Source organism: Mytilus edulis, chromosome 3 (assembly GCF_963676685.1).
Source record: "Mytilus edulis chromosome 3, xbMytEdul2.2, whole genome shotgun sequence".
Taxonomy (NCBI): domain Eukaryota; kingdom Metazoa; phylum Mollusca; class Bivalvia; order Mytilida; family Mytilidae; genus Mytilus; species Mytilus edulis.
In genome coordinates this window covers 54036846-54108934 of record NC_092346.1, presented here as the reverse complement: position 1 = coordinate 54108934, position 72089 = coordinate 54036846, and the positions used below count along the sequence as shown (strand labels likewise).

Below are 72089 nucleotides of genomic sequence, written 5' to 3'. Positions count from 1 at the left end.
ATTATGATTACATCATACATATATTTGTGTTTGAATACAGATTTTTAAATTCCACGTGTGGGCTATTCAAACGAATGTATGTAAGTGTTATCGGGTGTTTCTAAAAACAGGTCGAATGAGTCAACGTGACAAAACAAATCAATAACTAAAAAAATACTTCACAAAGTATATCCCTTTTATTTGTCAATTATCACATTTCCCTACCAAAAAACTTATTTGTATGTGAAAAGAAAACTCCCCCGAAGTATTAAAAAAAAAATGTAAGAGCACACATATTTCTGGCAAAGAATAAAAAAAAATATTATATATGAGGTGTGAGTTATTCTCATTGTTGAAGGCAATACTGTTGCCTATTATTGCTAACATCTACTCAATTTGAACTTTGTTGGATAATTGTCTCATTGGCATTTATACCACAGCTCCTTATTGTTATATAGCTAAGGCTTCTAAAATAGATTGACTTGTGTTACATATATTAAAAGAACCTGTAGGATCGTAAACTAAAACAAGAATTCTGTGAAAATGTTAATCTGGACAAAAATCCTTTAATTTAGAGAAATAAATCCAGTCTCTTTTACACATATTTGTCATGCATTACACTAATATCATTAAATACATTTAATACAGGAAATAACCCGAGTTATCATTCCCATAACGGTTTTTAAGTAAGCGGACTAACCTTAATGTCAGCCATTAATCATGGATTTTGCCAAACTCAGTAGTTTTACTAAAATTTATGGTAATAGAACCTTTTAAAAACCCATTCCTTTATTTGGTCATCAGTAGCTAAGTGTGATGGAATTTTTAATCTTTGTGTTACAATGTGACCACTCTGCATTAAAACTTTAGACCCACGGGTTATGTTTTTAAGTTGGATCTTTTCTTGTGTTTTTTTTTTAATTAACAAATTGTTTTTTTCCAAATGAAAAGCAAGGGCATTCGCATAAAAGTATAAATAATTGAACACCTGTTTACAAAATAGTGTCAGGCGCGTAGCTGCCTTTACGCAAAAAATCATTTGCTTGCACATGTTTTTCACAAAAAAAAATCAAAAAAAAAAATCCTGAAATTGAATTTCGGATAGTCTTTAGTCTTTCCGGATTATCGTGTCTGACGGTGTCTGTACTTGCAACTACAATCACGACACAAAGTTTAACCCCGGTAGAAATAAAAATAAAAATGAAGAAGCTAGATTTTTATTTTAGCAAGAAGGCAGCGGATAACGAATGCCAAAACGTTTTATCTAATTCGCCCAGCAAAGATGTAAATGAGCCATGTACATCGTTTTCACAAGACGTTACTGCAAAGAAAATAACATTGTTTGACCCCCCTTATCCTGATATGTCTAGCCTAACAAATGATGAGTCGCAATTTTCGCAATCCTAGTTACAATGCCAGTAACTACGTCAACTACCGAACGGTCATTTAGTTCATTACGCCGACAGTTTCAAGTTGATTGGACTTCAACTTCATCAAAAACTACCTTGACCAAAAACTTTAACCTGAAACTCGCACTTTCATTTTCTATGTTCAGTGGACCGTGAAATAGGGGTCAAAAGTTTAATTTGTCTTTAAAATTAGGAAGATCATATCATATGGAACATATGTACTAAGTTTCAAGTTGATTGGACTTCAGCTTCATCAAAAACTACCTTGACCAAAAACTGTAACCTGAAGCGGGACAGACGGACGAACGAACGGACGGACGAACGAACGGACGGACGAACAGACCAGAAAACATAATGCCCCTCTACTATCGTAGGTGAGACATAAAAACACGCTAGACTAACAAAGGTCAGAGGCTATTTGTTAACAACTGCCATATTCCCTGATTTGGTAAAAAGTAAAATCACAAAAATACTGAACTCCGAGGAAAATTCAAAACGTAAGGTCCTTTATCAAATGGCAAAATCTAATGATAAAACAAATCAAACGACATTTTCGAATGTAGAAAATAGTGGATAGAACCTGGTTTTATAGCGCCAAAAGAATAAGTGGGTTGAACAGCATGTACAAAGTCAGGAATATGGCAGTTGTTATCAAATAGCCTCTGAAAAAAGTCTGATTCAGACAAAACATTCTCTGAAACAGACATTATCAAGATGCATGTTTTCTTGTTTGACAACATATTTACTATCTTTAGAGGACGTGTTTTTTTTTCTACAAACAATCGGCGTCCCATTGGAAACCAACTGTACCCCTCTAACCGACAATTACTTTTGATTCGTATGAGGCTGACTTCATACAAAAACTTTTTAGTAGAATTAAAAGAAGTTATCAATATCCTTTACGATTAATTTCCGCTATATAGATGATGTTCTCTCACTAAATAATTCAAAGTTTGATGACTTTGTTGATTCTTCTATACCATCGAACTAGAAATAGATACAGTTAAGTCTGCATCATATCTTGACTTGCATGTAGAAATTGACAATGAGGGTCGGTTGAAAACAAAACTTCACGACAAAAGCTTTCCAAATATTGACTTTCCATATCTATGTAGCAACATTCCAGCAGCACCTGCATACGGGATGTATATCTTCCAATTGATACAATATTCCCGAGCTTGTAATTCCTATCATTCTTTCCTTGGTATAGGATTGCTGCTCACAAGGAAGCTTTTTAACCAAGAGTTTCAAATGGTGCAGTTGAAATCATTCTTTCGTAAATTTTACGGACGTCATCACGAGTTGATTGACTGTTATGGAATATCCGCTTCACAGACGATACCGGATATGTTCCTAATGTCATAAATACAATTCCGTTCCTTTTCCATGAATGTGACCTACCGAATTAAGACTATTTACCGTATTTCAAAAAAAAATGAGTAACACGATGGGTACTTCATGTGGGGCAGGACCTGTTTACTCTTCGTGAGCACATGAGATCACCACATGTTTTTGGTGGAGTTCGTGTTACTTAGTCTCTATTTTTCTATGTTATGGCTTGTGTACTATTGTTTTTCTATTTGTCTTTTTCTTTTTAGCCATGGCGTTGTCATTTTATTTTTGATCTATATCTTTCGCCTCTTTTTTATAGTTAACCTAATTGCAAAGAATGTTTACAGTTTGTTTTATGTTATGCTGTTACACAATTCGCCAAGCTAAAGGAAGGATTTAGCTCTATGAAAAATGTTTAACCGCGCCACATTCTTTATTATCCTGTACCAAGGTTGGAGCCGGCTTTCATTGGTGGTCGTTGGTTCATATGTCATATTTTTATCGTAAATTGCTTTGTTATATATTGCCTTTTGTTTTTTAGTTTTGATAAAAAAAAAATTATCAGGCCCATAATTGGGTATATCAAATAATTTGAACAGGTACCATGAATATAATTTAATACGCCAGACGTGCGTTTCGTCTAAATAAGGCTCATCAGTGACGCTCAAATCAAAATATTTATAAAGCTAAACAAGTACAAAGTTGAAGAGTTGACCACTGTTACCTCGTTGGCAATGATACCACATATCCTTATTTAAATATTATATAAATGAATCCAAAACAGCAACCGTAATGTACTAATTCAACTATACTTTCAAAATGTAATGAATTAGAATTATATATGTTCGGTTTTAACAAACATGTCGTATAAAGTCGATAAACAAGATTAAAATCATTTAAAACGGGTTTAAATTTAAAGACAATTTATTTAAGAAGTATTACACTTCTACATAATGGTATTTGATATTAAATATCAATGGAATCATAATTTTTCTAATAGCAGTTATGGGATCTTTTCTGTGCAAGCTACCGGTTGCAGAACCATCTATATCTTTTGACCTTTTCAAAATAATTTCTATTTTATTTGGCAGTAGATCATTTCAAAAAATCTGATAAAGTGTCTTTTTCGAATTTTCAAATGTTTTCTTGGTATGTTCGTATACCTTTGTTTATGAACTAAGTCTTCTCTGATTCCTTTCTTTACATAACATATCGATGTTTACAACTTGCAATTACACTAGCTGGGGTATAGAATTAAAGTCAACAAGGCCAATCATTCTGAAGTAAAAGTCATGCTAAAGATGGGGTCCGTTGTGATGTGCTAGATGTACAAATACGCAGTCATGTCCGACCAGAACGGAGAAGTTCAATAATGAAAAATACAACCCTATCTACAATTTACCAAACTAATAAAGCTTTTAAAGGGGTAAATATGTAAGGAAAGTCAAGCTTTCAACTCTATCCAACATACTCTGTTTTTCGAGTGGCAGTCCAATCTACTCATTTTGCAGATAAAATAAACACTTAATAAATTTTGTGCGTTCGAAGCGATCAGGAACACTCAAACCTGAACTTTAGGTGTTTAATTTTACTTTCATATATATTGACGATGTCTAGATTGTATGGAGTGCTTGCATCTCATATATCCCAATGAACTTCAATTCACCAATTATATCAAAACAAAACAAAAACGTCTCCTTCATATCGTAATCGTTTTTCGCGATACCGATACAGATGGCCGACATCTAACTAGAATCTTTGACAAATGATATGATTTCAACTTTCCAATTGTCATTTTTCGATTATCAGCATTAATATACCGTTTTGTCTCATCTCATAACGTGCACATATGTAGATGGATTTCAATTAATTCGTTACGCTCGTGTATTTACACACTTTATAAATGTGGCACACACACAGTGACGATGATTCGCGTTTGAGATCAGACTGCGCTAAAAATAAAATGGAAAGAGAATATGTCGGATTACTGCCTTCAATGATTTGGAATGTCTACCAATTGCTGAACGCAGTCGTATACGTTCGAAAAAGATTCATTTGGATCGGGAATGGTCCGGATAGGTGCGTCCCGTAACATTCGGGGAAAATCGGCTGATTTTGTCTAGTCGGATAACAATCCAAATTTTGTCGTGACAGATGCTGATATATCGGATCAAAATCGCAGCAATGTATTTTGTTTTTATGACGTTGTCCTGTAGAACGGGCAGAATCTGGAGAAATCTGTTTTTTTGTTGTTATTAAGTTTAGATTGCATCCAGATCTTGCCGAATGCGAATAGTTTATTGTTGATACCGTCTCGGAACAGTTACTTATTCTAATTTGGTAATAATCCCTCCGTTCAGACAACGCCGTTTGTAATGCCGAACAGGGATAGGACAGTACCTGATCATCCCGAATATTTGGCAACAGTGATAGGATTTCAAATTCGTGGATTGCAAGACTCGGCTTAGCTGGAGTATCACGCGGGTTTGTGAATGTTCTCATTTTCAGTATTTTGACCGGTCCACCGTGAATGGTATCTTTAGGCTGAGATTCCAAGTGCAGGTTGATTTCATAGAAATGGAAGATGAAGACCATCTTTTTTCCAATTATTTGAACAGAATTGAACTACTACCAGGTAGAAAATGAAGATACTGATAGGGAGAAGCTACGCCAGTATGACAAATTGATTAGAAAACTGAGAAGCTTTCATCAACTACATAAGGCTGCCCATAGTACTTTACGATGAACACCGCATCATCAAACAAGATACAAGGTGGAGACCAACCCTTGATCCGGGACTGAAACTTCTTTGACCATGACACATCTGGTATACGGTGACAGATACGGCAGCATAATATGGTACTTGTAGGTTTCCAGTAACACCATGTCAAATTTTGTCCCTGAAGTTTGCAAAGCCATCATCGATGAGTACGCTACAAGGTAACACCATGTCAAATTGTGTCCCTGGAGTTTGCAAAGCCATCTTTGATGAGTACGCTACAGAGGTAATACCAATGGATTTCTCTGCAGATGGAACTCCCAATTGCGTTCTGTCATTGCACAAAAAGCTCGTTGCGTGCAAGTGCTCACCAAATACCGGATCTACCTATCATAACTACGAGAGCTAGTTCTCCAAAGTTTTGATGGCCTTAGTAGATGTGGACTATTATCTGACTTCGCTAGATGTTGGGCCAGATGCAACAGCTTCAGACACACAACGAGTGTGAGCTGATGAAAAAGTACTACTGAACAAGCACATTGGGTCACTTGATCCTGAACCACTTCCTGGAGATAACAGAAATATGCAATACTTGTGTTGTTGCTGACAATGCCTTTCAACTCAGAACTGACATGATGAAGCCTTTTCCTTTCCGTAATATGACAGTTTGCCACTGAATCTGTACATGATCAACCCATACCGTAAATAAAGTCCATATAATAATATGAATGAAAATATGATATCTTGCTTCACATCTAGTTTATATCATTAGCCTTTTAAATTAATAGAAAAAATTAAAATAACAAAAATACTAAACGGGAAGTCCCTAGGCCTAGCAAATGGCAAAATTGAAAGCTCAAACACACCAAACGAATGGATAACAACTGTCATATTTCCGACTTGGTACCTTCATTTTCTTATGTTGAAAATGGTGGATTAACATGGATTTATCGCTACATTAACCTCTCACATGTATGACAGTCGCATTAGATTGGTTAATTATATGCTTTTACAAATTGTAATAAAAGATTGAATTTTCAGCCACGATTCACAGAATCTTCATCAAACATGAGACAAATTTTAATCGAGAATGGTCCTTAAAAGGAACAGGAATTGCATTCGTAATTGCATCTTACATAAACTCGAACCAACTTGTTTTAACGCTATACTCAAACATGAACGGTGTTAGTCGAGAAGCAGCTTAATGCATGCAATGCAGGAGACTTCAAAACCCTGTCGAGACACCAGGTCTCGCAACTTTTGGAGTAAATGCGACTCCCAGTTTTATTGGTTCTTCGTGGATTTATGGGAGTTGAACATCTGTAAACTACTTTTGCCTCGTATTATGCATACCCTTTCTATATGGATATATTGTTAACTCTGAATATGCATGACATATTTGTCACTGGACGCTAGGCAAAGTCATCTTCACTTTTCAAACAAATTATCACCTGACAATAATGTGCGGAGTTATGACTTCACATCTGGTTGGAACGGAAGAATCGTCGAGACACTTGCCTTGTGTTTTAGATCAAGATTTATTCATGTTTTGAAATCTTGTAGAAATTCTTAGTTGGTACGTAGGTAGATATACCCAATACAAGGCTCAATGTTAACTCCTGTCCAATATATGTTTCTCGTTTCTCGTTTTGTTTATATAGATTAGACCGTTGGTTTTCCCGTTTGAATGGTTTTACACTAGTAATTTTGGGGCCCTTTATAGCTTGTTGTTCTGTATGAGCTAAGGCTCCGTGTTGAAGGCCGTACTTTAACCTATAATGGTTTACTTTTTAAATTGTTATTTGTATGGAGAGTTGTCTCATTGGCACTCACACCACATCTTCCTATATCTATATATTAACTGTACAAAAATATCAATAAGACAAAAAGGAAAGTACTCAACTTAAGTTGTAGAAATTTGTTGTAGACAATATTCAAATAATTAGGGTATTGATCTATTCAATTTTAGTTTTGTCACTTAAAAATAACAACATTCTATGTACATTTGAAATAACCCGTCAGATTATTTTTTTTCAACCGCAATTCGCAAAACCAATACTTTTAAAAAGAAGCTGGATATAAAATGTCATATTGTGAATCATCACTTAAATAGTTATAAATAATAAATTTTGAAGGAATTTATGAAATAAACCCCTTGATAATAATATGGTGCTTATGGTCCCACATCTATAAATTGGTTATTCCAATTCTGATTTACTTCAAGTCCTTTCACAGTCATTGTTGAAGATAAATTCATTTAATATCTCAAGCTACTTCATGCTATACGTTGGTTAATTTTCTTTTTTTTTCTATTTTTTTTTTTTACAAGAATTATCCATGAACTTGGTAAAGTTGTTCTTTCTTTAGAAATAAGAAATTGAATTATTTAACCAACGCCATTTGAAATGATACTATTAAACCCAAAGGACTATACTCATCAACTAGGCAGGTTTACAAGCAAACACATGTAATACGGTACTAAAAACTGAAAACTGAGACTAACACTTGGAACACTAAAAATTCAAACAACTAAAAACTGCAATACATTTAAGTAGCCCTGAAAGAAAATGATATCATTGTCCTTTGTATTAGACACCTGTCGTGTTAACTTAGTCATATGAAATAGTATGAAATTCAAAACAGTGTGGCTGTGGCCATTGATTGACACATTAAAATCATTCATTGACTGGGACAATTTAGGTGCACGTTTGTATGTAACGACCAATGCTCACTATGTACTTTTTAAAGACACTTAAACTATGGGGTCACCAAAGGTTCTCAACACCTAAATAAAGTAATTCGAAAAATTAATCAGAAATAACACGATATTTTGATTTATATCAATTATATAAATCAAAACACAAAGGTTATTCCTGATTAATTTTTCGAATTATTTTATAATTAAAGGCGTTAAGAAACCTTTGTTGACCCCACAGTTTAAATGTCTATCGTAGGTACGTCATGAACAGTGGTTGTTACAGACAAACGTTCACGTAAATTGTCCCAGTCAATGGATGATTTTGATGGGTCAATCAATGGCCACAGCTACACTGTTTTGAATTTCATACTATTAAGTTAAATAATGACATTCAAACAGATTCTGTTGACAACCTTATGTAAATTGAATTACCTCCCTTACGGTATATACTTCTGTATGAAACATTTAAAAATACCTGCTTTCTTAATGAAATAAGGTTCTTTTTTCTTTCAATATTCCATATAGATAACCGCAGTGACATTTAGACGGTGTTTATTGTTTCAAAAACATACATTTATAATACAAGATATATGGCGGTCATGACTACAGATAGATGTCATCTTAAGGATATACTGGGGTATCGCCCAGCAGGACAATCAATGACAAAGAGAAGAGCTACATGTAGTTTGACTGCGATGGATGTCTATACACGTACCCACGTCAGGTCTGAAGTTCTGAACAGGGCCGTTTAATCAAATGCCTTGGGTGGAAAGGTATAACATATATTTCAGGGGTCATAGGTCGCCAGTTATAATGCAAAATGCTGTCATTTTCCTACAAATGATCTTTTTCCTGTCGAAACCCGTGTCTGAATGACATGTACAATAGAGAAAAAAAACAGACGTTAAGGGTTCGTATATCTGAAATGTTTAAAATAAATAACAATCAGGTTGTTCTGTAAAATTGTTTTGGACATCATACAAGTGAGAAAAGAAGGGGAAATGCATATGCAGTAGAATTAACATAACACTGGTGTGGCTTGGACCACAAGAGACGGAAGTGATTTAATCTCATCTATTGGCGTATGAACAAAAGAACAAGTTGGTATAATAAAGTTTAGTTTGATTACTCGTTATATAAGATGATGGAACATGAAATTGACATTAAAACGAAACCTTGAAACATATAGCAAAAAATGACTGATGAAACATGGGCGTGTGGATGTCTTATCAAATGACCGAGTATATATGAATATAGACCGGTGTCTTTATAAAATGGCAAGCTCTAATTCGCTCCGAGTCTAGACGAATATAGTATATTAATCAAACAGACTATTTCAGAGACATGCCATCATTATCAAATCCTCTATTATATGTTTCCAGAAATGTATTAGGTTTGTTGTGTTTTAATTTGTTTATATGACAATACAGATTAATATTATTAATATTTTTTTCGTCGGTGATCTATTTCAAATTAATTTATCTCATATTTGTATACCTTTTTAATAACAGTAAAACAAAAATCATGTTCGATACACGCAGGCAAACGGTCAAATCGGTTTTCATTTTTAAATTTACTTTCAAATTAGGTAATTGATAAGTGAGAAAAAATAATCAAAGACATTATGTATATTTCATACATTAATAAACATTGTGTCGTCTGTCTTTAGAATGGTTTTCACTTATTTATCAAACGTCCATTTGCTTTCTCTGATATTTCCTCATACCTGCATGTACTCAAACCAAGAAAAGGTTAACTAATTGTCAATACTAATAGTTTGTGTGACTAATTTCGTATTAATTGTTTCCCTTTATTTAACTTAGTTGCACATTTTGTTAACTACATTATTAAACTTATTGCGTAAGCTTTGACCGAATCACCCAAAGGCCTATGTTTTTAAGCTGTTCTATGATATATATAATTTAGTACATTGACGCATGAACTTATAAATATAAGAGTATATATAATTTTCAATATTACTAGTAAAATGTTTTTATTTAAGATATGAACGATTTTATCAGGTAACAAGCTTTACAGTAATATTTATGAATTGTGCTTTCCTTGTTTAACATGGATGCATAGTAGGTTGTGTCCCTAGTGGATTTTGTTTGAAAGAACTAATTATTTACTCTGAGGCGAATTTTGCTGTTGAGTTCATATCGCATTATTATATGTTACGGTTGGAACATTATCCAGCATCAATTTATAAGAAATGGTTCTATATAGTTAAATCTGATTCATATGTTAACTTAAATGTAGTCGGGAATATAGAACTAGTTTTTCACATGGTCCATTGATTGATAGCGTTTGACTTTGACCGTTTATATGGACTTCCACTTTAAGAATTTGCCTTTGAGATCGGTATTTATATTTTACTATTTTACATCTAATACTTGATAATGAGTGGCTGTGGATAATTAAACATTACGACAAAAGAGATAAATTCCTCCGCCTCATTTTTAGACATATCCTCCGAATTTTATATAATCTGTCGTCTCAGTACCCGTATCTATGACACCTGCATATAGAATATACATTTCCCCAATTTGCAGTTGCTACCTTAGACTTTGTGAAAGAGGACAGGAAGATACCAGAGGGACAGTCAAACTCACAAGTGTCTGAGCAGAAGTTGATAAACCAGGGTAAAGTCACAGAGCGTCTCGTCCTTTTTCTAAAAAAAAATCATTGATAGATACCAAGATGGTCTTAAAGTATAGATCATGTGTACTGACGTTGTTTATCATCTTAATTACGTGTTACTGTGTTATTTTGTTATTTTTTGTTAATATCCATTTGACGTGGCTCGGTACTTATGCATCCAGTTATTGCAGTATGGTAAATATATGTATTCTTGTCTTTCGTTTATGCGTATGTGCTTTGTCGATATGACTATTTGTTTGTCTTTTTACCAATTTGTTTGTTATATAGTGATTAAGATCATAACACAATGGTGACTGCTGTACCCCTATTTTTACTACCTTTTAAGTCTGTTTGTTTTGTTCGCACACAATTGTCAATATGATGGATTTTTTTGCGGCTGTCAAACAAATCAGAATTTTGGCAGGATGTAAAAAAAAATTCAATCAACCATTTTCTAGTAAGAAAATACCTTAACCAAGTCATAAATATGACAGTTGTTCATTCGTTCAATGCGCTTGAGCTTGTACCATTTGATTAGAGACTTTCCGTTTTTATTTATCCTTGGAGGTCGGTATTTGGGTTTTTTTTGTGTTAGAACAGCAGAATCTGCTTACACCTCCGTTTTTTTCCCTCGTTTTTATAGCTGTAAACACTCTAGCGTGAAGAGTAGTCCCACATCATCAATTCGACCTGACATGGCTGTGTATTTATACACCACGCACAACTAAACGGATACCCCGTTATGCATGAGCATTACTGCTGGTTGTAAGAAGTCAAGGAATTCCCATGTAGCGATCCATCTCTCTAACATCATTTGTGATAGACTCGTCGTTTGGTTGTACTTTATTTATTGTCAGTTGACGCTTAGTGGCCAGCTTGAACCATATCAGTACTTTTGAACTTTTAAAAGGTCAGTTTGAAGGACTTTTTATCTTCAAATAATCCTTTGTAGGTTACTATATTTTCGAATATAGATTTTTATCATATGACGACTGATTAACAGCTCTTTTTTCTATTGATATAAAACCAGTTTTCTTCTTTTAAATATTTCATTGCTTTAAATTAACTGATTATGTGTAGTGTTTGACATTCAACGGATGACAACATGAAATGAATAGATTCTTTAAAGGATTGAGTTGGTTTTTTTTTTAATTTATATTGATTTTGTAACGGATACAGCCACTTTTCTAGACTTGTTTTGATGGTCTTACAGTATTTGTTCATATTTTAATCTTTTGTACTTAGACCTTGAACAGGGTCAATTAGTGTAATGTCGTATTATAGAACGTCTATAGTGACATTTAGAATTAACACCAATATTGAGTTTCAATTCGAAAAATATTGATTCATTTCATCAACATTTTGTAGTTTTGGTCATCACACTTAAAAACATGTAATGGTAAATTCTTGAGATTCTGCAACATATTAGTTCCTCAAATAAACATATATATTATACTCAATTTTCTGATTTTAAAGTTTTACTACGACAAACCTTCATTTGCGCGGGTTCATCTAACGACGTTTACAAAACAGACTCGTTTTGTCTTAGATTTTAAATGTTTTGAAATAGTTCATTTTTAATTCTGCAACATCGTTTAATAATCAAAAACCCGAAAATCATGTTCTGTGTTTTATCGTTATTTTACGAAATTTTATTTTGCATCAGAGTCGAGTGTTATGAAAATTATCGCTAGAAAATAAGGGAGCACGTGGCGTTGCTAATGAAATTGACAACGTCGTCATAGGTAAAATAGCGATAAACAGATTATCATTGATTATCTCAACTTGATTGCTTTTCTCACTATCGCCGTCCCTGGCTCATGCAAGAAAATCAATCTCGCTGAGATGATCAACGATAATCTATAAGTATTCTTATTATCACAATGGTTTTTTTCTCGACATATTGTGTAATTGCATTTTTTTTTCTCTCAATAAATCAGTGGCAGTAGCGTATCAGTACATACACTTGAAATTCCTGAACAAATTTCGACCCACTTGAACCTAATGATTGTTAGTTTATTTCCGATGATAAATATATAGATATTCAGAACAGACATTTAAAAGTATGTCAAGTGTAAATGTCAAAGAATTTGCGCTACGAATCAATAAATCCCACATTTTACAAAGATATCCTTGGGAATTCATGGGCCGTATAAATGCGACGGGACAATTTTTAAGGCTGTTTTAATTAACCAACAAATTTGTAAAATTCAGTTGAAAGGTACTGAATGTAGGTCATTTCTGAACTACCCTGTATGTGTATTAACCAGAAGTTTGATGTCCTTGTGAGGTAACGAAATTCACTTCAATACATGTAGATGTTTGTACTATCAAGTTTTAACCATTTACTTAATAATATATAAGACTATTAATTAACTCTGTAAAAATATATTCTACAGATTCGATGGTAAAATTCATTTTAACGAATAATACAATTCATGAGAAAGATTTGAATCCGTGATCACGAGTTTTTATTTTCGGGATCTATTCCTATTCCTATTTTTAATATAGGGGATCCAAATGGGCTTCAGTAGTAGTCTGCTTATCTGAACAATGTTTTTTGACGATGTTTTGTATTTCTAGAGTAAACATGAACAGTTAATTCAGATTAAAAAAATCTAGTCGATCACCAACTCAAGTATATTAGGAGTGATTTACAATATCTAACCTTTTATTAAGAAAGGTTGCCTTAAAATCTCTGCTTTTTTGTAAGACTTTTACCAAGAGTTGTTCTAAAAGAGTCATATTTAAAAACTTCTTGAAAAAAATATTTTTAAGAACTCGACACTCACTCTAGTATGCATCTATCCATTAATACGAATTACAATCAGAGTTGTGATTTTCACTTTTGTTGTCCCAGAGTTGTGAGAATTTCATTTTCAAAGTCGATCCTCGTGTTTGACAGTTGTTTTAACGTTTAATTTTGTTATGTCATTAATAATTAGTTATGTATTTCTCTGTGCTGGGTGTTCTTTATTAAAATTGAGAATGGAAGTGGGGAGTGTGTCAAAGAGACAACAACCCGACCATAGAGCAGACAACAGCCGAAGGCCATTAATGAGTCTTCAATGCAGCGAGAATCTCCCGCATCCGGAGGAGTCCTTCAGCTGGCCTCTAAACAAATATGTATACCAGTTCAGTGATAATGGACGTCATATTAAACTCCGAATTATACACAAGAAACCAAAATTAAAAAGCATACAAGACTAACAAAGGCCAGGGGCTCCTGACTTGGGACAGCGGCAGGGGTAGACAAAACATGTATTTTGATATCTCAACCCGTCTCCTATAACTCTAGCCAATGTAGAAAAAAACAAACGCACAACAATACGCAATTTATTTTGTTTGTACTTTATTCCTGTGAGTGTTGTCGTTTTAACGGTATGTTTAACATTGTCATATAATCGGAAGGTCTGGCTAGACATAAAACTAATTTCAACCCACTAAAAATGTCCTGCACCAATTCAGGGATATGGCAGTTATTATTTACAGTCCGTTTCGTTGTATGCTGGCATTTGTTATTGTTATAGTTCAGTGTTTCTGTTGTTCCGTTGTTTTCCTATTATTATAGTAGTTGATGAGTTTCCCTCGGTTTTAGTTTGTTACCTTAATTTTTTTGTTGCTCAATTGTTCTATGACTATCAAACAGCGGTATACTACTAATGCCTTTACTAGTCGACTCTCTCCTATCTCTTGGAGTATTTTTGTTAATACTTTTTACCTTGAGCGATAAACTTCAAACCACCATATTATTAGCTTAGGAATGGTTATTTTCATGTCCGATCTTTCCGTCTTTTTCGTTCCAGATACATTGTACTTCAAGAACTCTTTGGAATTAAGATCTGCATCCTTAATTAATCAAATTAAGCACGAATCTTATAACTAGTCTACAATCGCCTCATTTTAATTATAATCTTGGTACCTTTGATAACTATTAAACAAAGATCTAACTCTGGATTGATCATCTCATCATCCTGTTCCAAAGTGATTAAACTCTTTGGAATCTGTATAACTTACCGTGTCGTATGTTCAATATTTACTCAATCAGTGAACTAATTCCGTAGAAGGCGACTAGATAAGGGCAAGTTTGTATAAACATTTAATGTCAAAAACCTCTATTATTGCAGAGAAAACTTTAAACTTGTGTTTACGGAAACCTACGTTTTTATATTGGGTTGATAATAAAAGTCACATTTTGTGCATCCCAGAAGAATAATTTTGTTTCTGAAAAAGAGAGACACATTGAATACCAGTGTGTAAGTTTAAAAAATATCAATGGTATACACATTATTACAAAACTTTTTCAATTTGGGGAAACAACTAGTTATTTCAACCTAACACTAATTTAGATAATTTTCCATTAATATTTCTGTTTTATCACTTAAAGTAGAAAATTTAGCAACTGTTTCAATTTCCCATTGCTATATATCGATTTTGTTTTATCTTATATAGATGATTCGTGATTTTATATAATTCTTCCTGGGAATACGAAGGATGCATCCACTTACTGTTTAGTCTATTTTTGGTAATAATCATTAGGAGCGGCTAGGAAATTATACATCCCGTCATTGTTTTATTGTGCTTTGTTGAAATTTTGTATTCTTATATTTCGTTTATGCAATATTTATATATAATTATGTGGTTTATCTATATGCCTATTTGTTTTCTTCGTTTCCATTTTTGTGTGTTTTATAGTGATTAAGATTATAACTCAATACTGACTGATGTACCTCTTTTTTACATTTTTACCTATTAGTATAATGTGTTTCTTTTGTTCACACAATGGAATTTTACATGTGCGAGGTTTAGATAGCTATAAAACCAGTTTCAATCGACCATTTTGTACAAACGAAATGCCTTCACCAAGTCGGGAAATGATAATTGTTATCCATTCGTTTAATGTGTTGGAGCTTTTGGTTTTGTCATTTGCTAGGGGTAAAATGGGTTGGTTTTTTTTCTCTTTTTTTTAATATTAAATTGTAGTTAAGGGGAATTAAATTCTCATATTTGATTAATAACATACTATAAAGTATATCCAAAGTATACTATTGAAAGAAAAAGTATGACATAAACAATTTGCGATGCATGGACTAGAGAGTATGTATCTTCATTTCGTGTGTATTTTAGTTAAGACGCCACCTAATTAACCATTTAACTGACCTCTGAACCCGATATTCAAATATGAGTTTTTGTGGATCGAATAATTTAAAAGGTTTGTTTTGTTTCTGCTGTAAGAAAGCAAACAAGTATTATATCAATACTTATTTAAAGAAGATCTTTGCAAATTAACAAAGTAAACATAAGCTCTGTAGAGGACTTGTTACCGTAGTTCGTATGAGTTGTACTACAATCAATTAATTTGAAAACAATACATTTAAGAGAGAAAACTCGGGGCGCATATGTTGTGCAAAGTTTTTCGACTGAGTGTCAAGTTGCGTCTGCATAAGTGTCTTATGTATCAAATACATTTGTAGCATCCCGTAATGGCAACGTTAAATTGTATACTCCATGTTGAGAGAATGATTCGCTCTTTGCACTCGGAGAGTCATTGTGAGGAATTTAGTATGTTCGTAAATTGCATGTTGCATGTCTAAATGTCTGCGCATTTTTAACGTTCCCTCTTATTCCGTAGTCAATCTTATTTTCACGACCTCTACAAGTGCGATCCACTTATTTGTTTTATTACATAATTTGTTCTCGTCTTGAAAATATATAAAAAGATATGTCACTTTGCGTTAAGCAAACAACAGGCAATCGTTTAATTACACACATAATATGTCATTTAAATCATGCAATTACTGAAGCACTGTCTATTGATAGGGTGGTTTCATACGGACTGGTAGTGAAACTGCACAGATACCGAACTAATAGTAGTAACAAAATGTAAGATTCCGATGTCATGCACACAGAAGTGTTTCTCTTAATCTGTTTCATGAAGTACGCTGGTGACTAAATTCTTGAAAGCCAAAAATAGAAAATGAACGCAAGACTATAAAACAAAAACGGTGCTAACACAACAGCCAAAAACATTAAGACACAATTTGCATCAAAGAGTTAGTTTATGATTTTGATTCGCAAACTTTTTCTTGAATCAAATATAAGCGCGTCTTACTTTATTGGATGAAGAAACCCACCAATAAATGTTTGTTTTTCACGTTTCCATAAAATAGACAAAAGATATCAAAGGGATATTCAAAGATTGCCAATGAGACAACCGCAAGAGACCTAAATGACACAGAAATTAACAACTATAGGTCACCGTACGGCCTTCATCATTGAGCAAAACCTGCCGCATAGTCAGCTATAAAAGGCTCCGAAATGACTCAAACGAGAAAACTAACGGCCTCATTTATTTTAAAAAAATGAACGATAAAACAATTATGTAACACATAAACAAACGCAACCACTGAATGACAGGCTTGTTTTGAAGCTATAATGCTGTCAATCTTTAACTAATTATCTGCCATGGAACCTCTGTAAAGGTGTAAAGGTTGGGTTTTTAAATGAAAACATAGCTTCATAAATTGCATGCGTACGAAACGCTTCTCTGGATAACCTTCTGCCGGAACGCTGAAAATCGAAAATTTTAGAGCCAGGAATGTATAAGAACCGAAACAGTTGAAGAGCTATACAACCAAAAAGAACCTAAAAATACTAGTAAAATTATCTAATGTCAATTTTACCTGAGATGCTGAGGAAAATTGAAAGCTCAGTTTATAAAAAAAAATCTAAATTCGTCAACGGACAATTTAGGGAAGGTTTATTATATCATGTCAGTACCGACATACTAACTTGAGCTGGTGATACTCTCGGGGCCTGATAGCCCACCATCAGCGGTTTTAACCAGGTGCTGCGAAAAACTTAATAAATTTCATGGCTTATTGAATATGCGAGTTGTGATGATTATACTGATGCAGGGTGGAACCGGAATAGAAATAGTGACGTCATAAGTATGCGATCTATGCAAGCTGTCTCGTTGGCGAGGGAACGATTTATTTAAGTGTACAAATTAATAGATATCTGGCATTCTTTTAACGAGGAGAGTTTTTTTATTACGTTTCATATTAGTAAAAGATACTGTATACAATAACATAATTTGGTTTCCTTCTTTTAGATTATTTGCCTTTGGCAACTTAACATTACCTGAATGTTGTATAACATAAATTATTCGTAAAATGTTTGTCTTTTTATGTATGAGTAATGCAACATTTCATTTTTATGGATTTCTCGTGTATAAACATTAAAGGAAATTAACTGTGGATAAATTAACGTGTTCTTAAACTTGTTTTCCTGTTTCAAGTAGCGTTTGTGTGATTTGTGTCATTTTCAATACGTTCTGATATTTTAACTTATATTTATTTATATATTTAAAACTTTTAAATATACCGTCATAATACCATAAGAGGTGTGCACAAGTGCTCGAGTCTGTTTAATAGACCATTCACAAACCGTGATCTTTCAACCGCAATATTTTACTACATAGTGTTAAAACCATAAATATTTAGTATATGAACAGCATGGGAGTTTCACCAAGAGTGTAAGTAATTCTTTTTTCTACTAATTATAAGCTATTTTTCTGACTTTTTCATTTTCATTTTTTGTTTTAGATGTTTGATTTTTTTATTATCGATTATTAGCATCTGTAGTATCAGGATATTTTTACTACATTAACCATTAACGGATTTGCGTACGACATCCCTTGGTTTAAAGAGGATACCACCACACATTTTCTATATTTAGACTAGAATATACCCTAGATCTCTTTTCATTCATAGAAATTTTCAAGTTTTAATATGACTAACGTTTTGATTTCGCTATTTTCAAAAATCATTGAGAACAGTTTTAGTGTGATGTTTTTTCAATAAAAAAACTTTAGTTTGACCATCTATCGTGTTTTGGGTTGTTATACCAAGATATTGCCACTTTCATGGGGTGGGGCGGAATGTCTGTACCATACTGACGTCGTTGACGATGGACATAATCAACTGGTAGTTTAAATTATTTTGTCTTGTATAAAGTATATCTGCAATTGTTTTCTCTTACTGTTGGATGTGCATATTAGTTTTGTATAATTCACATGTTTTGCAGTAGATTTTTTACTGAATGGACTTTAAAATTATGCCGATAAAACAATTCTTGATTTTATAAAAAAAAAAAAAAAAAAAAACTGGTGGATTGTTGTTTATTTACCGACCAGTTGCAAATATTTCATGCAAACAATGAAACAATACATTGGGTCGACCAGGATGATAGATGTGATGTCTGGGCTGTCAATGAGAACAAAAGAGATTGGAAACGAATTATCTTGGTAATCAATATAGACAGCCCACAACTTTTACTGTATGTTTTTTTCAACTTTAAGATAGAAGTTTCTTCAATAAATGTTTGAAGATGGTGTCACCCATTTATTAAGTGTGTATAGTGTTTATAAATTAGTTATCACGCACCGTTATTTAGGTATGGTGAGAAATGCTAATTTATCTAATAAAGATATAAAACATAACTATTATCAACAAAAATGTGTCTTTGTATATACTTATATCGATATGGGTTGGATTCGTTTGGTTGTCCATAACAGCACACGTATCTTACATAGTTTCTAAATATTTACCTTCAAACATTACTTTAAATAAGTTTGCAATGTCTTGTAATCTCTTAAATACTTTTAAAACAGAGAATTGAATTACATATAACTACAACAGCATATAGGTAACAAAACAAAAGGCAATCGAAAGTTCACATGCACAAAACGTATCTTCATTTTCAAATATAATTTACACACAGTAGTGAACAACATAATGATCCCTCGATACAAATAAAAGATAGATTTTCCCACACGTAGGAGTAAAATTAAATATTAAAATTTCATTCATACAAGTTTTCACTTGACTTGTTTGTCTATTTCCTTTTAAAAGAATGCTGAAAAGGGGTGTTTGCATAATCACATGGTTATTTGAAATAAAATGTTCATTCACACTCTTAATATATATTTATTTCATTGTCATTTTATCCGTTTAATGTATGACAATTGATTTTAAATATTTACTGTTTAAATTTGATTTAGTTATTGTTTTCTAAATTTGGGCGTCTTGGTTGTGTTACGTATAGGAAGGGAATATACGATTTCGTGGTAATAAAAAGCTACATGAGCTTTCCTGTGATGATCATACCCATGCAGAATCATTATTAGTTTTTTTTATTATACACTATTCTATTATGAACGTATGATACTATCATACTGCTTACAATGGTTTTTTTTTTATCGCAAGATATCTATTCAGGTTTTCAAGCAGAAAGATATGCTTTTTGATTTTGTCAAATGCATGGATTTATGTTATGAGTATAATCAACCATCTCCCTCATTTTCATTCAATGATTATAGACGTTGTTCTTTGTGCTTTGTGGGGTCGTGTCGTAAACAGAGTCTCTGTGTTTCAGATGTATGTCTCATGTTGAACAGTTATGGGTGTATACTAGTACCTATTCTCGAGATAACTACCTATTCACTTTTTTCTTTCGATCTAGTTCTTGGCTAGTAACTATTTCAGTGTTTATAAAAAAAAACAAGTAGTTAAATAAATGTCAATAGGACAACAACCTTAATACAGGGGACGTCTGTTGTCTTTATCACTAAGTTTGTTTAGTTTCCGTGTTCATGTGGAAACTTAGTGTTATGAATAAATACACGATGGCTCGTTTACAAACTTCTATTGCCTCCGGATTTTCCTTTTTATTTAACATTTTCAATGTATTACTATGGTACTATTGAAATTTACCATGTAAAACGTCTTACAATAGGTGAAAGTAAATAGTGTTTTCGATTTAAGTTTCACAATTGTGTTTACAGTCAAAAGACATTAGGAAAAAGCAAATTGAGAGAAAAAAATCTGTGCATGAACGTTTGTCAAAATAGATACTACAAGTACGTCAAAGACTTTCCTTGTTTGCTTGCTTTAGCTTTCGATCATTTCTATTTTTTATGTTTGTGTTACCGTCCATTTTGATCAAAAACCACTGAATTTATAACCTTTTGTAAAAGAATGAAAATTGAATTTGAAATAGAAAAACACGACATGTCGATAAAATTACAAACTCATGATGTAAAACACAAGTGCTTTGATCAAATGATATGTAACCATATACCGGAAATGTAAATAGATGTCTGTCAGCATATTTCTGTCTCGTTTATAAATTACGAAATGAGTAAGACACTAAGGTTCCATAAGACAAAGTTGACCCTAAATGAAATTAACAACTGTTTTTTTTCCCTTTTGATCACACATGCAGCTCCTTAATACATCCCTGGATTTTAAATGTCACCAGCTAGGTTTGATTGTTCCCAGTGATGGTAACCCCATTGCAGCACTTCGAAGTGCTATCCAAATAATAAAGTGTTATTTAAATTTATTGTTATAGCATAAGCCAGGCAGTTCGTTTTCTACCATGAGTCCCTTTATATCTTAATAAACGGTATTGGTTTTGTGCATTGTTTAAAGTCGTACTCTGACATATTTGTTAACTCCTCATTTGGTCACTACTAAGTATTAGTCTGATTTTGTAATCATATCACATCACCTTATATTTATATGAAATATGGGTAAGTGCACATCGACCGTCTATCGTGTCTGAACACAGAAACCATTAGAGAGTCGGTGTCACACTCTAAGGACTGTAAAGAACCCTTGCGACAACTCGTTAATGGGTCCGAGTATGTTATATGTTGCTATGTTTTACCAGGTCTTTTATGAGTTTATGAGTTTCACAGTGATTTTTACAAATAATGTTGTAAAAATGTCGAGATACTCAAAAATATGCCCTCTTTATTGATGAATTTATCTTGACGCGCGTCTGGCGTATAATCCTGGTACCTTTGATATCTATTTACACCACTGGGTCGATGCCACTGCTGGTGGACGTTTCGTCCCCGAGGAAATCACCAGCCCAGTAGTCAACACTTCCTAAATTTCCTATTTACAAAACTTTGAATTTTTCGAAAAACTAAGGATTTTCTTATCCCAGGCATAGATAACCTTAGCCGTATTTGGCACAACTTTTTGGAATTTTGGATCATCAATGCTCTTCAACTTTGTACTTGTTTGGCTTTATTATTATTTTGATATGAGCGTCACTGATGAGTCTAGTGTAGACAAAACGCGCGTCTGGCGTACTAATCTATAATCCTGGTACCTTTGATAACTATCATTTCGAAAATCTTAGTACTTTACATGCGTCCCTGTCCCTCTGTCAAATGCGATTATTCATGTTTCAAATATAAATCAAAATTACGATATAAGAAAAATATTTATTTGATTGAATGTTTTTTCCGGTTTGCATTCTTCAGATATTTGTATCAATATTAATTCTAAGACCATTGAAATGGAAGGTGATTTCGCAAGTAACAAATATTCCGACGTTGAACTTTCAATTTTAAGCATGGTGCGATATTGCCCGACGTCATGTATTATGTTTGAAAGATTAATCCTATTGACTATTACAAACACATCCCTAATACACTATTAATCTGCATTCATATATAAATATTGTATATGAATTATAGCTTAAGCATTTGTACAACAGCTGGTATTTTATAATAGTGTATACCTTAAAATACCTGGTTCGAAAAATTCTAATCTTAGCTACGGAATATAAAGCTGACCACGAAAAATCCTATTAAAGATTTGATGTCTGACTGACCACACCTTAAGAAATAGAATTAATTTTTAAAATTTAAAACTTATCAATATGCTATAAAAAAAAAATGACGAAGTCCTAAAAAGCATTTAAATAGTTTTATTGTCCATGATATAGTTTCTCTGTCCTTTACATTTGAAGAAAGGGTCGTTGACTTGGTCTTGTATGCAAAGGATCAAATCTCAGTACATAAATTGTCTTTTAAACGTTTTAAAAGTATCATTTTTACTCTGTTGTCATGGCAGAGACCATCCTTTTGTATAATATAGTAACTGTATATTGGACGCTTTGAACTGTTCACTTATTGGTTGTTCTAAGAGTGATGTCACAATAAATAGTCCCTGGATGTTTTATAAGTGACTATAAGGCTCTTGTACATTTCCTGTTATTAATCCGACTACTTTTACATCTCAATTTAAAGTACAATAAATGAAGTGCATCTGTGTACTTATGAATGTTTCATATGCACGCACTTCTCTTTTCTCTTGATTTCCGTCATTTAGAGTTTAAAACTTCTTATGTAAGTGATTTGTAATTGTGTTTTGGTTGTTGTATCATCCAAATATACACCCATATCTCAATGCATTCACTTATTCAGATTCAAATTCATTAGTTTATAAAATTTTCGCCACTCACAACGTGCATTTAAAACAAAATAATTTATATGATATATAAATACATGTATACAATAAACATGTACATATAAAAACAAGAAAAATATATGTATGCGACATTCTTAAAAGAATTATGACATACTTTTCAAAAATATAACTTTAATCCAATTCATATGTATAGTAAACGACGAAGTTCTCCTTGTTAAAATGGCATTGCAAGTTTTGACAATAATATTACAAATATCGAAGTTTTAATATGATATATCATTTTATTTTTTTCTTTATCAGGCAAATTTTAAAAAGTATCATTATAATACAATATATCAATAAATATTGCATGTCTTAGATATAATGGACTATTTAAATGTATATGGTTTTTATGCTCTTAAATAATTGTAAATGGTGAAGCGACCAATCGAATAGGGTTAAATTCAACACATTAAAGTAAAATTGACGAAATCATAATGTATGGTCTTCTTTGAGAGGAGTACCACAACTATCTAAAATAAGTAAAAGCAAGTGGTCGGATGGTCACAGGTGATATGACCGACACAAACTTGATTGGAGCATACCTTACTGTATTGACCCAAGTCTGCTACTGTTGACGAGTATATGTTGTCCTTTACATGTCCTTATCATGTTGTATTCTTGTGTCGTTGGATCGCTGTCTCTGTGACGTATACCCATCATCAACTTTGATAAATAAGCATACCAGTATAAGTTGGGGTATATTTAAAGTTTATAAATGCGATTTTTGTACGTCTTGTTAAAGAAATGCATGAATCTGTTTGTCATTATTATGCATTGATTAAATTTGAAAGAAATATGCTCATTAAAACCTAGCTAAGGGAATATTGCCCTTGCTTCAAAACATAGTGACACGACGTAAAGCAATCACCCAGATTTTATTTCAATAGAATAATCAAATTCAGATGTCAAGTTATACTTCCTTGTGAAACTGTATACAAGATAGTTCTTTACCGTCGAAGTAAAACATTTGTCCAAATTAAAATTCAAATATAAATAGTACACTATGCTTGTAACATGAACTGTATGAACATTGAAACACATCCAGTATGAACAGAATAAGTAAAACACATCCAAACGTGCACTTTAAATGATATTGGATCATATCATAAACGTTGAATTGAACTACAATGTATAATTAAATTAAATATAAAAGAAAAACGTTAATAATTGGTATTTGTTGGTCAAAGTACTTGAAGATCGCTTAAATATTTTTTGAATTATTATAGATCTTGTTTTCTCAAATTGTGAAGTAGCAAATCACACTTTAGTATTAGTTTGTGGCAAAAACACTCTTTATACTGTCAACTAAAATTTCGAAATTGATAAGCAATTTACTGTTATCAATATTGTCAAGATTGTCATGTATATACCACTCACGTCGATGTCAGAACGGTTTAACATATATTTAGACAAGTTTATTCAACAGAAAACATTAATTATTTATCAGACCTAATTTAGTAACGACTTTTAGAGTAATTTGGCATGCCTCATCAATTACCGAACTTCTCATGCTTATCAATTATAAGTAAGGACAGTGATATTTAATTTTAACAATAAATATTTGTTATACTATATTTAGTGCAATAGATTAATACGGTTTATGTAAAGCAGCATGCAGTTCCTATGCATTATTTTACGATTAATCTGAATGTGTCATTCTTATAGTTTTAATTTCGTAAGATTATTGAAAGGATTAGCCCCAAGTCTTTATATAAGTATTGGATATGTACGAGTACAGCCATACATATAATATGGATTACGAGAGTATGTTTGAAAAGCCGTAAGTTATTCAATTTATAAGGTCAATATAGACACTAAAAATTAAAACAACATAGTAAGACTTTTTTCAGTTTTACAGGAAAAGAATAACAATAGTCATATGCAGTCCGAATTTACTCGAAGAATATCAGGTTATGAACAGCAGACTGTAAAAGCAGTTGTAGAGGGATACCATTCTTAGGGGAAAGAAATGACAACCATATTTTGATCTTTTTAGAGGACTATTCTGATTAATCAGTTGCGTCAAGTAGATAAAAATACCGGTTCCTTTTTCTCTCTTTCGTACGCTTTCTTTATGCAACAGTGATTAATTTGCAGCTATGTCCAATTTGATGTATTTCCTTATTTCCGACAGCTGCATGTGCTTAGGTTCATCGACAATTCTTCGTCTCATTATTAACTCTATAACTATTTGTATAATGTGTCTAAAGAAACAAGACGAATTGTCGTTAGCAATTGTACTTACAAGAAAATGTAAATGATTCATATTGTTCTTATGTTTTCACTCGTAAAAGTTGTATCTTAAAATAGATACCGTGAGAAAGTTGTATCTTAACCATTCAGCAATTAGCATGATAAGGAAAAGGTTTCTGAACATTTGTTATAAAAATGACAAAAGCGCCATGGATCAACCAGCCAAGGCTTATATTACCTTTTGGACTAACACTTGTTCCATTCAACTATGTGTTATTATTTTCTAAAGTCATTTGTTTGAAATTTGTTTAGAATTTTTAATATGTATATTCTTGAACCAGGTTTAGTATACGACCTATAGGCTATGATAAGATAAGATAAGATAAGATAAGATATTTTTATTTCCAATTATGGGCCCCAAAGGGCATAAACATTACAACATCAATAAATTTTTTTCATAATACAATACAAACAATGAGATAAAAAAAAAAAAAAAAAGTTAAACGAGAACTATTTAAGTTCTTAAAGAATACGTAGATAAAGAATCTATAGTATGTTGGTTTTTTTTAATACTAATGCATTTTATTACAAGTGTGGTTGATATAGATAACAAACAAGCTATGTAATTCATCAATTCTCTGGGTTTTTTTTCAAGTTTCGGACTGAATCTAGTGTGTTTTATTACAGGAAAGGGGCTTATCTAAGTACATACGTCTGTATATAAAATCGAAGCATGACGTGTTAGACTCGTCGTCTAAGGTCCAAAGAAAATCTCTTTAATCCGATAACTAAATCTGGTGCAGAAAAATTGGTACCGTTTAAGTTATTAATGCGATTTTCATTTCATGCAACATTTTTGCAGTTCGTGACTTACTGCCCAACACATTCGATGATCGATTTGTGTGTGGTTAAGCGTTGGCGGTAAATATTACAACTGTTCCGAACAATATCATGATAAGTTAACCTGCATTTAACATTCCATAGCCAGCAATGTCAACCTGAATCGTCTTGACTTTGCTCTTACTCTACAATGCTCTATGCCTAGCAGATACATCGCCAAATATACTTTTTTTTTTTAAGTATTTGGCTCACCCAGTCAGACTAAAGTTGACTAAAGTTGCTTTTCTTTGGACCGTAGACGACGAGTCTAACACGTCATGTTTCGATTTTATATATAGACATATGTACTTAGATAAGCCCCCTTTCCTATAATAAAACACACTAGATTCAGTCCGAAACTTGAGAAATTGACTAAAGTTGCTTCTTCTTTACCACACTGGCGATTTTGTCCAACAGAATTGACTTAACCGGAATAATGATGGTTCAACTAATATTGGATTACTTTAAAAGAGCATTGTGTCTCTAATTGATATAAAAACTTAAAGACAATAATCCCGTTGATAATAGTGCTGTTAACATATCAAAGGTGTAACCCCGTTCCTTCTGTTTCTTTTTTAATATCTCGAGAAAGACGTCAGGTTCGGAAAGTTTGAACATTCTCACGCTATCACATCTTTTTGAAAGAATTGTTTTCATTCCACTTTTTCAACTTCTACAGAAGTCACATGAACGTTAATATTCACGAGGGATTGGAAGTACCAAATATAACTTATGCCATGCTTGTTGTTCAGATAAAATAACCTGCCTTGATTTTTTTTTTTTTTTTTTTTTTGTATTTGCTGATCCAATTTCTGAATTCAATGATTCTCGATATTTGATATTCTATCGTTATCTCGCGAACTGTACACATAACTGTGTCTTCTATTTTTCAAATAGACCCACTAGTGCGTCTCCAACAGCTTTGTTGTTTTTCAAAAGACTAACTTTTCTTTTCAATAGCTTTAATTCGTTTTGTAAATTAATCCAACAGTGAAGTTTGTTTTAATTCAATTAGATATATAAACAATGATATTTATAAAGAAATCGTGTCTATTTATATATGTCGTGTATACATGTTAAATAGGCATGTCAACACTATTTTCTTGTCCATCCATGGTTAGGTTATTTTTCTGTTGCAATTAATACATATGCGGATAAAACAATTAAAAAAGTAACCACTGATCATTTCAACGAGTGTATTCATTATAAAGTACATACATCCTCGATGAAGTAATCATGCAAAAAAGACGTGGTATTTCTCCATACGTACATGAGCACAATACGTCAGCCAACATACAATATATGAGCAAATGATTATAAAACCACAAAAATGAAATGATTTTTTAAGAAGTATGATTGTTTAATGCAGGATAACCTGAAGACATTTTCAAATAATCATTTATTCATTTTTAAGGCTAAATGTTGGATTTTAGCAGAATTATAAAGACATTAGGATTGGTGAAATGGTTTAATGCAGCATATGTGTTTTAATTTAAATTGTGGTTTACACGATTATAGAAGATGTAGGTGTTGATCGCCAAGGTCTGTTCATATAATAAATCCTTTTTACACGTCATGGCTGTCCAGATGTCTGGGGCAAACTCAGAGTTATTTTATTGTTATTTAGTCAAGCAAATGAGGCAGAAGAAGTTACAATGTATTTTAATTTCCGAAGGCGTTTTCCTGACACTTTGATGTTATTTATTGATATCTATATATCTAATGCATAGTCTTTTTCAAAATCATTGTGATAATTCCAGACTTCGAAAGAACATATATGGACAGGTACATTTTCAGTAGCTTTAGTTGGTCACGGTGCAAGCTTTGTTTTAGTTTATACAGTATACTGTGCGATCTTTCAAATTGTATTGTATGGTCAACTGGAATGTTTTGATTTAGAAAATGTTTGGTAAAAATAGTTTCGAGTTCACAACTCAGTGGTAAAAGGTCAAATCACGTTGTAACGTTTCAAGTACGTGGATTAATGTTTAACGACATCAGTGTACTAGCAATTATTATTCCAAAACATAAATCAGCTAATCAAAACTTTGTATTGGTTATTTTTCTAAGTTCTTTAAGACCTGCATGATTATTTTTTGCTGAGCTTTATGTTCGTGTTGCTTTTTGTATGCTTATATTTACGGCTTTCTTTGTTTAATAATTTGTTATATGTCAATATGTAAGTGCTAAAAGTTATTTTTTCTTTTATTTTTTTACTTCATTAAAACTACAACCACTTCTTTTAAAAAGAATTAACAGTAATACATCCTTTCCAAGTTAAGTTACTCAGCCCTGCACTCCATCATTCTTAAAATATATAACAAATTTTTAAAAAGCTGAAATATACATCATAAATCAGCATTTCCTACATGATTTTTTTATTCTTCTGACATACGAGTGATAATTTCATTGTCAAACAAACAAAACAGTAGACTTTAGTTCACAGAAAGGAGGTTACCAAGGAAGGCGATATTTAATAATGTAATTATCAGGTCATACATGTCGGTATATAATGTGTATGTGCTTTAATTAGTATACATCTTCAGTCAGGTCAGACATTGTTAAAAGTATATTGTATCATGTACATAATTCTTATAACATGATAACGAGAGATTATTTGGTTTGGTGCATCATGTGTAATATAAACTAATCGTTTTTACATTCGCCAGAGGCGAGGGATAAACTCAATTTTTATATATTACAATGCACGTTATCAATCTTTATATAACCTTTAAACGTACTGAGAAGGCAAAGATCAAGCATGTTATCGATTAAATGGATACAAGTAACTGTGAATCATATATAGACGGGTAAGACAGTCGCCAGTGTCCTATATTCAATTGTAATTATTTTTATAAATGCAATAGATAATTTTATAATTTAAATTGACATGTTCTTTCGTACACATTAGTTCTAAAATTCTTTCTTGTCTAGTGAATACCTACCGCAAGCATCTATGTCGGGATATTTATGTGGTTTTTTTTCAAATTGTCTATCTTAAATTTCAGTTCTACTCAAAATTCAATATTTACTTCTAAATGCGGCTCTCCATGTGAAACAAAAACTATGGTTGACAATTTTCTACTAGACTAATGACAAACGAAAGACAACTCTTATTAAACACAGTAAATCATCTGTAAGCACAACTTTAAACTGACATGATATTTAGCGGTTTTTGAATCTTTTTTTAAATTGAAGTAGAATGAAACCTTTTCTATTATGATGCAGAGGAATATGAAAACTTGATATGATAGAAAGAGGGAACTCTTTTCTTGAATCTAGAATATTTCATGACTACCAGTTAGACTCTTAAACAAATTTGCAAAATATCTTGTTAGTGTGAAGAAAGCTGTTGTTAAAGCTTGGCATGTTCACTGATGCTAGTTATGCTTGTAACATCTGCTCGGTTTTTGTGCAATCGCTGAGTGTATAATTAAAAGCAATGCTGCAAATGATAGATGCAAGAAGATGTGGTATGAGTGCTAATGAGACAACTCTCCATCCAAGTCACAATTTGTTAAGTAAACCAGTTTGTTCTTATGATGTGTTGTCGCACCACTGTTCCAGGTTACAATGTGATTATCAATTAGCTCTTTAAATATCAATATGTTTAATAACCCCGCCACATTCTATATGTGCATGTTCCAAGTCAAGAGCCAGCAATTCAGTGGTTTACATTGGTTGCTGACTGTCATATTTGTTTTTCGTTCATTGTTTTTGTCATAAACCAGGTAGTTTCAAATTTTGTCTCATAAATATAATATTTATATATATACAATGTTTATGAATTTGATATGATATATATATCTGTATGTTTGTCATGTTTGTGTATAACCATTGTGTATTGTCTTGGTATCAATCCTGTGATTTTGGATTTCAAACAAATAAAAATTGCTTACTTACTTACTTACTTACTGTATGGACTCTTTATAGTTCACTATATACACGATATAGGCTCTCTCATTGTTAAAGATCGTACGGTGACCTATAATTGGTTACATCCACGTCATTGTTGACTCTTTTCTTGTTATTGTTTCATTGGTAGTCATATCACATCTCCATAATTTATATATTAACATATTTATGTACTCTCTTTGATGCATGTATACATTCTTATCTACATATTTGAATATCTCTTTGTTGGATGTCTTTTTTCCGTTTGTAAGTACTGAATTTGTATTCTTTGTGACAATTCTATATTTGGATTTCAAGGCAAAAAAAAATATTTGATTTGATTTTAGTTGTTTATGACAATGTTTGTACGCGAACCAAATGTAAATACGTATCACTATAAATCTATTTATAAAAAAAGTTGATTTGCATATTAAACCGGCACCGTGACTTTAAATGCATAGTTGACAGGAAACATTTTAACGTAGTGGATGTTACCTAGCATTCTTTTCTTTAAAAACAAACAACTAATTGAAAGTGTGATTTATGAGATTTTCTTGGAAATGAGGCAAATTATAAAAGGCAATATAAAATAATTTGTATAGTAAGCACGACAATGGCTTTTGAAAAATATTCAGTATCGAAGAGATTTAAAAAAATTTTGTACACGTTCTTGAAATTATTTTTACTTTCTTTTAAAACAAATTAGAAATCGACAATCCCAGTTTATTATAGTTTTCCAGTCAGTACCGAATGAATCGATGGTACCTCCTGTGTGCCATTGGAACTGTCTGTTCACCATGATCAGTACCGCCCCACAATGTATGCTTAACTTTTTTTATGCACGTAGTGTCTCACTCGCGGCAATATAAATTTAAAGAGTTCGTTTAGATTTTAACCAACAAAAAAAACTGTCTTGTACACTAACATTAGTAATGATTAATATGTTGCTTAAGAAGCTTTGTTTGTTGTTTTTTTTTTGTACTGCTCCCTTCAAATTGTCTGATTGTCCGATAAACAGCCTGTTTCATTCTCAATTCTATGTTCTATTGCTTAACGTTTATTCGAAATAAAGAATGCTTACTAGTAACCCTAATAGTTCAGTTGATACAGAGTCAGCAGTCTTACGAAGGCTACAGAGCAACAGATATAGATCTATCACGGGGATGGTCTGGATATTTAGGGTTAGGCTGAAGATGACATGTACTTGTCAAATAATGTTAAGCTGTTATTTTTTTCATTCTTAAAAATTGCTCTTGTGAAATATTTAAAATTCTAAAAGGGTATGCAAAACAAAATATCTAAATAAGAATATATGGACTGTAGACGATCTTAGTAAATTGTATATAAACGTGTTTATAGTTGAATATGAAAACAAGGAGATTGTTTGTCCTCAAGATGTTTTTTGGTTATTTTTGTACCTCATTCGCTGTCTCATTGATATCAACCTCAAATCTCATTTTATTCTTATATGAATGATCACACAATGGATGCTGGTAGTTGACAGTCTTACGCTCTCAAGAGCACGTTCGTCGTGAGACCAAGTTCCTATAGAATTTGTAAAGTATCTTTTTATTCCTGTCACATGATATTTTTCCATTTGATTTCTTTTTCTTACAAAGTATTTAAATGTTCTTCTGACATCGTTTTAAGGGTGTGCGAACTATTGTATAATTGTGTATTATGATTCGGTAGTTTGTGTCAAACAATTTAACTTTATTGCATCCGGATCTTTAAAATCATTTCTATTGTAGGCTATATCCAAGTTCCCATGAATTTGATAATTCTCCTTAATATTAAAATTAACGAATAGCGGGTAATATGACAAAGGAGACGGGTTTGAAATTAATATCCATCAAAATGATAAAACACACGTTACATTTACAGCTATAAACTTCTATGAACCCATTATGTATTACGTTTTTGATTTATCATTGTAAAGATAATTTATATGTTATTCCCCAGAATATTTCCACATATTCTACGGACACATACCTACAAATAATTCTTTACTGCACTATTTTCTTTGTTTACGATAAGATAAGATATTTTATTAGTATAAAGTCCACAATTGTATGTGCACTTTTAATATTTGCACAGTGTAGTTCAAAATGAATATGTGAGTATATAAATTAGAGCCACTCCATGCGAAAAAGTACCCAAAAACAAATATATCGTGTAACCAGAGGATATCAGTTCTTTTGAGGTCATTAAAACAATTTAGCAAAAATTGTATACGGTAAAATAAAATTGGCAAACCTGTCACGAACTCATACTCCACATGAAAAGGCAATGTTTCATATTTTTATTTATTAATGTTACTGACCTTGCAGACAAAGCTGACCATGCAGACCAAGGAAAATTTGATTCGAAACGATAACATTCGTGACATGGAAACAGACAATATCCTTACAAACAGCTGTTAGTTTTCGTTACGATACTCTGCACCCTAGGAGCGTACGGCATATCACAGACTCCTCGGATCTAAATCAGATTGCCAAAAATATTCAATTTCACAGTACATACCATCCACTTTACTTTAGTGAATAGACATTTCTAAAAACAGTAAAATAAGAGGGGAACTATAAAAAAAAAATTCATCCTGTATCTTCAAAATACAGACTAAGTTAAAAAGTTAAGTTACCAGATATTCGCCCAATTAAGTTACCTTTATTTCTCCTCTGACTCTGTACAAAGACAAGTGGGCATGCAGTATGAGTCATTATTCAGAATGCATCTTCGCTAGCCAAGGGTTACGATCCACTCCCGGTCCCTTGGCTAGCGAAGATGTTCAGAATGTTGAGAACAAAGTCACAAAGGTACTTTGACCTATAATGGTTTACTTTTACAAATTGTGACTTGGATGAGAGTGTTGTCTCGTAGGCACTAATACCACATCTTCTTATATCTAATGACATCATTGGTTATCTATAAAACATTACTCATAGGGTCAATCTGTTCTTATGTGCCTAATGTGAAGATGTTTTTTTTCGGTTCAGCACGTCTGTTTCTGATTTTTTTAATACAACTGATGAACAATACTTAAGCACCAAATGTAACGCCGCCTTCTTGATTTGCATAATTGTTGAAAGAAAATAGTTTTTGTAGCTAAGGCATATCATTACGGTGATATCTTTTTTTCACAGACGGACGAACGTATCTCATATTTTTATTTTTTTTTAAATAATATGAATTACTGAAAAGTATAAATAATATTTTCCCTTATCATTAAAGTCTAATAGTCTTCCTTGTTCGTATCGTATGAAACTTCTCTTATATGTTGTTACTGATAAAAACAATATTGAAAAGTATAATTTGAAAAATACATAAACACACAAACTATTTCTGTTGTATATCTGTCAAAAATGGTAAATGTTATGAAATCTTTTTTTTTTTAATGAGCAGGTAATACTTATTTACGACGTTCTCAGACCTTGGAGCTTGATAAATACAGACACTTGCCAATTGGTGATAAATGTACATGGCTCTCTAGATGTGTTCTGGCTTCCGATGAATAGCTGTCTCAATGACATATAGTATACAGAAATGCATCGATCAATTGCTGAAGACTCTAGATAGCTGTCTCTATAACGTATACCCTCACTTTCTTATATTCATTCCATATCATTTCTATTTTTCAGAAAAGACATAACAGATGCTATTCCCTTCCCATTTTATTGGAAAGGATGGAAACCACAGTAAGTGTTAAGTAATTAAGATTTTTTGTATTATTTTGGAATCGTGTCTTAAAAGTGTCCCGACTAAGTTTTCAGACAATGCATTAAACACTCGGCTCTTATGTGATCAATGAATAAACAGGCGTATTAACGAGATTGTCCTCCATCTTTGTAACAAAGTAGCTTCCAACGCTTCTGCACTACCCCTACAGGTATTTGTCTGCAAAATCGCATATTTTTGCTCTGTAAAATAAATGGTGTTACTATACTAGAATTTCTTTTATTCTATTTGAAAATCAATTCCTTGAAATATACAATACCTGTAAGGTTTCCATTTGCTGTGAAACCAATTTGAAAGTTAAGATATTCAACCATAAACAATTGATTTAAGAGCCGCCTCCATGCACCCATACAATACTCCAAATGTCAACCCCTACAGAAATTAAAACCTTCAATAAACACAAACACTAAAATATATTTTTGATTTAAACTGTAGTCATTTTCTTTATCAGTATTTTGGTTTCATTACAAATATATTTATATCGAGATTTCTTTGAAATGGATTTTAAAATAAAATAATAACAATGGCACATGTCTTTTGTCTAGTCTAAGAAAATGAATATAAGTAATAGTATATCCAGGCTGCATGGCTAACTTGGAGAAGCAATATAGGATTATATAAAAATGTCCTAATTGGGATATTGTGTTACAGAATTAATTACCTTTGTTTGAATTAAACTACTGTAACTATTGTCAAGGCAAAGTTTTTTATAAATAGAAGTTTTGCAAAGTAATCCCCTTACCAATTCAATTTAATTAGAAGTCTTGACACTTTCCGGAAGAAGTCAAAAGAGACCTATTGACATTAGTACAAAAAGCTTAAATGCAAGAAATTCACACAACTTAAGTCCGCAATACATTAGAACTGATTTATTATACGCATATTCTTATGTGGATGGAATTGTATGCAGATGCACTAAAAAAAATTGTAGTAAGTTTTTGTATTTTATTTAATTTTGTTATCAATTGAAGGGTTTTAAACTGTTATATTTTAAATGTAGGGTTAATTTAAATGATCCTATGTTCATATGTATATCAAATTTTATAGTTTTATACCTCAAATAATGAACTGACCGTGCGACACCTTCATGTATTATAGTCAAAAACGTTAAACATAACCGTAGTAGTACTTCGAATAACCTTTGGAAACACTTTCCAGGGAAAAAAAACATAAATCATACTATTTATAGATTCTATGATACTCTGAAGTTGTTTTATTGTTCCACAGTGTTCGGATAGTTTTTACTAAGCTTCACGGCTCAAACTTCTCTTATTTCTTACTTATGGCCTAACAAATCTGACAGGTTTTTTTCACACTTAGTTCTATAAAAATTCCCCCAAAAAAACTTTTGATATCTGAGCTTTTCAAGAAATAGTAATATAAAACAAGCATCAAACTGTATATATTTGCAGATGTTAGTTGTGTTTTAACATTATTACATTATCAAACTGTCTGTAGGTTAGTGTCCCCGTTTTTAACATTATATTATTAAGAGGTCAATAATGTCCTGTCCACGTTTTTACATTATCAAAATGTCTTCAGGTTAGTATCCACGGTTTAACATTATTAAAATATTATATTTCAGTTATCTATATATGAAGTTATCTGCTCGTTGCATTTTATAGAAACAGGAACAATTCGAATATGCAGATTACATTATCTTGTCCACAGCAGATTAAAAGATATTTTTACACACAAAAAAGGATAAACAATTATGAAAAAAGTATATAAAAATACCGAATTGCAGGGTAAATAAAAAAAAAGGGGGAACTACATAAAAACTGACAAATCATGTTCCTGACTTGGTACATGTATTGTCCGAAGAAAAGAGTGTATAATACCCGGTTGTGTTGTAGCTAGTCGGTTGAACCTCGCCCTTCAACCGTATGACATTTGTTTAAAGTTTCGTTATACTGACAAATTTGGGTGAGTAAACAAACAGACATAATAGGTTGGTGTGACAATTATTGGGATCCAGTAGCCAAAAGTGTAAAATGTATTCGAAACTTACAGTTAGTGGTAGCCTAGACTCCAGTTCCGAGAAACACGGAATACACCTACAACTATAGATATCATAAAAGGGTGGAATATGGTGACTAATTGGCAGACCATGACAATCAGTTCTGTTTCAATAAATTTAGATAAATCAAATAAATATGTACACGGTAACCGTTATCTATAAATTCCTCTATAAAATCCCAAAATTTGATTCGTAACTTTTACCTGTGCAAAAATTTCTATCTATATGCGGTGTAAGTAGGATACACAACTTAAAGTGAATAAATTGAACTTCAGTTTTAACTTTAAATAAGGTCATTCTCGCATGTAAATAATTGTTAAACTATTTTGACGGTCCCTGTTCATACACTAGAAAATAGTTGCGGATGAATAACAAGAGTTTAATTCCGGTTGATTTATAGTATAACTAGTGTTTGTTGCACACTGATGGATTATAATATGTGACAAATATTTAAGGTTGTATAATGTTGTATATGTGACAGTCATTTATTACAGGAGCAGCCCAGTAAGAAAGGTACCATCGTACAGTGTTAATAATAGGAAGGAGGAACCTGTGTTATCACCCAGGTCTAAAGAAAAAAAGATGTCCTTTTCAAGAGTGTAAGTTTTTTTCCAGTTAAACTTTTAAAACATAGCTAAAACCGGAAATGTAATATAGTTTTTTATATAATAAATGATATACTTATTCTAAAAATAAATTGTCCTGACCTTCGGATTTAAAAAATTTCTATATGACATACTTACATTTAAATTGATGGGGACAATACACTTAAATTTAAAACACGTAGGTACTTCTGGCGTCTGTAAACTGTATGTTTTGGTGACATAGACAGATCTACGTTAAAATCACCAGTAAACTTTTGGCTAAGAATTCCAAGCATGATAAATAAAAAGGAAAACACAAATTATTGTGTAATAGAAACCATAAATATTATTTTACTAACTTTAAATAGATTTAATATTAAATCCCTGTGGTCATATCTAAGACGGTTAATGTAGTCATGCTAAACTTTATTCAACTTTTTACCAACCATAATTCTCATTTAAATGTTTTAACTTAGTTTCAAAGATACCTCAGCAAAGAAAATCACTGTTTTAAAATAAGAAGAAACAAAGCTTTTGTCTTTAAATGACTGACACCACAAATATAATTGGTTTGTTTTTATTATAACCATAAATATTATAGTAGATCTATGCCATAACGTATAAGTAAACAAAACTCAATTGTATCTTATGTCACTGCTGTATGCTTATATGCCACCATTAAATGAAGGTCAAGTACAAACTTATTCACGTGTACCGGTTATGTCTTAGTTTCTCGCTTAGTTTAGAAAAGAATCATCTTTGAAACGTAACAGCGGTGACAGAACAATCTATACTCGAGTTTTAAAAGCAACTTTTTAAAAGAAAGCAGATCAAGGGACACCTGTTTGCATGTAAAAAACAACCGAAAAGCATAAACAACATTTTACCTGGGGGAATATTTTACAATAGTTGACTTTAACTTAAGATGAACAGATAAAGGCCACGTTTAAAAGTGTGTTTATCTAAAAATCTTTAGAAACTATAAACATTTATCCTTTTTTTAATGCAATTAAACCCCTCTCCTATATTTCAGTCTACCATATTTAATGTGAGTTTACAGTTTTGTGCACATCTTTTTGTATGTAACTGGTTTTTCATTTTATTTTTGGTGTATTGGTTTGAATGCTACTGTTATTCATTGAAGGTATATTTAATTTGATATCCCACTTAGATCTTTATGTAAATTAAGGAGAGTCACAATTAAAATAATATGATACTTAAACAAACTTGTTCATAGCAATCTGATATGCTACATGAGTGTGTGTATTAACATCTAGGCTATATATGCCACTTTATATAATGTATGCCAATGTAATAATTGCCCAACCAAATCGTCTTAAACACTATAACGTCAAATACTGACAAAATGCCTCTAGTCAAAACCATTTAATTTCAATTACAGAACCATAAACTAATGTTTTCGTACAATAAAAGGCAGTAGACGAGCTTTTGTGGGGTATTTTTAATAACTAAAAGTCGAAGTACAACTAACGGTATACCAAGCAATAAGGCGGGTATTTCTAACAGCAGGGGCCTCGTTGATAGAATGGCATAAGTAGTGTATCACTAGCCTCACAACACGGATGGTATGAGTTCGAGCCCGCATATGGCAGGTGTGTTCGGCTGAATTGACTATGAAAAAACACCAGAATAATAAAAACTGATAGAAACCAAAAAACGACGGATCTGGGGAAAAAGAGGAGAGAGCCAAAACAAAATGTCCTGTCCCTAAGTACCTATGTCTTCTTTCATTATAGCTGTGAAATTTCTTCTTAAATTCAATTCGTAAATTATGTCGGGTTTTTCAAGTACCTGTTTGTGTGGCTTTTAATGGTAAAGTATTAACCTCTTCACTGTTGGCAGTCATATCACATCTTCTCACCGTATGTTGATTTCGTTTTTATTCGACGCTCTGTGGGATCTGGGGTTCTGTAATATTGTAGTTTACACACATGTTTTTATTCAGATTAGACGAAACTAATTTAAGGTTTAGCGAACATTCTGTTTTATTACAATGTATAGTCATAATGCGAAATTACATAGAAAAAGTTAGTCCGTGTCTTTATCTCTTCATTCATGTCTTGAAATGTAGATGGAAAGGAGGCTACCTTTAAAAGTCAAGTAATAACAGTTTCAAATATATCCTGTGAACTTAAATCTCATGAATCACTCTATTTATTCATCATGGTTTGTTCATATTCATTGCTTGTATAATAGTAGGCAATGTCCTGGTCTCTTTTGTTTTGAGGGTCTCATCTCTGTAACTTTTTTATGAATGGTTTAACGATGTCCTGGTATGGATGTCAATCGGGAAATCTTACACCTAGGCGCAATTAGAATATAACATCGGGCGATGATGAATAGCTCGCCTCATTGTTGTTATTAAATGGTACATTTTTAAAACACTATATATTTAGAAACACCAAACAGTTACTTACCAAGTTACCGTTATTGGAGGAAAACGAAACAGAAAATTCATTCTCCATTTTTAAAATGATTAAAACTTTATCTTGAAGTTTGGTGCGCAAAGGGTCGACGGAGAATTCAACTTTTTTATGTTTTAGTTTTCTTTCCATTACTTCCATTTTTTACTGCATGGGTTATTGGAATATGGTTATCCCCATAACATCTCCAGTCCGGCATTTTTGTATATAACACTTGATAAAGTAGGACGCCTTTAGGATGTACATGTTGTATAAATAAGGAACCACGTTTGGTTGGATGGAGATCTTCCTAATATTTGATGCCTTAATGTAGGTTGCGTGCAATGCTCCATACTCGTTAAAGAATTTCTGCAACAACTCGCGGTGAATCGTATGTGGCCTATTGGCCAAACCTTCGACAATAAATTAGTCTGATTTTAGATTGCATATTTGCTGCATGTCTTTTCGATGCTGGATTGGTAAAACGTGTGATAAAAGAACCTCCATGGGAGTATATACCTTGGATAATTTTACTTCCATGGTACCCGAACCAATGAACCAAACACAAAATAAAACGGAAACGTCCATATGATAACATTCAGGTTGCTTTTTTGTTCAGAAACTGGTGATGGGAGGTTAAAATGCCAAACAGTATTATTATTTTCATGCTGTGAAATTCATATATATTCTCTATAAATATATGCATATACATATATATTACAAAGTATCTTGTTATAATGAAATTACAGCGAACCGTTCAGATATATTAAAAGTTTTGAATGGAATGCTTTCCTCCTTGACACATATCTTTAAATACTCTTTAATATTAATCTTAATAGATACGCTTCACGAGTGATTTTTCGATGAGGTGATATTTTGGTGAACACAGGGAGATTTAATTTGAATATTTCTATACAATCAAGTCCTCTATAAATAGTCCTATATGCTCGTTATCTGTCAGAAGTTTTTCTATATTCCAATATGAACGTATTCGGAACTAATAGCGAGAAAAAGTAAGTTCTTTCATATTTACTTTCCTTAAAAGAGTTACGAAAGATACCAGAGCGACATTCAAAAAGAAATTAATAAGTATTACTTCCTGTGTGATAAAAGTTGGACAATAATTAATTACCTAATTTTGTTTTTGAATTTCAGGTTTGATCCATATCAAGTTTTTGAGGTAAGTTTTAATAACGTTTTTTTCTGCTTGTTTTTATAAGATTTTTTTTATAATGAGATCATATAACATACAATATTTCGCTTTTGTAAGAAAAATACCCTAAATTTCATATTTAAGCATAGCTCGGTATACATTTTTTGGTCTTGACTTATAGTGTTCTGATTTTGTTGAGACACCATATAAAACTGAGATGATTTTTTTCTACCTACACTCATCCATTGTTATCATGTTTCATATGAAAAAATCTGCAAAAAAATGTCATCGAAACATTTCGTCAAGTTCTCTACATACCTTATAGGAACTTTAGTCGCAGATCTTTTGCGAAATATAGGATAATACCGATATGCAAGGAAGTTGTTCAGCTTAGTAATGTAATGATTTGATGTGAGATGCAGCCTAATAATTTATTAATTCACTTTGAAATATTTTTTGGTAACCTGTTCCAAGAAAAGGAAATTTCAGTTTAAAACCAAGGTCCCATGTTTTGAAGTGACAAAGTGAAAAACCTTTATCTCTTTGAATATTGATTATTTATCAAATTTTGACACTATTCTGCTTAGCATGCATACAAATTTATACGGTTTTGACTCCCTTTCGTCAAATATATACGTAGGTAATATGCGTATTAGAATACTGACTAAAAATTTTAAAGTTCTCGTATTGTCACTAGGATATTCAAAGCTTATATTGTAATGTAAATACAGATTTAACAACACAAATATGTGTCATCTCAAGACAGTTAAAAGTGTAGTCTTATAAAGAGACCTCAATTTGAATGGATTTGCTTACGAGTACTTTGTTCCAATTATACCAACTATCTATACAAATTTGTTAGAAGTTTTAAAATTCTATACTTATGATTTGATTTAAATATTGAAACCTATAACAATACTTTGCTTACGTGTAGTTTTATATTAATTATTAAAATATGCACAAATATAGTTGGAGCTGAATAACTAAATGGTAATATTTTTAACACGTGTACATATATCTCTGGCATATGACGTTTTTAAAACTTTATTCCAGAAAAGATTTCATATGCAAATTTAGATTATACTATAAAACTTTTGTTCGTAATGCATTCCAAAGAAAGCATCATATCAGTGTTCGTAAAACTAATTGATATTTCTGTGTTCTTTTTTAAAGGAGAAAGGAACAGTTAAATTTGTAAATTTAAGAATATATTGACTGTTCCCGATTAAGATTTGTTGAACTACCATAATCATGTTAAAGAAAATTACAAAGTCTAAGGGAGGGAGGCAATACCTTTTGATATGTTAACCTGTTTTGGCCCTTGTCAAGGTGTTGTTAACTTTTATCTGAGATAAATTTAAGCTATCAACTGTTTTCAACCAACTTTGTTAACTGTTATCAGCATTTTTGCATTTGTTGTTAACTGTTATTTTGCCAAAATCAAGGTGTTGTTACCATGTTAACAGACCCCCTTTTTCCCCCCTCGTCTAGGTGATGACAGATCTGTTGGGTTTTGCACTCTTAAAAACAATGAACCCCTTCAAGGCGGTGACATAGTTGATAAGTTTGAAAGTGTTCCATCACACAAGGATAAATGGCTATATACTACAGTTAAAAAGGATTGTATACAGTCATTCCATGTAATGTAATTAAAAAGTCCGGTCCTCCCTGGTTAGGAAAACCCATACATTTGCTATAATTTGTATCAACATGAGATTCTTTTTACCAGCCCAAACAACTAGGGTTAATTTCTATGTTGATGACGTTTTTTCTTATGGAGTACACGCAGGATGTCTTACAAAATAAACCACTTGAACAACTTATTATAAACGAATAAGATGTGTATATATCATATACGAAGTTGTGTGCGACACAAGTTGTCTTTCAAGTTTTAAAATCATTTCAAAATATGACGGAAATAATATTTTTATAGATGAACTAAAATAATATGAAGTGCAGAATAAATCTAGTACATCGATTTTTATGATCTCTAGTGTTTACACAAGTATACAGAGTATTTTTAAACCTCTTGTAAATTATCTACTTCTTTCAGTATACATTTTTTAAATAATCAGGAAGATTAAACCCAATTTGTTCAAGCTAGTTTGGTTTGATATAAAAGAATCAATGTAAAGAATATCAGAGAAGAACATCCTGATCCACAACGTACAATTAAAAGGACGGGTGTAGCGGACAAAATATTCGAAGAATTTGAAACTTGCTATACTTTTTGTGTTCTGTATCAATAAATTCGACGAATAATATCTCTTTTTAAGAAGGTTTACATCGACATATTGAGCAATTGCATTGGCCTATGATATCTTAAATGTGCATGAAGTATTTACCACTTGACATTAAATACCAGCACTTAAGCAATAGGTTTGTGTTTATATTCAGAAATATACGCAGTTGTGCAATTTAAAACAGGAATTGCTTATCTTTCATGAAAACACTAGTTTTAGGTGAGGTTCTTTGTGTCCAAGGATTTTTGTTTGTCTGTCACTGGTCATGTCTTATCCTCTTTGTTTTGGTTTTAGCCTCTATTTAATATCAGCCTAGTCAATACCTCTGCTGTTTCAGTGTTTGTTGGGTTATATTTATTCACATATTGTTGTGAACTGTTCCATTCCAGAGATTGCATAGAAGTAATCGAAATATATTATAACTTATCATGTATAGTGTTTATTACTACAAGCATGAAACAACAGTTTGATTGTAAACCCATGCAGCGTAAATGAATGAATTATCATTCAGTAAACCAATCTTTTATGCATTACATTTGTCACCTTTGAATTCTATATAGATAAATTACATGTAAATAAGGATGAAATTCAGTAAAACAAAATGCACTGATGCTACCTAACGAATTTCAGAGGATCTTTTTCTCTTTCAAAAGTCCCCATTCACCAATCTAGTTGAATAATCCTAAATATATAAAAACGTTTATATATATATATATATATATGCCAATCAAAAAGATATGGGAACTTTTGACCTATTTCACAAAGTACAATATATGATACTTTTCAGGCTTTCGATCATAGAAGTTTTCGTTAGTCCTTGAAACCATGAACCATATAGGATATTCGATCATATTTTGTAAAGTGACAAGCGTGTTTGCAGGTTTTCACTTTTAGGACTACAATTCATCTTTTGCATGTCATTAAATATGATATTACTATGTTGAAACTTTTTAACATTTTTCACCATTTTGTTTTAGGTAGAACATCGACCATGTTTAATTCTCACCGTCAAAGTCGTCAGAGGCAAAAATATAACACATGGATGGTATGATTACGGTAAACATTTATTTTTTTATCCGATTAAAGCAAAGTCAAATACTTGTAATGTCAGCCAAGCAGCTCGATCAACTTTATTAAAATTATAGGCCACACTCTCAGGTAACACTTCCATTATAATTTATTCAAAATACATGAAAATGAGACGATTTATATGATATGTAAAGGTATACATGCATTATAAACGGATTAACACAAGTTTAATATTGCTCTTACAATTTGACTGATGATTGTTTTATTGCTTTCAATTTAATACTTGTACTGTAACCATTCTGATAAGGTTTCTAATTTTAACTATTTGCCCCTAACATCTTCGAATATGAAGGCGAGAATGCAAGAAAAATATCAGTGTTTTCACATTAAACTAAAGTCAACCTGAGATATTTTACCTTCATTACTTTAGCTTTGGTACATGTATTTGTTACTCTTCTACTTGTTTCCTTTTGCATTTGACCTTATCAACTTTTCTTAAGAATAGCGTGTTTGTTGCAGAATTTTAATTGATGTTATTTTTGTAAATACAGTTGATACACCCGACCCTTATATTATACTTAATGTGAAGACCTCACCAGAGGGTCGTCGTCGGACTGAAACAAAGGATAATGAGGTCAATCCGGTATGGAACGAAGAATTCACATTTCTCATTGATGATAGAGAAACTAATAAACTACGTAAGTTTTAAGTCTATAATGATTTTCATCTATAATATGAAATGTTAAATATAACAAATATAGATGCTTATGAAACAAAATATCGTAGCTGTCGATACGGTTCTAAGACAACGGGTGTTTGTTTGACACCAATATCGTAACTGTTACTTTTCCTCTAGATTCGGACATAAGTATTTTTTTCGAGTCTAAATGTTGATAGAGAGCAGAGTCAGAAACTTTTTTTTAAGAAATGGCAGACGTGATTTAGTAGTCAAAAGAGGCAGTGTCGGATCCAGAAATTCTCACAAGTGGGGCCCACTAATTGCCTAAGAGGGGACCAGCTCCGGTCATGCTTCAATGATTCCCTATATAATCACTCCCCCCCCCCCCTAAATCCGCCTCTGAGAGCAGCTGATTATAAACATTTGTTCTGATTTAGTTTTACTTTTTGGTCCTTTTCGATTTTATCAGCTCTTCAATGTTTGTCTTGGGTTTTGAACTTTCATATGTTTCGGCTTCGAGCCTCCCTGATTAGATTATATTATTGTCGAAATGCGTATCTGGTGCGGTAACATTGACATCGCTAATATGGTTTCTATTTTAATTAAATGAAATCTTCATAACAGTATGACACTCGTTTATATAACCTCGTTAATAACAAAAAATACACTCATAGTTTATGTTTTATTGAAATTGAAATCTTCCTTTTTCAGAAATGATATTAATGGAGGCTAATTACGGCAATCTTGACCAAGTGATTGGAGAAGTATACTTTGATCTCAAGGAACTTCCATTAAAAACCAGAGTCAACAAAATATTTTCATTTAATGAGGTAAAAAAATATATATGAATAAATTAAATTCCGTATTCTGTAAAAGTTAATCGTATGATCCGGATACTGTGGATTCATTAATATTCGTTGGATAAAATTTTCGTTGAATTCGTGGGTACAGGTAAACCACGACATTAGATGTTCAACGAATGACAAATTCCCATAGGCTTGTATGCATACGTCATCAAAACCACGAAATTAAATGTCCACAATCATGAAAGTTTTCTTTAATCCACAAAAATGGTACCATCGAAAATAAATGTTGAATCAATTTCATTTTACATGACTGTCTTTAGTGAATTCTTCAATTCCAATTTAAAACGCTGAAAATAACTTCATTGCTTTCCTTTATACATGTAGTATAAATTAACAATAATTTTGAAAATTTCCGGAACTGTAAATCTAGAACAGGGAAGTTATTTCATATGAGATCCACGGATATATGAAAATTGCATATCAGCTGATATTCTTGGACAAGGATGTCTATAGAAAAGGAACTATTTGTTTTTTTCATTTTCTGATATGCAGATAAAAGATAACAATGTACGTGAAGAACCAGATAATACAATACTAATCTAAAGTTTCAAATCAAGGAAATTAACCGAAATCGATAACAGTAACAACATTAAATACCCTCTTTTTTTATTATTTCAGAAATCTGAAGTAGAATTTGAGTTTGAAACACACTTCGAGTAAGTATTTACATATATGCGTATATGTTTTTGCAAGTTGGATGCAAATAACATCGAACTAGATATGCATGAAATATTTTATATGCAGACGTTAAACAAATGTTTAGTATGCAATATAACCAAATGTAAACCATACTAACTCTCCTTGAAAACAAGACAACGCACTTCTACATATCATTGTTATTTCTTGTCGACTTGATCGCATTATAAACGTGTAATCTGCTTAAATTTAATCAATTGTAGTATAAAAGTGGAGTGACCAAGTCAACGAATATATTAACGAACTTTAATGAACCACCCTACCTGCCGGACAAATCATACTGTTATATTTAGAGAAATATTTAAAAATTTAAACTTATAAAAAACAACTTGTATTCAAACATTTTATCCTTGAAAGTACAAATAAGAGGTTTGATCTAAGTTCTGTCTTGAAATAATTCGAAGAAGTTTTAAGGAACTTATACTAAAAGACAACCACAGCAATGAAGTCATTTTTGAAAGGTAGTTTCACCATAAATTGTCCCAGCATTGGTCTCAATATCATAAGCTTCCTCCTGTATCCTGACCACATTCTTCAAACGCAGCAATCTTATTTGATAAATATGACATTTCTTGGATTCTGCCTTGTTTTCAATTTTTCAATTTTTATAAATTATAGTGTGATATCTTCGTACTTTCAAGTACAATGCACAAAATCCATCTGAATTTAGATTTTCAATATTTTTTTCTTATTCAAACTCACGGTGTAGTTGTAATACCAAGTCATAATGAAATGGGGTCAAAAAATGTTTGCTTAATGTTACTGTATACATTCTGCCATCGCCTTTCACATCTTGCTGGCAGGAAGTTCAGAATCATTACCCTCGCCACCTTAAGCTTAAGCGTCAATATATATATCTACAGCAAAAATTATGCAAAAAAGCGAGGAAAGTGTTGTTTAAGATCTGCAAAAAGTATTGAAAATGATGTTGGGTAAGTCCCATTTGATATATCTGAGGATTGCATTTAACTAGGAACTATTGAAGCGGCTGCGTGTAATGTATTGCCTTCATTTAAAGTTAATTTCTTATTTTAAATGGCTACCTGCTTGAACGGCTTCAGATATGGAGATTTAACTACTGAACTCTTTATTTAACCTTCCCTGCCCTTTCTGTTTATGAATATCGATTTAGTTTCCATAATTTTTTAAATATACTGAAGTTTTGCCAAATCATAAGTTGTTTACGACTCGTGGAGTAGGAATCGGGAATGTTTTCCTTTAGAAAATACATTACAAAGACATTTTGTGTACAAGCAAGTCACCATGGATGTAATCAAGCAATTAGAAGCCTTGTCCTAAAACATCCAACTCGTCGTTTAATTATTTTTTTTGGAATGCTTTTAAAGTGAAATAAATTAGCAAGGACTGTGGAAAAAGAACTTCTGAAAACAAAATATTGATTTTAATTTTTAAATCTCGTTTCTGTCCTAAATAAATGTTATGTGAAGTCTTGTTTTGGTCAGTTTTGGTATGATGAAATTTCTGTTGCGTTTGTACGATTTGTGCTTATATGAAATACTAGCAATCCAGCTGAAAGGCGTAGATTGGGTCAGACTAAATATCAGGTTGTGTAAACTCAGCTCAGTTTCAAAAGATTTGTGATAATTATATCTTTATAAAGCAACATCATCAAGCGAACTTTATGGTGGTACATATCTTCTTTTCTTGAATTCACAACATTATAAGGGGTTCCTTTTTGCAGTTGGAGAGGAAAGTATTTTACTTGATTAAATTGAATATATAATCCTTATTCTTTAAACTGAATGAAAACGAATAAGGATCCACAGATGGAAATATAGTTTTACAATACGCACTAAGAATTTTAGCTGATCCTAAAATTACGAATCAAAAGTTTGAGGACTATATTATAGAAACAAAAGTCTTCTATGGTTGCATGACGAATAGGTTTTGGCTTTGCAGAAAAAATATTTCAGCCTGCAGTTATGCGGTCCACTAAAGTCGTAAAATAAGAACTTTTCTTGATTTGTCACTCCACTATTTAAAAGCTTATTTCAACCATGATAGATTCTTGTCCAACAAAAAGCACATTATACTTTCTTAACTGTCGCATTACTGTACTTCAGAAGTTAAAAAAATATGCATGACATTGTCGTTTAAACTGTATCATCACAGAAGAATCCAGAAGGAAAAAAAAACCAAATAGGAAATTCTAAATGAATTGTTGAATGTTTCATCAAAAATGTATCTTTCACTGAATTTGCATCTAATTGATTATGAACAAAACATGGAAATAAAACTCTATAAAAAAAGACAATTGTATTGTAAGAGAAAATTTAAGTAAAAATCTCTTTTATTTGCCGAGAACTAATGTAACAAAGGTACCAAATGTCAAATTATCAAGGAAAATAAGCTTGTAAACATATTATAAGACTGGAGGATAAATAAATATCTGTTTCATCGTACTAACCCGGTACTCTTTAAATTTTTAGTGAGAATCCAACTCTGCGATACAGTTTATGTTTATGTGACGAAGAAAAAGAATTCATAGAACACAGAACCGAGAAAGTAATGAAAACAATGAAGGATTTGCTTGGAGATAAAGCACCAGAAACAAGAGAGGAGGTAATTTGTCTAACATATACTGTTTTCGCCAGTCATTGCGTCTGCTATTATTCAACATCAATTCGCTTAGTTTTTGTTAAAAAAGATATAAATATAAGAAATTTAAAATTTATGAGCTTTAATAATCTCGTATAATTGTTCTTACAGACTCCGAGAATCGCTGTTATTGGTTCAGGTGGTGGTTTTAGGGCTATGGTTGGTATGAGTGGTGTCCTCAAAGCCCTAGCAGATTCTAAAATATTGGACTGTGTTACATTTTTAGGTGGACTGTCAGGTTCTTCTTGGTGAGTTCATAAATATCAAAAACGAAACTACATGTACCTATTATTCTGTTTATCGGTAATTATGACGTCACACAATGTATTGCCTAATACTTTCAGTGATACAGCCAGTACGTTGATACTCGAAAATATTAGGCAGTATAAGATCAAAGGGAAATATACGAATTACCGATAAACTAAAGTAGCTAGAAGAGAAATGTTTACATAGATCATAATTATAGATAAACATAAAGTTATAAAAATGTAGACAGTGTCTATAAATATATTCTACCTACAAATATTAGGCTATTGACCTTAAGGGCAATTCTTTGTGTGTTTACCTGAAATAGGTAAAGTGACCTTTTCTGATGATAAGTCATAAAAAGACATTAAAGAGTTTAGACACAAACAGAAGTATACTGTTACATAAAAGCTTAATTGGTTTGACTGACGTACGTGACAGAAGTACATGTATGGTTTTTTTTCTACGAAGCAGATAATTAATAATATGCTTTTTATTGTTTGAAATTTATTTCCATATACATAACAAAATAAACTGATTGAAATTAGACAATGACAATGTATTTGCATGATTTTTAGGTACATCTCTACCTTATATTCACACCAAGACTGGCCAACAATGAACCCTGGTGCTATGCAAGAAGAACTGAAAAACAATATAGATTCTAGTCTTCTATGGTTACTTACGCCATTGAGTATAAAACGTTACATTGATCGGATACTTGTTAAACGTCAAAATGGGCAACCAGTTAGCTTCACGGATATATTTGGACACTTAGTTGGAGAAACATTGGTAAAAGATGTAAGTGTACAATGTTTAACTTCGTTGCTTAATTTATCCCTTGTCTATTTATAATTTATGTAAAGTCGATAAAAAGAGAAATTAAATAACGCTTTTTGACATAACAAAATCATACATACTTTTATAGATAGATATAAGAAATTAATTGTGGTATAAGTGCCAACGAAACAACCCTTCATCCAATTTGTAAAAGTAAACCATTAAAGGTAAAAGTACGGTTTTAACACGGAGCCTTGGCCGAACAGAAAGCTATAAATGGCCCAAAAATTACTAGTGTAAACCCATTTAAAACGGGAAAACCAACGGTCTAATCTATATAAAAAAACGAAAAACGAGAAACACATATCAACCATATCAACAAATGACAAAGGGTTCAAAAATAAAGGTTACAATGGTATACTGCTGTGAGATATTAAAAAATTTAAAAAAAACAATAACCTTGAATAGATAACATGGTTAACTTGGGTTATTCATCCAGGTGAACGTTGACATCCTAAATACGTATAGGTTTTAAGAAAAATAACTGTTTTAGCATCTTACAAGCAAAATTGTGTCAGTTGTTGAGCAAGTCATTTTTCCTCGGTTAACCATTTATTAAAATGTATATTTTTTGGCACAGACTTCCGTAAATAACTACAATTATTTTTTTTTAAATCTGTTCCTTCTGTTGTAGAGGTTGCATACAAAACTTACAGACTTGCAAGACAAAATAGCAGGCGGAGCAGCACCAATGCCTTTAATGACATGTGTTAATGTAAAAGCAGATAGATCTGCTAGAAGTTTTCACGGTAAGAATTTAAAGCTACTAGTACTTTTAAATCAAGTTTAAATTTTAATTGGATAGCTTGCTCTTCGGATTGAAGTACTACAAGGCTTAAACATTGACAAATTTCATGAGTGTAACCCACGATTTGTGTGCAACACATGATTATCGTCTGTTATAACATAGATTAGGAGACGGTTTTACTTTAAAATAAAAAATCCGTTGTCGTTGAGCTTAATGTTTTTGACGCTGGAATGGAACACCAACAAAAAACAGTCAAATTAGGGGTATTTCAAATCGTAACGCGACCTATTTTGATATCGGATTTTTTTTATTTTTCAACTCATAATCATGAAGTAGTAGGTTCAGTAAGACCCCCCCCCCCTCCCCCCCCCCCTTTTGGCCCCAAAATATAGCAGTTTTACAAAATTGTTAAAATGTATACTTTTAGGTATTTATTGGACAGTAGAATGCTTCTGCTAAATAAATATGGGCTGTGTTTGACAATACAATGCACATATATCGGGTACTAGCATCATTAAGTCATGCTTAATGACATCTTCACAATTTTAGCATTTTAGTTATATTTTAGACGGATTCCGTCTTAAATGAAAGTGGCCGCATTCGTGTTCATTCTTAATATTGAAACGTAAGTTGTCTTTTAAGATAATACATAAGATTTATAAAGGTTGAGGATGAACACGGATGCGGCCACTTTCATTTTTGACAAAAACCATCTGAAAAGTGCAATTTTTGGCATATTTGACAGATTTTTCATATTTAAGCTAGAATCGGGGCGTTTTTAATGAGTAAATCAGTTAAAATCTTTTACATATATTTATTGATTCAACTAAAATAGACACTTAAGTTTTTCAAAAGTGTGTAAAATCTTTCCTCAAATGAACTTGAAATTTGAGGCCAAAATCGGCCCTTACCGGACTTACCCTTTTACGATTTTAAAATTGTTATTAACTGATATCTAGGAAATTGTATTCATTTACAGAGATAAGTCTAGAAAATATGTTGAATTAGACACCACTCTCGACACAAGAAACGTCGACAGATCTTCCATATTTACTGACATTCGACATATAATTTTTTTAATTTTCCTCCTTTATATCTAAACATTTGTAACTTATATAAACTCTTTGTATGTTTGTTCTTATTATCATTTCAGAATGGGTCGAATTTAATCCATTTGAAATTGGAATGCCAAAATATGGCACATTTATGAAAACAGAATTGTTCGGAAGTAAATTTTTCATGGGAAAGTTATGTACTGAATACGAAGAACAACCACTGCATTTTTTACAAGGTATTACATTTTAAATAGATGATGGATTTAGTATGATACACAATATATAACGGATATCAGATATTTATATATAATATGTATGTGATGTTTTGGGATCACAAGACAGGGTTAATAATGCTTCTGTTAATGTTCCATAATTTCTAAATCAAAGTAAGGTAGGGTTATCCTGGTTGAAAAGGAACTTATTGCTTTTTCAACTAGGATTGATAATTTTTATGAAAACATATAGAAACTTTTACTGAAACTTTCAAATGATCGAAAATGGATTTTATAACTCAGAGAATGGTCAGCTCAAGTAAGGCTAGATCAGAAATTAAAGAATCATTTTTATCCAAGTGTGTTTGTGTTGTTACTCTGATAAATGATTTCTATATATATATGATTGTCCTTTCAGGCATTTGGGGCAGTGCCTTCTGCATTTTATTCAAACGTTTATTGGATGACAATAAAAAGCTTGATCCAGTGGAAATGATCAGACAAGAAATGGGTAAGTAATGCTTGCATTATTACTTTAATAAGGTTTTCTTATTATTAAGTACTTTTTATAGTTTGCTATTTCATTTTAAAAAATCTATGAAAAAGGTTAGAAAAGAATAGAATTTTATATTATTCCATGAGGAATGAATGTAAACTATTAGTATCGGCAGTGAAAATAAGAATACGAAAAATTGAAATTGGATGCGGACCCATTTATTCTTCTGAAGCCACAGGAGTCTCCCATTCCCATTTTTAATTGGGTTCGAATTGCACAACTGTTAGCTTTGTGTGATGTGTTTTGTTGACTATTGTTTGTTTTTGTGTTTTCGAAATCTTAACCAATCAAAAGCGGACATAATATATAGAAAAAAAAAACGAAAGTGGTGTCAACAATAACGATCATTCAATATCGTTATGTCTTCTGTTCTTCTTTTCAAATAATTTGATTATCCCATTGGTATCCTTTTTTCTTGTTTGGAAAATGATTCTAATTATAAAATTGTGTATACTAGAAACCAATCATTTGAAAAACATTTAAACCTTTCTCATCTGTTTTTATAGTTAAACAGATCGAGCAAAGCAGGGAGGATGAAAGTAGTGACAGTAGTGATGAAAGCGATGAAACAGAAGTAGAAGAAAAACCACGGAGTTCTCGTCAGTTTACATTTGACGTACCACAAACTAATGGAGCTAAAGAGAATGGCCAAGCACCAAAACGACAAACCACAAAACGAAGAACTAAACAAAAGGGTTATTGGAATAATTTTCTCAGCAATATTTTGGAAAAGTAAGTTTTATAAATGATAAACTTTATTTTAATAGAAAATCCCATTCAGGAAGAAACTGAACGAAGTGTGGGATTTAAAATGCGCAAAGATTAAAAAGATTGTCCAAGTTTTCGAACGAAATAAAATGTTTTCCAGTAACAATTTACAAAACAGATTTTTTTACATGAAAAAATTATTAATACATAACAAGTTTCAAGTAGATATTGATTTAATCCTTTTCCTGTCAATTTATTTTATTTTTCAAGATTTTATCAGTAGAATAATGTTAAAATAACATCTAACAGTGGTGTTGGTACTTGTAGTGACTGAGTGGGATTTTAAATGCGCATATGACCGCTCATTTATTTTATAATTTGAAAATTAATATACCATTGAGTAACCTTGTGTATATTTTTGACTTATTGTTCCTACAAGATTTGTGTCTTACAATTCATATATGCACTTTGGCACATCATTTTATACTTAAACTTTTTTTATTTTCATGGATCTATTTCCTTCCCTGTAAATTCAGAGAAGGTCAATCCTTGTTTTAACGTTATTTGATTAGAAAACATAACAGTTAATCAAAAATAAAGATAGTGGTGCAAAAACCTTCTTTTCAAATGATCTACAAAAATCTATGTTCTATCTCCGAATCGTCACCAGGCATGGTCGCCCTTTCTCGTGATGTCACAATAATTCAAAGGAAAGCAAGAACATTTGATACATAATTTAATTTGACCAATGAAGAATTAAGTCAAAAAAAAACATGTGTTGAATAAGTAAAGATAATCTCTTAAGAAAGGATATAATGTTTAGCACTTCTTTCATCAAATAGGTTATGGTCTAAAATACCATTGATCAATTGTATAGTTCTCATGAGCATAGACAAAACATTTTCAGAAACACATAAAAGTATAATTAGATATAAGAAATCCTACTTCATGCAACGACTGCAAGGTTGATGGAAACTACATGCATTTATTTTACTTATATCTAGTTTGATTTGTTCTTTCTTTGAAATCGGTTCTCATTCAGTAGATTAAACTGTCACGTTTTATTTCAGCAAACGTTTTGAAGTGTTGAACACCAGAGCAGGCCGAGCTGTTGTGTTACATAATTTCATAAAAGTATACTTAAATATGAAAAATCCTACTTCATGCAACGACTGCATGGTTGATTGAAACTACATGCATTTATTTTACTTATATCTAGTTTGATTTGTTCTTTCTTTGAAATCGGTTCTAATTCAGTAGATTAAACTGTCACGTTTTATTTCAGCAAACGTTTTGAAGTGTTGAACACCAGAGCAGGGCGAGCTGGTGTAGTACATAATTTCATGAGAGGATTGTCACTTACCAAAACCTTCCCACTGTCTCCTTTTACTCCAGATACTGCAAACAAAGATACTGGTAATCTTTTAGTTTATTATAACGTTAAATTCATAAAACTAACATCAAAAGTGTTGATACGTTTCGTCCCCGAGGGTATCACCAGCCCAGTAGTCAACACTTCAGTGTTGACATGAATATCAATAATGTGGTCATTTTATAAATTTCCTGTTTACAAACCTTTGAATTTTCGAAAAACTAAGGATTTTCTTATCCCAGACATAGATTACCTTAACCGTATTTGGCACAACTTTTTGGAATTTTGGATCCTCAATGCTCTTCAACTTTGTACTTGTTTGGCTTTATAATTATTTTGATATGAGCGTCACTGATGAGTCTTATGTAGACGAAACGCGCGTCTGGCCTACTAAATTATAATCCTGGTACCATTGATAACTATTGATACTATGAAACAGACAACTATTAATTTTATTATAGCAAAACTTCTTTAATTATTATGTAAATTTAACTGAAATTTTTTTATTTCTTTTCCTTACTTCTTGCTTTCATTTTTAATATTTTAAAAATATGAGGTTATTCTATTTATGACAGAATATCTTAAGCAATTGATTTATTCATTTACGTATTTTATTATCATTACAGATGATTTTGATGGAATCCATGAACTGCATCCAACCAATGTTAAACATTTGTATATGGTTGATGCAGGGTTAACGTTTAACTCACCCTTCCCTCTTGTCCTGAGACCACAGAGAGCTGTAGATATCATTCTATCCTTTGATTTTAGTGCCAGGCCTGGAGATCAGTCACCACCATTTAAGGTACATGTTTGTATATTATTTTTATAATGCAAGGGAGGTTATCTTGAATATAAACGGTTTGTTTTTCAATTACAAGGGCAACATAATAATATTACAAACACATGTGATATGAATATACCCTGAAATGGGGCCTGACAGCCAAAATTTGCACATGCATTCGAAATACAAATATGAAATAAACCGCTGAAACTGGCATATGTTTTTGTTGTTCTTTTATTTATCAGTGAAGATTAAATTATAAAACATAAGATTTATAAAATGAACAGCAAAATAACCTAAAACATTTGTTGTATATTGTCATTCAATAGTATTTTTCTTGAAATACAGAGTCAAATACTAATTGCTTTTATATTATTTAAAGGAAATTCTGCTGGCAGAAAAATGGGCAAGACTTAATAAATTACCTTTCCCGCCAATTGATGTCACCGTGTTTGATAGAGAAGGAATGAAAGAGTTGTACATATTCAAGCATCCAACTGACCCTCATTGTCCAGTAGTATTACATTTTGTCCTGGTGAATATTGACTTCAGAGAATTCACAAAACCTGGTAAGATAACTATTTTTATTCATATTTATTTGTCTTATTCTGATATACTTAATTTTATGCTGTTTAAATGTCGTATTAAAATACATCAAAATAAGAATACAAATTACTATATATCAAAACAAATAAAAGACAAGGAACATTTGAAATAGATAAACATGTGTATTAAAATTAATTGAATAAATAATGTTGTATACTAAATGATATGTATGCTTTTTGTCAGTTGAACGTGCTATAATGACGAAATCTTGATAATTCATTTAATAAGTAAACGAATACTATTCATTAGTTTCTGTAGGATGCTTTTCAAATTTGTAATTTGTATGAAAATATTCGACTAGAGTTAAGGATCACATGAATTGATATTTGAGAGGTTTTGAAATGCAATTGATATTTTTTAGGTGTCCGAAGAACAGCGAAGGAAAAAGAATTTGCCGATTTTGACATTTTTGACGACCCTGCAACACCATATTCAACATTTAATTTCAAATATACACATGATGCTTTTGAAAAATTGTCAAAATTAACTGAATTCAATACATTGTCCAATATTGACGCAATTAAGACAGCAATGCTGAATACAATTGAAAAAAAGAGAACAACTCCCCCAAAGATTCCAATACAACTAAATGAAGTGAGTAGATTGCGACGAGTTAGCAAGAAAAATAAGGCGAAATTGAGTAGGTATTTATCAAGGTTGTCTTCCTGTCGGGACAGTCGAACAAGTGTCACGATTGAAGAAGAGGAAGAAAACGATGAAAATGGACATAGAAAGATATCAAAAACACTCAGTGATGCTCCGATCATTTGCAAGAAGCCTGGTCTTGAAAGAAAAATGGCAGTATCGGAAAGAAAAAGGAGGACAAACAAGAGCATAGGAGGACTTGGTGGTTTATCATCACCAAGAGAAGAGGATGAATCCGACGAGTTAGACTCTAGTAATGCTTCGGTGAAACTTAGAACAATTGGCGGACGAAAACGAAAAGATGGTACGTTTCATGATGCTCATGATCACTGGTCAATGAATAGGTGCAATTCTATTCAATCAGACGAAGAAGATGACCAGTTTTATTCAATGGCAAGTTCGTGATAGTTTGATATAGGGGCGAAAAGTCATTCCAATTGGCTATGTGATTGATCCGGATTTAAGTTCAGTTTGTCACATCCTCAAGAGTTTGCTCACAAGGAGTAATAATCAGTTATTGTCAGTCTACATGAAAAATATATTGTAACATTACTGTGACAAGATATGCAAGAGTTATCCCGCCTTCATCGAACTTTACCATTGATGTCATATTTGTTATCATTTAATTTCTTAACAAATAGGAATTGTCCGAATTGTTGATTATTTGCAATAAATGAAAAATATATATTGTAGTTATTCAATTACATTGCATGTAAAAATAACAATAAAAAAAGAGATCAATATACATTTAATTTCATGGTTTTTTTTTCACAAATATTGTCCATTTTTCAAGTTTGAATTTGTTCATGATTGCCCAGTGTGTGCTGGGAAACAAAACAAAAAAATTATAAAAATACCAAACTCCCAAGGAAAATTCTAATCGGAAAGTTCCTTATTTTATTTTAAAATGACAAAAATTAAAAGCTTTTAAAAACATCAAACAACTAACATGTTCCTGATTGGGTACAGGCATTTCCTTATGTAGAAAATGGCGGAATAAACCAAGCCATTGTAAAAACAAAACAAGAAAGATCAAAAGATAGTACACAGAACAAAACGTATAAAATTAAACTCTTTAAGGTACATGTATGATGTAAATTTGTTGTGCATAAATGTAATCATAACAATTTTGGAAAAAATTCAAGAAGTTACAAATATATTGTAAGAACTGAATAGCCGTTGTGTCTATTTTCAAAATTGTCTATTCAACAGAGACTAGTATGACTTAGTGTGCAAGTGCACTTGACTGCGTAAAGAAGGTGTTGTAGATCATATTCCAACGACTTGCAAGAACTACATGGTGGGACAGTAACTGGGCGGAATCAAAGACATAAGGAGTTTATATATAGTGAAAAAAAACTACACTCGCCGCCTCTATATAATAGATAGTTGTATTACTTGGTGTGATAGGGCACTTGACATCGTATTGGTAGGTGTCGTGGTTTATATCTCAACACTGACTTGCATGTTGCTGATGTCCCAACCTCATGGCGAAAAAGTTACTGGGAAGAATCAAAGACATAAGAAAAAGAGCCTATATTGCCACCGCCTCTTTCATTCTGTCTTTTTTTTAAACTTTAAGCTGGATATCATAACAAAACTTTTGCGGGACTATGGAACTGGTAAAACGTACTTTTTTTTTATAGAAAAAAAACAAACTGGTGAATTGGTATTCCAAAGCTTGTGTTGTCTGTTATGATTTTATTGTTTGAGTAAGTTTGCTTACATGGAAGCCAGTGCACCAAGGGATCATGCGGGTAGAGTTCAAGTCATTCTTTATTCAGATTCACGATAATCATCATGATTTGGTTATCTAAAAAATCTGCGTCACAGATGACCACGTATATGTTATACTTGTCGAAGCCACTATCGTACTTATTTCCTTGTAATTGACATCATCGAAAGTTATTTATCCGATTTTTAGTTGTCTAGAGGTTGCCAATAGTGAAGTATGAACTGTTTACTTACCCTTCCACAACACATGAGCTTTCCACTAGTTCCTTAATAATTCGTGTTGCCTTTTCTTTTCTTTCTTTTTTTCTGAAATTTGTACTAATTTGTTTTTTTCTATATATTTTATTTTTCAATGGCTGTGTTGTTCAATCGATATTAGTCTTGTCTATATGTCGTCCAGGAAACGGTCTTTTCATGCCTAACTGTCACACTCCGTAATACATCTTGGTTTGGTCATTTTCAGGTACCAATTGTTTAAAATTTGGTAATGTCTTCAATTATACAAATGGCAGCTTGCTACTTAGGGTTGTCAATAATCCGTGTATATCTTTCATCAACATATGTTAAACGGGGTGAAATGATCTTATGAGTTAACTCGCTATAGATTCACGGATTACGATTTGCTTACGCCAGACGCTAGTTTCGTATTTAAAGACTCGTCAGGGTCTCAATGCCTTAGCGAAAAACGAAAAATGATAAAAGGTATACTTCAATACACAGAACATAACATATCATATTAGAGTATTGAGGGTATGATATAAATTTGCTGTCCAAATATGCAATAATAACTATTTTGGAATGAATGCAAGAAGTTTTAAATACATCTTGGCGGAACAGTTTTTACATTATTAGACTGAATCAAAGACATATGAAGTTTAACTTTAGTGAAAGCCTGAGTCATCAGCCGCCTCGTTTATTCTGTCATTTTTAAATACCTTAAGCCGGAGATAATTGCTCAACTTAAGCAGAACCACAGTACTGGTTATAAATTATTGTAATTAAAAACGCAAATAGGCAATTTTGTATTCCAGGGCTTGCGTTGTCTGGCATGATTTCATTGATGGAGAATGTTTGCTTATATGAAAGCCATAAAACCAAGGATTCCTTCAGGAAGAGATGAAATTATCCATTTTTAAGAATTCGGACGCCATCATGGTTTGGCTCAACAAAAGGTTTTCGTCACTGATGACCACGGATGTTTTACTTGTCGTAGCAACTATCCATTCCTCATTTCCTCCTTTGTTACATCATCATAGGTGATTCTATCTGATCTTTACTTGAGGATGCAAATAGAGGGTCATTAAACGCGTACCTTTCCAAAGCACATAAACTTACCATTAGTTTTTATAAGGATTCAAGTTGCTTTTTCTTTATTCATGCTTCTTTTCTGTCTTGCATTTGTGCTTTTTGATTGGTTTGTATTCAACGACCTCGTTGTTCTTTCGATGATAGTCTTTTCCTTCGTTGTCCATATAATATGGTTTTTAATGTTGTGTTTCTGTTGTGTCGGAACTCTCCTCTGATATTTGGTGCGTTTTCCTCATTAATAGTTTGTAGCCCGGATTTGTTGTTTTTTTCAATCGATTTATGAATTTCGAACAGCGATATACTACTGTTGCCTTTATTCATGTGTTCAAATTCGGTGCTATATCAGGATTCAATAATTTTCAGGTACCAATGGTATATCAATTTGTAAAAGAGGGACGAAAGATACCAGAGGGACAGTCAAACCCATAGATTGAAATAAACTGACACCGCCATGGCTAAAAATAAAAAGACAAACAGACAAATAATAGTACAGAAGACAAAACATAAAAAACTAAAGACTCAGCAACACGAACCCCATCAAAAACTTGGGGTGCTCTCAGGTGCTCCGCAAAGGTAAGCAGATCCTGCTCCACATGTGGCACCAGTCGTGTTGATTATGGTATTACAAATCAAGTAAAGAGTCTAATTCGGTAGGTCACAATCGTGAAAAGGGAAGAGTATTGTAGTTACGACATAAGGAATATATCCGATATCATCTGTGAAACGGATATTCCATAACGGTCAACAAACTCGTGATGGCGTCCGTAAAATTTACAAAGGGGTGATTTCAAGTTCACCATTTTGGAACTCTTTGTTTGAAAGCTTCCTCATTAGAAGCAATCCTCTATTAGGAAAATATAAGCCCGGGAATATCGTATCAATTGGGAGATATATATTCCGTATGCAGGGGCTGCTGAAATGTTGCTTCATAGAAATGGAAAGTTCACTATTGGGAAGCTAAAAAGTCTATCTTACTTTGGGGAATTTTTTTTAGAAATTCAAATGTGACGTCACTTTGTGCGTTAATGGCTTTGGCTAACTCGGCTGTGAATATTTCATGTGCTGGCTTAGGTTGTTTTGTGTAATGGATCCGTTTTTATTCCGAAGTTATTCACCACTTCGGTTTTATCATGTATATCTATTATATAGTAATTTTATAAAAAAAAATACTGTTTGCAAAAGTATGAATTATTCTAAATAATAAGGATGTTCTTATCCGAGGCAGAAAACTCTAGCCGTATTAAACACAACTTTTTGGAACTGTTGGTCCTCAACGCTCTTTAACTTTGTACTTGTTGGCTTTCGAACTTTTTTCGTCTAAGCGTCACTGGTTAGTCTTGTGTGGACGAAATGGGCGTCTGGCGTATTAAATTTTAAACCTGGTACCTTTTGATAGCTATTATTCGTGTGTTTCTCTGTCCTATATGTTCTCCCATTTATTTGTATTGTAGTCCTGTCATGTAATGTTGTCATTTTAATGTTAAATTTAACATTGCCATAAAAACTGGAGGTTTTGCATGCCACAAAACCAGGTTCAACTCACCATTTTGTCCTAAAATGTCCTGTACCAAGTAAGGAAAATAGCCATTGTTATATCATAGTTCGTTTCTGTGTGTGTTACATTTTAATGTTGTGTTTATGTCGTGTTGTAGTTCTCCTCTTATATTTGATGTGTGTCCCTTAGTTTTTAGTTGTAACCCGGATTTGTTTTTTTCTCAATCGATTTATGAATTTCGAACAGCGGTATACTACTGTTACTTTTATTTGTTTTGTACATTGTTACCCATAGTTATGGTAGAGTTCATATCGGTTCATCCTTGGTTTTCTGAGTTGCATTTCGTGGATCTTTTGCGATTGTTCGTCTGTTTAGAGGGTTATGTTACGAAGAGGATCACGGTGTGGTCTATCTAGTATTATGATTTTGTATGCTCCTTAAAATCTATTCCCCTTTTCTGTAATTATTTGAGTCATGAAATACAAATTACAAAATGCATTGAAATAAAGTAGAGGACAACTTCTGATTAGGTTTTTTGGCAATGCTAAAGAGAACTTCTAATTCAGGCCCGGTCCGAAAGAACATGCATATATTAGTTAACATATATAAAACAAAATAGTTCCTATGCATACAGCTGAAACTTTGTCAATAAGTCAAATATTTAGATACGTTTGATATGAACTGAAAGCTTATGGACTTAAACCTTTGTTTACAGTTTCTCATGAATAATAAAAAAAGGTATGAAAATAAAATAGGAGGGCATATTTTTTTCTGTTCCTCTAATCAGAAGTGTTAGTACTTTTTTTGTATAAAAACTTCTGGGAATCAGTGTGCTCTAGTATACAATTAACGGTATGCTGATTTTCTAGCACAAGTCAGGATAAATTATAATAGTTTTAATATGAAACGACTCTCACTTTATTTGAAGTCATTTTAAAAGACGAAATAGCTATAATGGCTTGAAATTGTTTAATTTATTATAGAGATCAATGAGCCTTTTTTTAATCATAACCCTCCCCTTTCAAACTTGACAAACAAAAAGAAATCATTGTGTTGTCTTTTTATTTATTTACATTTGTTAGCTATAGTCAAATGAGTTTACGAAGATATTCACCGTCTACCCTTGACCAGTGACTGTCTAATACGACAATTACACTCCGTCTTTTGATGTATGGAAAAAGGAAATATTTAAATGATCCCTGCTGTATCACACGAAAATTAAATGAAAAGTCTTATGTTTGATACAAAAAGATAGCTATTGATTTTTCTATATTCTAAAAGTCTGTCTCAATTAGAGACGCAACTCCATCATACTGTACTAAAAACCATCAAATTACACGTAAAATTACAAGGAACAAAGCATAAATATTGTAATTATTTCATCCATATATCGATTAATTTCTTCCTTCTTTCCGGTAGTTGTCTAATGTTGTACTTAATGAGGCTTATTGAAAAATAAGAAATCTTGCGACAGATCGCATTCTGTCTTTGATTAGGAAATATGGCAGTATCGCAATGTCTTAGCGATATCTATGTTCAAAGCTGGTTATAATTTGGAAATTCTTAATGGTAAACTATAAAGAATGTTTCTTTTGCATATCAATTTTGTAAAAGGTCATATATATCTATGTATATTAATGGAGGAAACAATCTTTAGCTAAAACGTTCAAATCAAATTAAAAGCACAAGTTATTTTTTCTCGAGTTTTGTAACAAAATGCCATTATGGCCCTTCATTAAATTCAATTTAGGTATTACGATTTACAAATAATTATACCAAAACAAATAAGTTAGGAAAAAAATACAAGAGCAGCTGTTAGATATTGCCACACCATTGGCAGTTCAAATTTGCAAATACTTTCGCATGTAATGATAATCATTAATTTGAACCTTGCTACATTTTTAACACAATTAGAAAACGTGCCTGTGTTCTAATTAAAGAACATGGAGGGATTAAAAGATAGCTTTATTTTTTTCCCTTTTCTCTGTTATTTATGGTGTCAATTCCATTACCAGTTATCCGTTATACATCTTAACAATGATGTTCCACGTAACCACTGTGATCATTAAAAGTCCTAGGAAGTAAAATAAGTGTTCTCTATTGATTTTTATATTAATTTGGTGTCCTGCTTCCATTTTCAAGGATTTATTTTATTGTTTACAGTTATAAATGTTATGACTTCTAAAATTTCCCAATGTCAAAAGAAAGTTTTAGGGTCCCATGGTAGTTTCCTAGTTGAGAAAAGAATTAATGGGACTGAGTGATTGGTATAAAGATTGCGTGCAGACAAGCGGTTAACTGCAGTTCAGTTGTTTTTTTTTCGATAAAAAAATATGTTAATGGTCATCAATTTGTAGATACATAATAATATTACATTCCTTAAACCTTTAAAATGGTCTTGTGCATTTTTTGCAACCTTGATGTTTAATTCTAACGACTTGCTACATTTTTGAAGATGACTGAATGAAATTCCCTTAAAGTGGATAATTTACTTTGAGTTTGACACATTATTTTCTTCCAGAGTCCTTGCAATTTACACTTATATTGCGGTATAGATACAATATTTCAACTTCTTGAACATTTGTTATCCAACTAGAAATAATTCAGAACAAAGATTATTAACTATCCAACCCGTTTGCTCTGCACTGCAACAAAATCACAAAAATCCTTCAGTGCAAGTAAGAACATTTTTTTTATTTCTAAACATGTTTGTACTATAAAAGTTTACGCTTCAACTACTTACCGATGAAAGTTAAACTAGTTATTAAACTTTACTATTCCTTTTCGTATTAAGTATCTTTAAAAGTATAATGACCAGGAAGGCATAATTTTGCCATTAAAATTGCACTTTGTCCTTTTCAATGCATAAATCAATATGTTTTACACTCTGCAAAGATTTTTTTATAATTTATTTTTTTCTTCATGAATTTACAAGTATCAACATATCTTGCAAAGATAAATACAAAAATAAGAAATAAAAAATAATGGTAACATGATGCATATTTTTTCGGTTTTGGTCACGCAATTCCATCCTAATGTACCTGAAAGGGGGATATGCAATCAAAAAACAATAATATGTGTGGCCATTATTGTTGTATAGGAAAATGACAGTTGTTTCAATTCATTTGAATTTTTGATTTTGCCATTTCATAATGGACTTTCCGTTTTTAATTTTCTTTGGAGTTCGGTATATTTTTTTATTATACTTTTAAGATAGCGTCAAAGCTACAAAAATATAACTGTTAGTTGTAACAGTATTCGGTTTTTAGAAAGATTTGTTGTTTTAATTTATTACCTTCCTCCCTCCCCTTTCCAGTTTTGGTCCCGCACTTTCATCGAAATTTTCCAGAAAGGTGGATTTTGATGTGATGCACACTCCAACAAAGCAGTATGGAAGTCCATTTATGTGGCCAATTTTGTCATGAGCAAACATCGTTAAAACGCATGCCCAAAAAGTCACAACTGATTTCCCGTCATCAATGGTCATGACTGTATGGTATATACAAATGTATAATAATTTTCAAAATAACTATTTTTGAATTAAATTGTTGATAAATCGCCACTTACTTGAGAAATGTTCTAGAGCAATAATCAATTTCTTTTCATGACCCGCTATTTTCTTTTTCTAGATTGAGAGTCACTGATGTTTTTCCTGTCATACCTGTAATATTTTTATCATGGTTTGCATTATCAAAAGTTTTTGGGTTTTTTTTGGAACAATATTTTAACATTTACCTTAGTCATATAAGGATACATTTATGATAATGTGCGGTATATATTTAATTCGCATTAAATTTTAGACATACAAATGTATTATTGAAAGTATTGCACATGTATAATCTCTTTCTTCATTCAGATGAACATCATAATTGTTTTTTCCTTCCGATGTTAAGTGACATTTCATTAAAATTTATGTTTGAACATTAGAAATCTCATTTGACGATAAATTATTGAAAATTGAAAAGTTTCAGGAACATATCACCTTTCCTTTAGAAACGGCACCCGTGAGAAATATAACTCAGCTAATGTGAGAAAATCCTCGTGACACCTCATGAAATAATACTGGTTTATAATCCAATAGTGAAACCCTATAGACCAGACCCGCTGAAAAGTTTAACACTGCAACACTATAATCTTAATCTTTGCATAAATCTCTTGGTTTTTTAATAATGGCCTTTGTGTATTCTAAAAGGCAAAATCCTTGTTTTATTGTTACCCTCAAGTTTTAATCCTACACAGAACTGCCATAAATGTAAGAATAAATATGACCTTTCGAAATAAAAATAAAGGTATCACGGAATTAACAAGTTTATAGGTCGTCATATTGCACGGAAGAATATATTTGTTTTTATAAAACTGTTTTTAAATTGGTGGTTTTGCCTTGTAAAAGATAAGTTTGGACGTTTGAGGTACAATAAAAGTGTAAATTTATACGCACCAAATTAATCGGAATATTTATGCAAATATACTCCAAATCAAAATTTATTTCTCGAAAACCTTTTAAAATTATATGTTATATTAACAAAAACTTCTTTTATATTGCAACAAAAACAAACAAAAAAATGGTAGAGACAACGACTTTCTTTTTGTTGTCATTTAAGGGTGTAGTTCTGCCATTTGACGTCTATCTACTTTTGGCATTATTCACTCTTCATAAATGAGCAACGTCCATACCGTTATCATTTTGCAAATGTGAAAAGAATCAAACGTCAGATTTTGTACGATCCCCTGTCATATGAATATAAACTTTTGATTTTGCCACTTCATTATGGATTTTCCTTTTAAAATTATCTTTGAATTTTGGTATATTTTTATCATACTTTTAAGACAGCGTCACCAAAGTCGAAATCGGAATTATAGTCGAAAAATAGCTCATAGACTTTATCATCACCCCCAGTTTTTGGTGGGGTTCGTGTTGCATAGTTTTCTATTTTGTGCATTGTGTTCTAATATTTGTCTGTTTGTCTTTTTCTTTTTTAGCCATAACGTTGTCAGTCCATTTTCGATCTATGAGTTTGACTGTTCCTCTGGTATCTTTTGCCCCTCTTCTTTGACGACTGTCAGTTGACCTCAAGATTGTTTGGCTCTCATTGTCGTATACCCTACGTCTTCTTACATTCATGTTCACGAATAAGTGATGACATTTCATGTTTACTAAAACTTATTAGGGGACACATTAAATGTGTGGAAAACATATCAACACAAGCGTACCATTTTTAAGTACATAGTATTTGTATGGGATATTGTTTGTAGAAATGATTATTCGTAGTGAAATAATTGCATTTTAGGCGGTATTTACATGTGTTCCTTTTCTTTGTAACCCTCTATCATTTATTTTGATTTACCTCAGGGGAAAGGATTTTCAAGGATAAAGGCGTAGATACGGCTGGTGTAAGTGTTTCAATAGAATTGTAAGTTTATAACTTGTACATAATGTCTTTGTCTTTAAATGATTTTTTTTTTAAAGTTTTAAAAGTTTCTGATTTTTGTTGTATTGTGAAATATATTTTGGTAAAAAATATAAGAAATCGAAATAATAGTCGAAAAAAAGCTCATATTCTTTATCCATGTAGTTAAAATGAAGGAGTAAAGTAAAATTTGAAAGATGAACATTCATACAAATAAGAATAAGCTCATAACATTATCAGTTTCAGTTTCTCGGTATTTATAAGCCTCTGAAATCCTTGACATCTTAATGTTGTTTCAGGTGTATACGGTGCTTATGTATGGCATTATCTGCTATTTATGCTTTTATCAAATAAAATCATCAAACATGTAAAAAAAAATACAAATAATTTAAATACTCATGCGTTGCTGGGATTGTAGATCGAAATATTGAATTGCCTATCTTTATTTCATTTGTTCCTATTTGAATGATCAATAACATTTAGAACACTCAATTGTTCAATACGAAAAATAAACAAAAAGACTATGCGCAGACTTTCAACGCAGCATTTTTACACATTTAGCAATGTATTTACGATATATTTACAGTTGTATTATAATTTCACTCACCATGCAGAAACAGAAAATAGTTTTTGTATGCAAGGAGCATGTGAAGAATCTCGAACTCATTTAAAGTATTTTTCTAACTAACTGATTGGTACTCCCAACAGAATTAGATAAAATTACACAGATACAGTGACTTGTCAATAAACCCGTGATTCTGTAATTTCAAGCATCCGCTTTTGTATCATTTGATTTACTAACAATCACTAAAATTAAAGTTAAGGAAAAAATTGTATTCACAATTTTTAAAATATCAGAATAAAAAATTAATTTTCTGTTACACATTACATATTCTTGAAAGAGCATTTATTCCATCACCTTCTCTCTTTCCAAATAAAAAAAGCTGTAGGCGACATGAATTTCTCATTCTTTTAAAGAAAAAAGAGACAATAAACCAATAAAACAGTATTGATAGACAGGGGGAAATTGCAAAACCTATTTCACTTATGTAAAGCGTACGTTTCAAACGCATTTAGTATACATGCGTAAGAATTTATAAAACGTTTTAAACAACAGACTTTAAATTTGCATTTGGGTGTAAAGGTTTGTGATATACATATACAGAATGTATGTTTTTGTGATAAAATTTCGTCCGTAAAACATCCGTTCAAATTTACATGCGGATAAACGTGAAATAATACAGGTCTATTCCGTAAAAAGTACCCTGTACTTTTTTATCGTGTGCATCACAAGTATTTACATCACAAACAGTTAAAAGACACTAATACTCTCGTATTTTCATCAAAATTAACTAGAACACTGTTCATATATTGAAAGTTATTGCCATGAAATTGTGTTACCTAAAACAAAATATAAGGAAAATGCCGAATTTCAAGGCAAATTAAAATGCTATCAATTAACAGAACAAGTGAAACACAACAAATGCAAGTATTAAACCATTGTAATTTTAGTTTTTTATATGTACAGGTTCGTACTTGATATCAGTACTGGACAATTTATGGCCCTATATATGTCTAGGTTTCGTGATCGGTACAAAGTGTCCCAGCTTTAAGGTTTTCAATATAAAATAGATAATTGCCTCATTATTCTATTGGAGGGTTCAGTTTTGGCAGGTCTGTATATTTTGTAAAGTAATATGTATCACAATGATGTCATAAAAATGACCATAAAACATTTCAGTTTAATATTTCATGGCAGTTGTATAAAGGCATCTTTTGTTGGGCAGTGTCAGTAGGATTGTTGCGAAACCCTTTCTACTTAGTCTATCGATAGTGTCATATATTTTTCAAATATATTGTTCTTAAATTTATAACCCCCTGCACTGTAGTCTAATTTTGATATAAAAAAAAGACCAGATGACCTTGTGTACATTTTATTGCTTCGAACATAAAAATATAAGATTTCTGTTTTAGATTTGAATAAGAAATATTTTGTTTTGTATTTAACTTTAGAACATGCATATCTACGGAAGCCGATAAGGGCCATTCAAAAAAAAAAAATATGTCGTAATTACGACATAGCATGTCGTAATTTCGACATAACATGTCGTTATTACGACATCGCTTTGTCGTAATTTCAACATAACATGTCGTTTAACGACATCGCTATGTCGTAATTTCGACATAACATGTCGTTATAACGACATCGCTATGTCGTAATTTCGACATAACATGTCGTTATAACGACATCGCTATGTCGTAATTTCGACATATCATGTCGTAATTACGACATCACTATGTCGTTAAAACGACATAGCTATCGCTATATATAAAAGAATATGTATTATGATTGCCAAGAGACTAAATGACACAGAAATTAACAACTATAGGTCATCATAATGCCCCCAATAATTAGAAAAGCCCCACATAGTCAGCTATAAAAGAGGGAGGAAAGATACCAGAAGAAGAGCCCCCGAAATGCTGTGTGGCAGACAGTGTTATAATTAATTATTAGCTCCCTTGGTAAAACTCCAAATTTTATATTTAATGTATTTCATTGTTAAATAATTTACATGAAGCTTAATAAGTACATATTTGTGAATTGCATAGACTTTGCTATTTGAATTCATTGGTTAAAGATATTTATTTATATTGTAAAGTTTAATATTTGCATCGTCGCAAAATCTTTGGTTACCTTCTTTGAATAGATTCAGTGAGAAACTTATATATTTTATAGATCCCATGTAATTATACCGACCCGACCGTGTTAGGTCTAACAACCAAGGCAAGTCAAGCTGTTCATCTCCCTACAAATAAAGACAAACTTCAATTCTTTTTGTTAAAAGTTTGAATTGAAGTCTTGATTGCTCTATTTCTACTTTCAAACGTTGGGCACGATGTTCCTACAACGCCTAGGATTTAAAACAGAATCTTCGAAATTTCATTCGCAAAACAAAATATAAATAAAAATGTTAGAAAACACGAAACAATATTGTAACAAATTCAGTATATGTTTTAAATTATGTTTTTACAGCTCTTGATCAAATACTAAGTAATATCAAGTTTATTTGAGGATTAAAATAAGAAAGCTATGTGAAAAAAACGGATGTCCAACGTTACATTTAAGAAAAACTGTTTTAACTCTTATGTATAGTGATCCTATTTCTTATTCTCTGATCTTCTTGATTCTTGGCAGGAACAACGACATGTGTTAAAGCCGTTAAAGCCGTTATTTTGCCAAATTTCATTTGACTCGGTGGCTGCATATTAAGCTGGAATAAGAAAAATGTCCAACGACGTTTTTCATTAACTCAACATCTGAAAGTGAATTTTATAAGTAGATATAGCAGAAAATGAATTAAAAGAGTAAGACAATAATAATATCTAACAAAAGTACAAATATTTGCCTCATGTGAGTTCAAATATTGCTGATTCAATAAAATCTTCTCTACACAGTCGTTTTTCAAACGGTAGCCATTTTGTCCAAGTTGTTATTTCATTTTTCAAATCAGTTAACGCGTATTTTTTATAATTGAAAAGAATAAAAGTTAGATACACGAAGAGTAAAAAATGCCAAGATTCTTTTCTTATTACCTACATATTTGGGTCTTAAAGGAATAAAATGCTTCCACACATTACAAAACGGTAGCCAATTTGTCCAAACGTCTGAAAACGCCTAAAATCCTAAAGACGCTAATTTCCGACGTTACATGTGCTAAAGTTTCAATTAAATGTTCAGGATAATTAAAACAAATCATGTTATGAAATTTGGAAAAAGAGGTTGATGATTGCTGCCGAAAAAAAAGAATAATGCATGTTGCTATAGACTCCGCCCGGGGACATAGGTTCGACACAGGTTAAATTTTGCAATTTTTATTAATCGTTTATAGCTTTTAACGATTTATTAAAAAGAATTGGGAAATGGGGAAAACATCCCATTACATGAACTTCGTCCAACTTTTGCAAAGACAAATTGGAGACACCAAGACAGTCTCTAAATGTAAAATGCGAATTGAAATTTATGTTACGGAAGTACTCCGAAATAGATCATTTAAAGTCGTCACTTCAGTAAGGTGCAATCACCAATATTAAAAGACTTAATACCAGTTCACGGAATGTTTTACTTCGCGATTTGTCCTGCTATTCATGTTATAACAGTCGTGATGAAAATAATTCCTGTACTAGCGAAGCCGGAACTTTTCGTCAATATAAACTTGTGCATGAAATGGAGGTAATTGAAAGACGAATCCCAAACAGCAACGAAAACCGTTTCATCGAATTGATAAAAAAACCCAGGATTATATTTGCCGTTTTCGCGGACGATCCAGGAGTAGATTACTATATTTTAGAATGTATATCAGAAGTTAAACGCTATATATGACTTGGGAAATAATTCTCAAGCCAAGGTTCAAGACTTTAGTAATTGAAGGGGTGTATTTCGACAACTTATTTGCCAGGGAAAATACAAATTTAACCAAGGGTAAAAATGTTCAATTTACTTGCAGAGTGTCAGATATATTTGTATTGATTGAATTAAGATATAGAAATTTTACAATGACAGATGATATGCACCTTGAAAGTTAAACATCCTATGATAAAACAAAAATATGGAAAACCGTATACATGTACTTCCGTCCCATCTTTCCTTCCTACATTACTTGCGACAGTACTGCATTTTTAGTTGAAATAACTTAAAGGGTAAACATTATTAAATCGATTTCCACAACTCGAGGTAATGTTTTATAAAATGACATCACAAAACGAACAGAACCAGAACCAACCAACAATATAAAAAAAACGAATAAAACTTGCAATAATTAGACGAAGTCACAAACCCTCTTCGACACCGCAATGTTTAAAAAGTGTAACGTCGTGTTGTAGGAATGTCGTGCCCAACGTTTGAAAGTAGAAATAGAGCTATCAATACTTCAATTCACCCTTATTAAATGAAGCCATGTAGTTTGCGCTTATATAAAGGGAGATGGAATGATTGGCATGCAATGTCAGTCCTCATATATTTCCACGTCTTATTTGTCTATTTCAAAGTTGTCTGCCTGAACAGCCCTTCCACGGCAGGTATCTTATAAAACTTAAATGGGATTTTAAAAGTATATAAGTTTCTCACTGAAGGTATCCAAAGAAGGTAACCAAAGATTTTGCGACGATGCAAATATTAAACTTTACAATAAAATAAAAAAAAACTTTAACCAATGAATTCAAATAGCAAAAGCTATGCAATTAACAAATATATACTTATTAAGCTTCATGTAAATTATTTAACAATAAAATACATAAAATATGAAATTTGGAGTTTTACCAAGGGAGCTAATAATTAATTAACAACACTGTCTGCCACACAGCATTTCGGGGACTCTCCCTTTGATATCTTTCCTTCCTCTTTTATAGCTGACTAATCGGGGGCTTTTCTAATTATTGGGGGCATTATGATGACCTATAGTTGTTAATTTCTGTGTCATTTAGTCTCTTGGCAATCATAATACATATTCTTTTATATATAGCGATGTCGTTATTACGATATAGCTATGTCGTTTTAACGACATAGTGATGTCGTTATTACGACATGATATGTCGAAATTACGACATAGCGATGTCGTTATAACGACATGTTATGTCGAAATTACGACATAGCGATGTTGTAATAACGACATGTTATGTCGAAATTACGACATGCTATGTCGTAATTACGACATAATTTTTTTTTTGGAATGGCCCTTATCGGCTTCCGTACACGAAAGAAATCATTCACAATATGATGTTAAGTTGATCAATGCGTGATCAAAATTATAATCCTGATACCTTTGATAACTATTTACTGTAACGGCAAGCATTTTCTTGTGAGCAATATTGAATTAAATCTGAATTGCATCAGCTGGCGTTGTCTGTTTTTCTCCGAAATATGCTTGTTTTAGGTTCCCTTGGTATCTTCAAGTTTCTTTTTAGTAAAGTAGTCAATGGATAAATGGATTGTTGATTGAAGTCATATTCTAGGAAATCAGTTTTAAATAATATCATAACTGTAAAAAATAAATTTGGAACATTGATGAAGTGGAAGATTTTTTTTCATCTTCCTTATAATATTATGGTACGCATTATGAAGGTGCGAGATGTTTAATAGTATATAATATTTGTGGGTGCGAAATGTAATCACATTGCATCCTAAATATTCTATATTTGACGAAAAGGCTGTCCAGACTAATATGTTTTTCACGATTATCGGTGGCATAAT

The 72089-nt window shown here is 31.9% G+C and overlaps 1 protein-coding gene across 8 annotated transcripts; it reads left to right on the top strand.

Annotated features, from left to right (window-relative positions):
* The first annotated feature begins 17278 nt into the window (after window positions 1-17278).
* On the top strand, window positions 17279-56582 carry LOC139516857 (cytosolic phospholipase A2-like). Of its 8 annotated transcripts, none has more exons than XM_071307210.1 (19): window positions 17279-18314; window positions 33717-33773; window positions 36328-36432; window positions 39996-40020; window positions 43214-43292; window positions 43817-43963; window positions 44656-44774; window positions 45429-45466; window positions 47957-48089; window positions 48237-48373; window positions 48950-49172; window positions 49846-49960; window positions 51113-51250; window positions 51645-51737; window positions 52289-52514; window positions 53776-53906; window positions 54489-54667; window positions 55029-55215; window positions 55614-56582. In XM_071307210.1, the coding sequence occupies exons 1-19, from the start codon at window positions 18286-18288 to the stop codon at window positions 56300-56302; spliced, it is 2850 nt and encodes a 949-aa protein (XP_071163311.1). In that variant the 5' UTR covers window positions 17279-18285; the 3' UTR covers window positions 56303-56582. The 8 variants fall into 8 exon arrangements, with proteins under 8 accessions (XP_071163311.1, XP_071163313.1, XP_071163310.1 ...); XM_071307212.1 differs by lacking the exon at window positions 17279-18314 and adding an exon at window positions 27400-27969; XM_071307209.1 differs by lacking the exon at window positions 17279-18314 and adding an exon at window positions 28742-28994.
* The last annotated feature ends 15507 nt before the right edge of the window (window positions 56583-72089 follow it).

Excerpts from the sequence above, each read along its gene's own strand:
- LOC139516857 (XM_071307209.1), top strand. The coding sequence starts at position 28,960 with ATGGATACAAGTAACTGTGAATCATATATAGACGG. Across the intron at positions 36,433-39,995 it reads AAGATGTCCTTTTCAAGAGT|GTTTGATCCATATCAAGTTT; the intron begins GTAAGTTTTTTT and ends TTTGAATTTCAG. Across the intron at positions 43,964-44,655 it reads TAGAGAAACTAATAAACTAC|AAATGATATTAATGGAGGCT; the intron begins GTAAGTTTTAAG and ends TTCCTTTTTCAG.